Below are 60,897 nucleotides of genomic sequence, written 5' to 3'. Positions count from 1 at the left end.
AACATTGACCCTTACCACATTACTACCACGACCCATATAATATGACAACCACGATCCATATAACATGACAACCATGATCTCGATCCTTGCTACATTACAATCACAACCTTAATCTGTTACTTTTGATCATTTTTTGGTAGATTAGGCAATGAACAAGTAACAATCCGTCCATCGGATTTAGAATTTAATTTAACTTCGTGGGCCAAAAAAGAGTTATATCCAAAAAATTTATGGCTCCCAAAAGGTTTTCAATGGTAGGTTTTCAATTTATATGCGTTAGGGCTGTTGTGGTTGTCATGTGTTAATGGTAGGGGTTGTGATGTGTTAAGGGTCGGGGTTGTAATGTGTTAAGGTTCGAGATTGTTACTTGTTCACTGCTTACACTAACAAAAATGGATTAAAAGCTACAGATTAAGGTTGTAGTTATAATGTAGTAAGGGTCGAGGTCGTGGTTGTCATGTTATATGGGTCGTGGTTGTCATGGGTCGTAATTGTTATGTTATATGGGTCGTAGTTGTTATGTTATATGGGTCATGGTTGTCATGTTATATGGGTCGTAGTTGTCATGGGTCATGGTTGTCATAAGTCGTAGTTGTCATATTATATGGGTCGTGGTTGTCATGTTATATGGGTCGTGGTTATTACATGTTCACTTCCTTTGCTACCAAATAAAAAGATAGTCATTGGTACCATAACCTAAGGCCCATAATGGGGTGATCCGTTCCATCCACTTTGTCGGTCAGCTCGTTGTGGGCCTAAAAGGTCCTGACTTGGGCAGTGTCCACTTATAGCAAACATCACAGTGAGCCTGAAAAGTATCAACAGTGGGTGCCATCATCACCATTATTTTCTATTAGGTGGCCCACATGAGCTCTGGATCAGGCAGATATTTGGGCCCTAGCCCTAAAATGACAAGAGAAAAAGGATGGGCGACATGGATTACACACATACATCAATGTGGGCACCACGAGTTGGGCCTTACCCATGCTAAAAAAGGCTTTCGTCCACGACACTTTCTCGGGATTGAAATAACATGTAACTTCTTCCATACTCTAAACCGTACAACTACTGATCCAAAGACAAGAGCATTTTGGTCTAAAAAAATTCCAAAGCTTGTTAGAAGGCCACCCTCGGAATATTTGAAAGGTTAAATCCCTTTTTCGCGCTGTTCACATGGCATAGTTATCAGCAATCTAAATCATGCTTACACCCAAAGTGAATATCGTTACATGCGGTGGCTAGAAAGCCGACACACAACAACACCACCATATGAAAAATAAGTTAAGATCCTTGCGACCAACAAAATTAGCAGGAGTAAAAAATCATAGCCAAAGATTGTTAGAGTTGAAGTGGAAAGATAAAAAAGCTAATCACTTAAAGATAAGCTTAAGGCGCGTTACGATGTCACTATCTTTAAGGCGATATTCGCACTCTACTAGTGATTAAACCAATTTGCAAGATGGTTAAGCAAATCCGCCTCCAGGATACGATAAGCATCTTCTCCATGATCAGAGAAATATTGGCTTCATCTTGCAAAATTGAAAAACCTCACCCTGAACACACTTTTGCAGTGTACACCCTTGATTTATGTGTTGTCATAGTTTAACCCCTGAAAATCATTTGCAATTTACTTCCTGAAAAACTGTTTACAGTTTTAGCGCCTAAAAACTGCAACTTTTCAAATTTTAAAATAGAGAAGAAGAAGATGGAGAGGAGATTGTTGGAGTTGTTATATTCGGATTGACCTAAAGATGAGTTTATATTGAGTCATAAGAGATGCTTTAAGATCCTTTTTCATGACATCCCTCCATCATTAATGACATCTTTTCATCATCATTTCGAATTCAAATGATGCTCCATTTACTAAGAGGCACCACCATTCATAAATAAATAGTCACCAACAATCACCAAAAGCCATAACCATTTTTCTAAATTCTCTTTTATAAGTTTTTTTAATATATTTTGAAAAAACCTAACAATCTCCCAATATTTTTCAAAATAAAGAGGTTAGGGTATGCAAGGAAAATATATGCATAGGAGAATGTGTCTTATGAATTTGAACCTTCACTTAGCCTGAACAAATTAAAGTTGTATCAAAATCCTTAATGACTATGGTCTTGAACTAAGTATTCTATATGACGTAACCGGACATGTATTATACACACATATTTCGATTGCCATGTGTTCTAAAATTATAATATGTTAACAGCCTTATGCTCTATCATAAATTCATGAGTTCATGAGAGTAGCCAAAACTCTCAAACATTAGGAAACAGCCCCACTTGCAATACTCATTTGGGTGAGTACTTATGAATGCCCATGTAACAATAGTACCCTTGAAAGAACTCATTAAGAGGAGTGGCTCATCCTCTTTTTAATCGTTACAGGTACCCATCATTATACATATATCCAAGAATGAGATAGATAAAAAACGTACATTGCTGCTTCAGACACTCCCCGCGAGGTACTTTGCCCATTGAACCTATTAAATTAGGTTGGATTTTTCTCATCTAGTGTCTGTGAAATTAGCTTAAGTCTCATTCCACTTAATGTTCTACTGACAACATCCATTGCCAATCCCTTAGTGAACGGGTCTACTAGATTTTGGATAGATTGTATATATTGTATTGTTATAATACCGTCACCAAGTAATTACCACACAAAACTATGTCTTAAACTGATATGTTTGGATCTTCCATTATAAGTCTTGTTATATGTCTTTGACAGTGCCACTTTACTATCATAGTAGATAGAGACCGGTGGTAAAGGCCTTATCAATAATGGTATTTCTAATAACATGTTTTTTAGCCATTATGCCTCTTTACTATTAGCTGCCAAAGCTATAAATTCAGATTTCATGGTAGAGTGAGATATGTAAGTTTTTTTTTGGATTCCCAAGAAATGGCAGCTTATCCAAGTGTAAAAATCCATCCACTGGTAGACTTGTATTCATTAAAATCAATGACCCAACTTACATCACTATACCCTTCAAGCACACCAAGGTAACCAAAAAAATGTAGATTATAGTTAATTGTTTTCCTCAAATATCTAAGTGCTCTAGAAACAATATTTCAATTATTTAAACTTGTATTAGTTGTAAACCTATTCAATTTACCTACTGCAAAAGCAATATCAAGTCAAATAGAAATCATAGCATACATAAGACTGACAATCACCTTGGAACACTCTAACTGAGATACACTACGACCTTTATTTTTAATTAACTTGATATTATAATCAAAATGAGTAGAAACTAGATTCTTATCATAGGGATCAAATTTTTTAAATATTTTTTCAATATAATGTGATTAAGATAGAGTTATACTATCATTGTTTCTCAATAGCTTAATACCTAGAATCACATTAGCTTTGCCTATATCTTTCATGTCAAAACTAGATGATAAGAATTTTTTAATGTTATTTATAACTTCTAAACATGTACCAAAGATTAACATATCATCTACACACAGTATATAATTATTCTTTTATTATTAGAGAATTTCGAATATACATATTTATCAGATTCATTAATCTTAAATTCATATGAGGTGACTACTTAATTTATCAAACTTTTTATGCCATTATTTAGGTGTCTGTTTAAGTTCAATATTGACTTGATCAATTTACACAGTTTATTTTCCTATCCTAGAACTATAAAACCTTCTAGTTGCTCCATATAAACCTCTTCATGAAGGTCACCATTTAGAAAAGCTATATTTACATCTGTTTGATAAATTTCTAACTTATAGATGGATGCTAGAGCAACTGAAACTTGAATAGTTGATATCCTTGCTATTTGATCATATGTATCAAAAAAATTAATACGTTCTTTTTGTGTAAATCATCTAGCCACTAATATGGCCTTAAACCTTTCCGTGGTTTCGTTTGATCTTAGTTTTGTTTTGAAAATCAATTTATAGCTTATTGGTTTTGATCCTGGGGTAGATCCACAAGTTTTCATGTTCCATTTTGAAATATAAAATCCATCTCATCATTTATAGCTTCTTTTTAAAAAAAAGCATCCTGAGATCTAAGGGCATCATCTATTATTATTGGATCATTTTCTATATTACATACCGACATGGTTTCTTCTATTATATTTTCTTTATCTCCTTTTATTAGTAGAGGTAGAAATCGGGTATGAAAGATGTACCTATTCTAATCCTCTTGGTCTTTTTAGGTATATGTCCTCGTTATTGAGACTGTTGATATCTTGAGGTATTTGAGAACTGCTACTTGCACCGAGATCTTGAGATATTGTCTCTTTTTTAATTATTGAAGAGCACGAGTTTTCATAAAACTCAGCATCTCTAGTTCTATTGTGGTGTTTACCGGGATCGCATGATTAGATTCTACAACTAAAAATCTATAAGCCTTACTATTTTGTGCATATCTTATAAAAATACACTCAAGAGATCTCAACCATATCTTGAGTTTTTTAGGCTCGGTAAGCCTAACTAAGGCTTTTGAACCCCATACCTTGAAGTATGAGATGTTTGGAATTCTATTCTTCTATAGTTCATATGGAGTCTTACGAGTCTTAGAGTGAGGTATCCTATTAAAAATATGACAGGCAGTTAATAGGAATTCTCCCAAAAATCTTAAACTTAAACCTGCGTTATTGAACATAGAGTTTATAATGTCTATAAGAGACCTATTTTTCCATTTTTCTATCCCATTTTGTTGGGGTGAATAAGGAGCTGTAATTTGGTCAATTATAACACGAGTTTTGCAAAACTCTAAAAATTCTAAGGATAGATATTCTCCTCCCCTGTTTGACCTTAGAATTTTAATCTTTCGGTCTAAATAATTCTCTACCTCTGCCTTATATATCTTGAATTTTTGTAATGCCTCAGTGAGATCGGCAGCTTTGAAGCTAGCCGTTGCTTGCTCGCATGAGGCACTCATGTTTTTTCTTTTCCTTAGTTTTCATTATGATATATCTATTTTATCCATGTCGTCCATCCATCTTGCCAGCTTATGTTAGGGCATGAGCCCAAAAATGAAGCAGATCCAAATCTTAAGTGGACAAAACCATGGGAAATAGAGATGATTCAACGCTTGCCATTAAAAACTTCCTAGGGCCCACTGTAAAGTTACTCACCAATTATCTATATTTAAAGAGATAGTTTTACACTCTGAAGATGGCGAAGGAGTCAAATCTCTCTCAGCACATTAACGTCTTCAACAAGTTGGTTTGTGATCCCAAGGGTTGACAACCTCAAGTGCAGGGTTGTGATGTGGTAATAACTCGGTGAGACTGAGGTCGACTCCTCAGGGAATGGGGAACACAACTTATAACTAGTTTAAAGGCAATGGGTGTCTGGGTTTTTAATTCAGTGAAGTAGAAAAGGGTTGTAAAACAAAAAGGGAGAAAGATCAAGTCCCACCAAAATAATAAAATAATGAATTCTCTTTTACAAGGTTTGTTTGTTATTGCAGGAATTGATGGAATAGGGAAAGTAAATATAGGGGAGTATTGCAAGTGTTGCATGCCTTATTGTATTGAGTTGTAAATCATTTATACTTGATATGAAATATTTTTGAGTTGTTTTGGTATGTCATTGGTATGGACCATGACATGGTTTATGTTATATATATATATATATATATATATATATATATATATTTTATTATGTAATTGACAAAGGGGGTGATTGTTAGTGCACTGATTTGTGCATCTTATTTGTCAATCACATGAGTCGTTGTGTCATGTAGTCGATTGAGCCTCTGAAAGATAAAGACCAAAGATATAAGAAGACGAGAGAATTAAGGAGTAAAAAACATGTAAATGAGGTACTTTGATGACCCTAACCCTTGACCCAAAACAACCCTTGAACCTGTAGATGATATTGGCTTAATAGGTAAACATTGTTGATCATGGCTTACCTTTAGAAACTTAATTAGAACATAATAAGTAAAGCTAGAAGAGGTGCGAAGCTGCTGTAAAATCATACACCCGAGATAGTAGATTTCAAGTGTTGCTCGATCCCATCAAGTAGACCTCGAGGGATCTTTGATAGAATCGAACATCGAAGGCCACTTGATGGAATCGAGTAGGTAACTCATATATGTCTAGTAAGTTATCTGAGTTTCTCGATGGAATTGAGAAGCCTTCGATGACATCGAATGATATCCTCGATGGCATTGGATAACAGTACTTGATGTCATCGAAACTCTGCTTGATGAAACTATTCAGCGATAATTAAGTTGGAAATCTGATGTCTTCGATGCCATCAAAGCACTACTCGATGTCCGCGAAACTCTGCTCGATGTCATCGAAGCCCTACTCGAGGCGTTCTGAACCGGGAAAGAATGTGTTCTTTGAGAAACGTAATGATTATGCAATGGTCATTATTTCAGCACGGGATCACTTTGACCCATTTGGTAACATAATCAACTGCTAGCAAAATATATGTATTATCAAAAGATTAGGAGAATGGTCCCATGAAATTGATGCCCCAGCAATCAAATGCCTCGAAGGTCAGAATGGGGTTCAATGGCATCATGTTTCGATGGGACAATCCTCCTAATTTTTGTCACCACTCACATGCTTTACAAAATTCATTGGTGTCCTTGAATAAAGTGGGCCAGTAGAAGCCACATTGAAGAATTTTCGTTATGGTTTTCTTGGCCGAAAAGTGGCTACCACAGGCATGAGAGTGACAGAAGGAGATGATATTTTGATGTTCTTTGTCAGGAACACATCTCCTTATAATCTAATATAGGAAATACTTGAATAAGTACGGATCGTCCCAAATATACTTGCATACCTCGGTGTCAAAATTTTTCTTATCTTACTTGGTCCAATATGTCGGTGTGATACCTATAGCAAGATAGTTTGCAATATCAACAAACTAAGGTAAATGGGAGACAATGAAAAGTTGTTTGTCAAGGAACATGTTATTAATATGCGCCGTCTCAATGGAATCTGAGATCACAAGGCTGGAAATGTGATCAACTACTACATTCTCTACTCCTTATCTCGAATCTTTACATTAAATTCTTGGAGCAGGAGGATCTATCTCAACAATTAGGACTCAACATCCTTCTTAGAAAGGTGCTTCAGCGCGCCGAGTGGTCCGGGAATACTATGATCTTGGATCCGATCAAGTAGGACCTAAACTTGTCCAGTGCAAAGACTACGGCTAAGAGTTCCTTTCCACAGTAGAATAATTCACATGGTTGGAATTTAGAGTTCTACTTGCGTAATAGATGACACATGATTTTTTTAATATTTTCTTTGGCCTAATACCGCCCCAATAGTATAGTCGCTCGCGTCACACATGATCTCAGAAGGAAAGTTCTAGTCGGGCAGCTTCATGATTGGAATGCTAATCAACATACCTTTAAGGAATGCTAATCAACATACCTTTAAGCTTGGAAAAAGCTTTGTGACATTCTTCAAACCGCTCGAACGGGATATCTTTTTGAAGAAGATTGTACAAAGGACGATATATATGGTTAAAGTCCTTTATGGATCTCCTATAAAAGCCGTTGTGTCTCATAAAGGAACGCACATCGTGTATGCTTCGGACGGAGGTAGGTTAGAGATAAGGTTAATTTTGGCTTTATCAACCTAGATTCCATTGGATGATGTGATATGTCAAGTACAATTCCCTTGTGAAACATGAAATGACATTTCTCCCAGTTAAGCATAAGGTCATTTTCCTTGCGTAATTTCAACACTGGTTTTTTATTTTCAATGCAATTGCTGAAAGACGAACCAAATGTAGAGAAGTCATCCATGAAGACCTCTATAAATTGCCCCATTATGTCTGAGAAGATACTTAACATGCATCATTGGAATGTGGCGGTGGCGTTACCTCTATAAAGCCTAGAACCGTGGAACCAATCCGAATCCAAACTGGTTTTAACGGTTCGGTTCCGGTTCGGTTCTAGGGTGCCAATGGTCCGGTTTCGGTTCCAAATATCCTAGAACCGTTAGGAACGGTTCGGTTGTGGTTTTACCTCAGAACCGGACCAAACCGACCCATGTGTACCCCATCATTATTCTTTTTTATGCTGCGCAACCAAAGTATATTGGTCCTAAATCTTTTACTTTAATTTATGCTCCAATACTTTCCAAATAACGCATGCAATGCAAATAATTTAGTTCAAATCATGTGTCCTAGTTTAGATGTACGGTGACCCAGGGATTAATATCAATTGATTATCTGACTATTGATTGGTGGGCATTGAATAAACGGTTAATTTTTTATTATCGAATGCTATTATCTCAACAAACAAGTGTCCACGAATCAAAGGTTACGATTGTTCGAATTTATTCAGTTTAAACTGAGTGGGTGTATGCCACGGCTACAATTTCCGAGTGACTGCGTATCGAGTGTCATACGCTACCAGAGCATCAAATAAATCGTCCGAAAAATATAAAATCCCTTCAAAATCCAAAAATCCCTCCGCCATTTGAAAAAGATCAGCCCCAAAATGCTCTCTCTCCTCGCCCATCCCCGCCCTTTTTTCCATCAAACCCATCACAAGCCCATAACCGTCCGTTCCTCATCGAGCTTGCATCAGGCCGAGAAGAAATCTCCACCGTCGATAGACACGCTCGGCGATGTCGATCCTCAACTCTACGTTTCCGTTTCGTTCCCTCCCATCGCAGCATCGAAGCGGGTGGTCTTGGTGAGGCACGGGCAGAGCACGTGGAACGAGGAGGGTCGGATCCAGGGGAGCTCCGATTATTCGGTGCTCACGCAGAAAGGAGAAGCTCAGGCCGAGACGTCTCGGCAGATGCTCCTGAGCGATACCTTCCACGTCTGCTTCCACAGGTAGTAGTAGTCCGCATTACCACGACAATCGGTGGTCCCGGACCCAGCGGTTCCAACTTCAGCAATTATACAATGCTCGGTCCGAATGTCTGTACACGTGGGGCTGATAGGTTGACGATCTAAACTCTGGTTGATCCCCGAACTGATAATATATCGGATGGAAACGGTGGGGATTGACCGACCACCATTGAAACATTCGTGTGGCCACTGAAGTTTGCGAATTTACTTGGTGCCCGCTGTGATGTTTGTGAGAAATCCACTCCATGAATCCATTTTGCCAACTCAAATAAAGCGCATCCAAAACTCAAGTGTGCCACACAAGAGGAAACAGTGGGGATTTAATGACCACGGTTGAAACATTCGTATGGTTACAAAAGTTTTATATCAGGCTAATTTTGTGTTTCAATTCATCCCAGTGGGAATGACCTTATAAGCAGTTTGGATAGCATATAAAGATGAAGGTGGACCAGAAAGGTTTCAGCGGTAGACCTTTCTTTCCCCACTTTTCCCTTTGCGCGAGGCTTTCTTTTGGGTCCGTTTCATTTTGATCTCATGTATTAAAATGAGCTGGCAAAACGGATAGACAGGGTGGATTTACCACAAACATCACAGTGGGCCACGTAGCTTCCCAGCGAATGGGTCACCTTGCCATCGAGCACACTTGTACAGACTCTCTGTCCAAGCATTGCACGTCGTGGATTGCCTGCGATGCCGTTCTCGCGGTTGGAAGATAGGTAGGGTTTATCGTGATGTTTTTGAGAAATCCACCCCGTACATCCATTTTGTCAGCTCATATTAAGACATAAGCCAAAAAACGAGGTAGATGCAAAACTCAAGTGAGTCACACAACAGGAAAAAGTGGGGAGGGAAATGCTTACTCTTGAAACCTTCCCATGGTCTACTTAGTGTTCATATGCCATATTAATGGTTCGTAAAGTCATTGCAAGGTCGTTCCCATTAGGATGAACTGAAAATAAATAAATGTTAGCCTGATCCAAAACTTCCGTGGCCCCACAGATGTTAAAAAAAAAAAAAAAACTGTGGGCATTCAATCATCACTGTTTGTTGTCATGTGGCCCACTTGAGTTTTGAATCTGCCTCGTTTTTTTAGCTCGTGCCCTAATAGGAGCTGGCAAAAGTATGGACGGGGTGGATTTCCCATAAACATCACAATGGCCCCACCAAGCTTCTAACCGCTGGAACTTCCTGCCGTTGGGGTCGCAGGCAATCCACGTCTAATAGCTCTGGGAAGTTTGTAACTGTTGATCTGGTGGATGTGGAAATGGGCCGGGCTAACTTGTCGGACCATCAGTTTTGGGCTGCAAAATGCTGGCCTTGGATCTCAATTTTAGACTCATGGCCCGAAATTCTGGGCCGACCATGTAAATGGCTTAGTTGGTGCCTGGGATGGAAAGCTTTTGTTTTTTTTTTTGTTTGGGTCGCCCTATGTCTTTTGCATTCGTAATCTGGGCTTAGTCCTGGGCTTGGGCCTTATGTCAGGCCCATGGTCTGGCCCGGACCTGGCACCCACAGGATGCCTGATTTTAATTAGGAGAAAAACACTGAGACTCTGGCAGAGTGTGATGGATGATACGCAGGCACTCAGAAGTTATTTAGAAATTGCACAAGTGGCCGTACTATTGAAACTAAATTGTTAATATTATGGATCCCAGTTTAGTTGTATCATGAATGAAAAATTATACTTGAATACCCTTTTTTTTTTTTTGGGTTAGCTTGTTAGTACACCCCACTGTCAGTTCATACATGACCGTTAGCCACCCCCACTAGGGATTGGTACCAAGACCTCAATGTTGAAACGAGGTATCAACAGTATCTGGAGATGTGGAAAGTCATTGGCACATATCTGCCATAATGAGTCTTTAGGAGAGTTTCCCATTCATGGAGAGGGCGGAACCACTGCAACCATTTTGAAGTGTTCAGTTGGTCTCTATGAAGGGGGCGACCCGGTTGGACGGACCTGAAGAAGATAAACAGATAGTTGGGGGCGTCAAAGATGATAGTCATAGGATGGGCCTAAAAAAGGTAGTAAGGGAACAGAGAACTTCACTGGGGAGATGGTAGAGATTTCTGAAGGATATGGGTGTGAGGAAAGGATAGTCGGGGTGAGGAATCCTGTCAAAAACAGGATTATTTCTGCAGAGATGAATTTATAAAAACCAATGGAAGTTATGGGGTACTCCTGCGAGCAAAGAGGAGATGAGCAATGGAGTCATCAACTTCAGCTGGAAGGCCTGGAATACGATCAATGGGATAGACGCAGAGTGGGATGGGTATATGAACAAGGCTCTGGTTAGGAAGTGGATGGCAGGATAGGAAGTCTGCCAAAGTGTTCGACTTTCCTTTGATATGTTTGACTGTGAACGTCCACTGAGAAAACTATTCTGCCCATTGAAGTAATTGGCTTGGAGGAATCTGCTTGTGCTTAAATTGGAACATTTACGGAAAGGATAACATGCCAATCTCTATCTGGAACTGATGCCCGATGAGGTGATATTGAAATTTGCTAATCCCCCTTTTCACTACCAGGATTTCTTTGAAGGTAGAGTGATAATACTTCTCACTTTGGGAAAAAGTACCACTCTTGTAACTGCGTATCTTATGCTACCCGTGGAGTTCTATGAAAAGAACAACTCCCCAATGAAGATCACTGGCATCGGTTTGGAGAATACCTGAATACGTGTGCCATGAGCATTGGGAATCTAGAGGGGAGATATTGCAACAGGCAGTTCTTTAGGGTTTGCACAGCGCGGGTGCACTTGTCTGACCAAGGCGGAGGGTTTTTTCGAAGCTGCTAAGAGAGGAATTCTCATAGTTGAGCAATGTGAGGAATGAACTCAGAGATATAGTTTACAATGCCAAGGAACTGCTCAATCTGCTTTCTGTTGACCAGCTTGTTAGGGAAAATTGTCAGCCGATTAGCAATGTGCGGTTGCGGCTTGTATTTTCCATCGACTATGTGCATCACAAGGAAATAAATTGTAGTCTGGGCAAGGACCATCTTCTTTTATAAGAGCATGATGCCATGTCTGGAAACTATCTCATAAAACTGCCAGAGGAGTTGGAGATGTTCATCCATGGAGGCTGAGAACAACATAATATCATCTATGTAGACTAATGCACACTGAAGGATTGGCCAGAAGATGGCGATCATTACTTTCTGGAAGATGAAGGAGCTGTCTTCAATCCAAAAGGGAGAACTTTCCATTGATAATGGGCATTTGGGATGGTAAATGCCGCCTTATGTTGATCTTCCAGATGAATGTCCAATTGCCAAAATCCTGCCTTAAGATCAAATTTAGAGAAAACACACATCAGTCAACTGTTGAAATAGTGATGTGTGGTTTGGCAGGGGGAATTTGTGTTATCAATGGTAAACAAATGTTATTTTGTCAATTGTTTTAGCATAATTGACTCTGGTTGGTATTCTTCTGCCATGTGGCGGTAGTGGGTTGTTTGCTTCAGATTCATCATCAGACAGGTCTTGCATAGTTACACGTTGCATGAGCAACTCCTGGTGTTCTTCAATGGAATCAGAAGAAGAGTTTGGATCTCGAATTTGAGCGTTGATAGTCATAGCAGGGGATAAAGGTGATTGGATGGATGTAGCATGAAGGAAAGAGGTGATTGGGTTGAGATCGGAAGGGTGGTCAGGTCTGGGACAGAAGAAGCTGTAATGTTTTCAGCCAGATAGGAATAAGGGGGCGTGTATGGTGTGGACTTATTAGGTTTGGGATGGGAGGAACGGGGAGGCCATTCTCGAAATGTGGGTGGAGTTTGAGAAGAAGATGCTATAATAGGGGTTTGGCTTTGTAGATATTTTTGGAGAGATGGAGGAAAAGTGTCTTTAAATGGGTTTGCAGACTCTGGTAATGGAGTTAAGAGGTTGGTGCTTGATGTTCGGGACATAAGGTAAAGAAGTGGGTGTAAAGGGGGGATGGGCTTGAAGGAATGATGGTTGAGGAGATGGTGAGGCCAAAATGGAGTATAACTGATTCTCCATAAACTTCTTTTCTGTTTCCTTTTGTGTAAGAAATGGGCTCGTAATGGTCCAATTGGTGACTGTCGTGCCAATTTAGTGTAATTCTTGTCCAAGAACAGAAATTTTTGTTTGCACCATTTGTAGGACAAGTTGGAGTTATTCTGAGAGAGCATTTGCTGCTGATTTGCCAAGATCTGTTCTAGAGCCTGATTTTGACGGAGTGCATTTTCTGCCTGCCAGTTTAAGGATTCTTCAGGGGCAAAAATCCGCTTCGTAGTTCCTTCCGAGTTTGCTCCAGCATGACTCTTAATTTTCCAGACATGTTTTACTAGTAGGTGAGGGAACTCAAAATCCTGAGGAGGAGGAAAAGATGGACGAGAGGTTTGTTGCTGTTACTAACTCACAACCAGTTGTACGTACGACTAGTTAACCTGGTTTAAAAGAATAATTAATGCTGATCATGGTGTGCCGTAAAGGTTGTTATGGGGTCATAAAGGCTGTTATGTAAAAGTAATGGTAGCAACCGTTACGCGTTTTGTGGTCGTAAAGGCTGTAATAGCTGTTACAAAAAAAATGACTTGTAAAGGTTGTTACAACCCTCGCATTGGCCTGTTATGCCCCCGTAAAAAGCCATAATGGAACCATAATGGTCCATTATGGGGTCGATACATGTTTTTCAGATTTTCTTCAATAAAAAAAAGAGAGAGACGTAATGGCGGTTACATCCTGTATTGTAAAGGTAAAGGTGGTGGCTGTTACGGCCACCGTTACTGTTATAAAATACCTTGATGTTGATAAATGCGTGGGGAATTAATGATTCAAATGTGGTATATTTGAGCTTTGAATTTGCCTCATTTTTAGGCTCATGCACTAAAATATTCTAGGAAAATGGATGGACGGCGTGGGTAAAACAACTATTATTGTGAGGCCCAAAGACTTTGCCATGCATACACGGTGCCCAAGTTGGTCTTGTGTAATATGGTGGCAATCAAGTGCTTTTTGAATACATCACTCTTATCTTGGAAACTGGTACGAGACGGATGCGGACCCTGATTTTTTCAGAGGCCCACCGTGATGTGTATGCGAGATCCACTCCGACCATTAGAGGTGTAATCTCATGCTGGGCCCAGAGCTAGAAAATTAGGATGATTCGCGATTTAGGTGGGGCCTACCAAGAGAAACAGATGGGAGAGAGATGTCCAACTTTGATATTTATAGGACTTGCTGTAATAAGTATCAAGGTATTCAAAATCAGTTACATAACGGCCGTTTCGTAACGGTAACTGTTACGCGTTATGGGGTTGAAACGTCCATGGTCGTTATAGAAAAGTAGGTCGTAAAGGCCTTGTAACGGTCTTGTAATGGCCCTGTAACGGTTTTTTCTAAAAATAAAAAGGGTCGTAATGGCCGATACGAGGGTCGTAATGGTCATTACGGCCTGTATAATAACAATAATGGTAGTGGCCGTTACAGCCACCGTTACGGTTTTAGAACACCTTGAGAAGTATGTAAAATCCACTACAACCATTAGATACCACACCAAAAAATAGTTATGAGGCCCAAAAAACCGGTTCATACATGATTCAAGTGGGCCACAAAAGGGAAGAGTTTGGAGAGTGAGCTTTTCCCAATCGTGTGGTCCACCCGAACCAAGGATGGTGCTAGGTGACACACCTGATGGTTGGGGTGGATTTTATATTAAGACCATGGTGGGACCCACTAATGATACCTACCCCTTTAGCATCTTTAGCATTAATAACTCTCTTCTAAAATTTATTAGCATTAATTAGTCCTAAAATTAGGTAGCTAGTTGGACGTTCAACTAGTTGTGTTGGAGCATTACTCTCTCTCTCTCTCTATCTCTCCATATATATATATATATATATATAGAGTCATGCTCCTCTGCGCACCTACGCACGTGCGCACCTTTGCACACGTGTCATGGGTGTCTAATCTGAATGGTCCATGTGATGCGAAATCCCATGAAAACCCCTGTGAAAAATTTTCACCCTGATCTAAAATTCTGGTGGGCTATAGCAAAGAGAAATGCAAATCAAGGGAGGAAACTGTTTTCATTTTTCATGGCCCATCAAAGTTTTAGATCAAAGTAAAACTTGGTCCCAGGGGGTTTCATGAGGTGCTGCTTCACATGAATGGTTCAGATTTTGGATCCACGAGCGTTTTCATGTACGAGCGTTTTCATGTGTGTGTGTGTGTGTGTGTGTGTGTCCCCATTGGGTCAGGTCAGTTCAGGTCATTTGAACCAAAACATTAATAGGTCAGGTCAGTTCAGGTCATCTGAACCAAGACATTGATAACCTATATGGGCAGGTCGGGTTGGGTTCCACCCAAGCTCACCCATTTACTTAAACGAGTCATATTGCTAACCCAAGCCCAACCCATCCATGATCAAAGGCAGGCTCTGTAGAGGAATTTGCACTATTGCCAAGCGATCCAACCCAAGCCCAACCTAAGATATTAAATACTCAGCCCTATCCCAGACCAGCCTGAGTCTCGACTCAACCTGAGTTCCGTTAGGGCATTATTAGTGTTTTGTGGGTTTTATATTCATGTGGGGTCAGGTATGGGTTGGGTTGAGTTGCTGGTGGATTCAATCCATCCCCAACTGATCCAGACCAGTTTAAGGATTCTAGCTCGAGCCCAACCTAACCTCAACTCGACCAACCTGACCTGACCTAAAGTTTGGGTTGAGCCCGACCCAATTTGTAGTCTTACAGGCATCCAAACAACCCAATTTGTGGCCCGACCCATTTATAGGCATCCAAATTTGGATGCCTGTAAATGGTTCAAGTCGTAAATGATTTACAGGTGTAAACCATTTACAGCCTGTCCTGTTTGACTGTAAGCTGTAAATGATTTTCTGTGTTTGGATAGCCTCTAAATTATTTATGTCCTGTAAAGGGAGAGTCAATATTTGAAAATATAGCCATTAGGCTGTAAATGGAGAGCCTGTAAATGAAATCCCACCTTTTTGCCTGTAAATGACATAGGTGTAAATTTCGTAAATCATTTACAGCCTATAAATGATTTACAGGCAAAAAAGGTCATCCAAACTCGAGTGTAAATGATTTCTCTCTGTAAATCATTTACATCTTTCCCCATTTACAGGCATCCAAACGACCCCTTAGTGGGGCCTGGCTGATGAATAGTTCCTATCATATGGTACACGAAGTGATTTCTTCTTCTTGAATGACGTTATCTTTTGAGTTGTGGGCCTTCAAAATAAGGCCCACCTGACAAACAGTTTGGATCACAATAAGCATAGCAGGGATAGTACATATAAATGAAAAATTTTCTTCAGGGAATTGGATTTAAAAATGACGTCCCAGTGATAAGGAATCTGATGTTTTCTTCATTCGAGTTGGAAATTTTACTTTGAGAATTGAACTTCTAATCAGGGTTTGTGGGTGGGAGGGGTTGTGATCAGTGGGCGGGGATGCAATTCAGCTATGTCATCATAACAAGCGAAGAAACATATGCAATGGCAAGACATCAGTAACTGCAAATCTTCAAATATCTGATTGAATCTTGGTTTTGAATAATACAGAAGGTGTGTTTGGATGCACCATTGAGCTGAATTGCGATGTTAGTCCAGTAATGTGGAAGTAACCAAATTGTAGTTGAGTCCTTTGTCATTCGTTATGCATTATGAAGATGATCATGAATGTTTGTTGCTTTCTTTCCATTGGACTGAATGTTTGCAATTCATTTCCATTCCGAATTGATCTGCATTCTTTTAATTTGAAAGATATTGAAATCTGTTTCAATTAGTTTCATGATGCATGGCATCTGAATTTGCACCATGTAATTTATCTGGGTACCTGGTGAGTTTTCTTCCTCCTCAATTGGCTTTCTTCTGTTACTTTTTTTTTTCTTTTCTTTCTTTGTTTATTTGCTTATGTATTTATTTTTTGTAGAGTTAGGAACTGTTCTATCCACTTTCATGTTGTCTAAAAAGATGATGAAATGGAATTTGGGGCTTTCTTCAATCATCCTCTACACATTTTGTTTTTCCTGTTTGAACTCGCCTCTTTTTTCTTAGAAATTTGCAGTTTCTTTCATAGTTCTACTTGGTAATTCAACTAAAAACTCGGCTGAGTCAACTCAACTTTGTTAGAAATTGAGCTGAGTCACTATGAAACTCGTTAGTGAGCTCCACTCGGTTCAGACTCAAGATGACTCATCGAGTCGGCTCCAACTACTTAGTCAACTTGACCCAACGCGGCATGACTCAAACCGAGTCACCTGCCGAGTACGTCAGTTTTTCCTGTTTGAACTTGCCTCTTTTTTCTTAGAAATTTGCATTTTCTCATGGTTCAAAAACCCGAAAACTTGATTTGATTTGATATTCAGGCAAGTCGGGTTGATTCAAAGACTTGACCCGAATTGAGTTGATATTTAATTATTATAAATTAAAAATATTATGAATATTTATAGACATTTAAAATTTTTAAACCTGTTTAACTCAAAAACTGAAAACATTACCCGTTCTTCACTGGTTAAGGTCTCTGCTTGTGCTTCTGTTAGATGAGGTTGGGGCTTTGAATCATGCTGAGTCATGTTGAGTTGACTGAGCTATTCAGTTGACTCAATGAGTCTCTTTGAGTCCAGGCCCAATTCCGAGTTTCACATAGGCTCGGCTCAAAATCTCAGTGAGTCAACTTGATTTGTCAAGATTGATCAACTCAACTCGGTGAGATTTTGAGTGACTCAGCTCGATTCACGTGGACTCAACTCGGTTTGTGTTTGTGATTCTCTGTGTGATCAATCTTCATTCTTAAGTTCTGAACCAATCACACTTTGATTCAGTTGGATTCGAAAGTATCATCATTTTAGTGTCGTTGTAGATTTTCATTTTTTACCCGATAGAGAGGTTTGGTTCTTCTCGTAATAAAAGGAACTTTGGGTTGTTATCTGTTTCAGTCCCCTTATTCGATCTAAGAGAACGGCTGAGATTATATGGGCCGATCGTGATGAGGAGATGATTCCAGAGTTCGACCTCAGGGAAATCGACCTTTACTCGTTTCAAGTTAGTTTGCATTCTGATCCTTCCTTGGAACAAACAGAGTTTGTCTGATAAACTTTAATGACAATCAGAACCTCATGTTTTTGAAATTCTGAAAGATTGTGTTTTGAGCTGCAGCTTCTGCATGTACATTCTATAGTTACTGGCTCTATTGATGGATTTCAGGGTCTATTGAAGCACGAGGGGAAGGAGAAATTTGGTGAGGCCTACCGCCAGTGGCAGAAAGACGCTGCAAATTTCAACATCGACGGCCATTATCCGGTGAGAGAGTTGTGGGCCCGTGCCAAGAACTGCTGGAATAAAATCCTAAAACATGAAGGGAAGTGTGTGCTTGTAGTTGCTCATAATGCGGTGAATCAAGCTCTTGTAGCTACTGCAATTGGTATTGTTCCCCACCCTTTATAATTCTCTGCTTGCGATATGTGGATTGGGAGCAATGAAAGTTTCATTTTGGAAACGTTATGTTATATTTCAATCAGGATTGGGAACCAAGTATTTCAGGATTTTACTTCAGAGCAATTGCGGTGTGAGCGTGCTGGATTTTACCCCACGGCCTGAAGGTGGCTCTCCTTACATCTGTCTTAACCGGTTAAATCAGGTGAATCCACAATGTCCTGATGGATACTTTTTCTTTTTTGGGAAGGTGGACGGTACCAGCTTGAGCTTCACACACACACACACACAATTGGGCCCATTCTGTCATGCCTATCAAAAAATTTGATTTGCCCAGCTCGTGCATGGCCCATTGACAGTCCGGATTGGGCTGTTTGGAACATGGGTTCCAAATCTCCTAATAGAAAAAAACCTGTTTTTCAGCTCCATGTTCATGGAATATTTCGTGTGTTCACTAAAAAGAGTATATCTTTCCTTGATAGGTCCCTTCAGCTTAGATATATGTCATGACTAGCTTCTAGTCTATCTAAAAATTTGTAGTGCCTTCCCATTTCATGTAATGCAGGGGCATTTTCACACTGGGCTCAAGTAGGGTCGCCTGTGGGATGCAGGGGCACACTCGGGGTGGGTGACCCATGTGATTTGGGACCCACGGGGGAGGTCTCGTGTTCGAGACTCCTCACCGGGGGTGATTAATGCGCATTTCACACCAGGCTCGAGTGGGGTAGCCTGTGGGATGAGGGGGCATACTCGGGGTGGGCGGCCCGTGTGAGGTAGGGTGGCTCGTGTGAGGCGATACCCATGTGATTTGGGTTCCACGAGGTGGTTTCGGCTGAGGTCCTAAGTCCTAACCCATGCGATGTGGGCCTTGGGCTATGAGATAAAAGGATTAATTCGCCATGCTCTAACGGTTCGAGCTTTTAGAGCCAGTGGTTAATTGTCCTGCATCAAATTGGTATCAGAGTAGGAGGTCTCGTGTTCGAGACTCCTCGCCGGGGGTGATTAATGTAGGGGCACACTCGGGGTGGGTGACCTATGTGATTTGGGGCCCACGGGGGAGGTCTCGTGTTTGAGACTCCTCACCGGGAATGATTAATGCGCATTTCACACCGGGCTTGAGTGGGATAGCTTGTGGGATGTGGGGACACTCGGGGTGGGCAGCCCGTGTGAGGTAGGGTGGGTCATGTGAGGCGATACCCATGTGATTTGGGGCCCACGAGGGGGGTTCGGCCGAGGTCCCTAACCCATGTGATGTGGGGCCTGGGCTAGATAAAATGATTAATTCGCCATGCTCTAATGGTTCGAGCTTTTAGAGTAAGTGGTTAATTGTCCTGCATCATCATGAAAGCATTGTTCCCCGATTGTTGAAATTTAGATGGGAATTTGTTCCTTGAACCATGTCCCAGCTGCCATTCCTTTGCTTATACTTGCTGAGATGTTATGCCCACCCCTAAAACTGACATTTCCATTCCTCTAGGGGTAATTTAGTCATATTAAGGTTTTTTTGGAGTGCTTTTTACCATCAATGTAATGATGAAGTTACTGTTGTAGGGATGGAACTTTCAGTTCTTGGGATTGGGGATATTAATTCCCTCTACTTTTAAATAAATTCATCAGATATGTCTAACTAGTGTAGGAACTTGCTACTTGTCCTAATGGAATGAATTCATGCATGCTGTACAAGGCAAGACTTCTATGATGATTCACCATTTTGTAAATGGTGGTGACTTGTCCTCGGCACTCAATTACAGCCATCCGGACCATTCAAATTGTAGGTCATATTGTGGATGGAGCGTATCTCTAAAATCACACTGATCTAGTATCCTAACCATCCAACTGATGGTTGCCAAATGGTTGATTAAAACTTAAAATAGAGTGAGTGGTTCAAATTTGAAGGGAAAAATCAGAGGGTTACTATTATCTTTTCAGTGTAATTTTTGGGTTATGCTCCATCTGCAGCTGGTTTAGTGATTTGAATTCTCTGGATTGCCATACATCTATGCTATGTTTATGGATGGAGTCAACACCACTTTTTAGATGGTACTAAGCTAACCTAGGGGTCTATCCTGCTTTCAAAATCTCTTGCGCAGTCCGGTGGTGCAAAGATGCTTGGGGAGGTGCATCAATAAGCATGAGATTTTTTTTGAAAGGTGAAAACACACTCTTAGACCCGCACAGACGCCACATGGGTTCTCGAACCTTTGACCTTAGAATTGAAACACACTATGTCTACCATGGAGCCATGAGTAGAGAGCCCTCAATAAGCATGAGATTATGTCTATCAATAGTCAAATGACTCAAAATCTTTCATTAAGAACATCAAAGAAATTCAATGTATTCGTAAACTGGAAATTCGATCAAATCATCTTCAGCATGAATATATTTGGCAGATATGGCTGTCGACATTGATCATAAATTGTTCACTTGAACATTAGTCATCTGAAATCCAAAAATGTCCCATGGGTTGCATTACCATGAGTCTTTTTTTTTTGGGTTGTGTGTGGAACTGCATAAGTGGTATTTTTCATATTTGATTAATCGAAGAATTTTCTTCCAGTGGAGTTTTATTTACCTTTGAAAAAAATTTAAATGAAGAGTTTGGCTAATTCAACGTGGGTGTTAACACAAACTCCTCTACAGGCTGAGACATATATAACTTTGACTCACTCATGTAAGATCCAATCTGTCCCTCAGGTGGCCTTACCATTTAGATGCCCTGGTAAAAAACTCAGGTTGGTTCACTCATCAGTTGGGCCTTGGTGTACAAAAGAATTGGGTGGCCGTCAAGGTTTTTATTGTTATTATTATTTGTTCCATACATTATGGTCCAGCTGATGGGTACTGCCTGATTCTCAGGCCAGGGTATGTATAGGCAACGTTTTAAATATTGTTATCGCGTAATGTATCACACCCTTGGGATACGGATAAATATCAGCTATCGCATGGGATATATCGGTTGTATCGCATAATGTATCGCTGTTGTTGGAAACATAGGAACATTGAGAAAATGGTCGAATTTTTCAATGAAACTTCAGGGATTGTTGAAAAAGACATCAATACACACTTAGAAATCAAAACATTATAAAAAAAGTGCACATAATAGGGGTTTCCTTTGTATGGGGTCCTAATATATGTGCTTTCCAATTGAACTGATGCAAGTATATTCAAAGTCTATTCATATAATTTATACACGTAAGAAGACATGTATGGAAACACAAGCAATACATTCGAAAGTAAAAGAAGAATAACTAGATCAGGTTACATACATGTTTAATTTTATGTTTAGATACAAAGATTGCAACTGATTTGTGAGAAATTGAGAAATTTTGATTTTTCTCAATTTTCGCAACTTGATCCATCTCCCCAAAATCTCGAAATTGAAGTTCCAAATCCATAAATTTTCATGGAAAACATGAAGAATCATAGATTTATAACCATTTGACTCGGGTTTAACGTGATTTACAACAAAAACATTGATCGAAAATTGAAAATGCTCACTAGATCGAATAGGTGGGATATATCGGCACTACCTGTGCGTTTCGTATCGCATAGGTGGGATATAATATATATCGTGGGATATATCGGCTGATATCGTCGATATTTAAAACACTTTGTAAAGGGTGTGATCGACTTGATGGCAGCTTGGATGTTCAACACAAGTTCCAGTTTGGTAATTGTGGTTGCCTGTGGATGGGCTAGGATCTCAACACATTGAATTAGCAAACCTCTGCATTGAATAGATTTGAGCAACTAGTGTATTTCGTAGCTTAATCAATTAACTCACATTTGAACATGTAATTTCATTGAATTTTCGGTCAAATGTATGTATGTACACACGCACAATCTTTTTTCTTTGAAGTTCCTCTATTGTTATCTAGGCCTTTTGGAATGAGTTTTGTGTGGGTTTTTGCAACTTCTCTTCAGTGCTGTGAAGCTTGTTGTGAAGGTAATTATACAGCTTAAATGATGCTGTTGCAGACCCCAAATTCTCCTATTGCTGCAGGGAGTTCTGGGGGTAGAAAAACCAGCAAGCGAATCGTATTGGCCTGTTATGGAGTCACACAAAGCAATTCTGAGGTATGGAAAAGGCATTCATCATGCACCTGCTTTATATTTCTGAAATTGACTCAAAGTGCTCTCCTTAAATCCCATCTATTCTTTTCTTCTTTCTTGGCTCGTTACAAATAATTACCTTAAATATGGGCTTTGGCATTTTGTAGATAAATATTGATAGATGGAGGGCTTTTCAATCCAACATGCATGTTTACAGCAGTCCATGTACATGCTGACACACGTGTCACTGTGGCACATGGGTGCAAGATCCAAGCTGTCCATACGTAGTTACAGGATCCTTCTAACTAGGTGCAGCTCCTGCTTTAAATTGCACTTTGGACTTTTACACCCATTCCAGCTTCCTACCTGTTTCTACTTGTTTTCAAAATCCCTGCTCCCGCATGCGAATCTTTGCCGCTTCGCTTCACACTTCGTGCAACTATACATCAGGTAAGTCCCACTATGCAGCTGCCATGGCCCAAGAAATGGCTGGTTGACTCACCATCTGCCAAAATACTCGGAACAGATGGATAGAGTGGAAAACTTGGCCAAGTATTTTTCAATGTCCATCGTTTCATAAATTGTGCCTAACATGATTAGTGCACCGTCCTGAATGGACCATCGTATCTATATGGTGGTACTCACCTGATGGATATGCCATGATGGTACCTGTGGTAGCATGTTACTAGGCTTCCTCACGCATGTGGGATTTGAAAGCCTCTCGATAGATATATTGTGAGAATAAGGATCTAAATTCTTTGGATTTTTAAATATGACAACTACCTGTAGAATGTATTTTTCTTTTTAAAATCAAACTTCTTGAAAGAGTTAACAATCAAAAGAAAGATCTTGGGAAGTGTTATATTTGAATTTCTGTGCCTGGGTATGGATTTATTTTACACCCAACTACTTGGGGTACATACCTTTTGTTTTATTATTGCTAGGGGATTCTTGTAATCTTTCTTTCTTTTGGTTTTAGCTTAATAATGAAAAGTAGGTCTAGTTAATCATGAAGAAAAGAGAAGAAGAGAAGAAGAAAGATGAAGTGAAAGAAGAAAAGAAGGAGAGAGGGCTTCAATCCTTCACACACCCCCACCTCTCTTTATTATTATTAGGGCAATTATTAATCATATGAAAATTACAATTATACTTCCCTTAGAAATAATATAAAACAATGCCATATGAGCCTAAAGACTCTAACCCAAACATATGATCAAGCTCAACATAAATCCAAAACTATATGTGGACCACATGAGTGACCTATGGACCACACATTTGGCTCGTACATGTGGTCATAATGCATCAACACTCCCCCTCAAGTTGGAGCATATATATCATAAATGCCTAGCTTGACCAAGAATCTATCCAGATGAGCCCAACTTAAAGCCTTTTAAACATGTCTACCACTTGATCTTGGAACTTGACAAATGGTATACATATTTCCTTGTTAGCCACCTTTTCCCTAATCAAGTGACAATAAACTTCAGTTTGCTTTGCTCTTTCGTGATAAACTGGATGGTTGGCGATATGCGATGTTACTTGATTGTCAAAATACAATCTAATAAGAACATCACCGTGAATCCAAGATCGCACTTTTATGATGCAGGACATGAAATTTAAATATGATGTGCAAGAATTCAGGCTTAAGATCATATTAGTTCAGAAACAACTACATAAATTCCATATCCCACATGAAAGTCCAAACATTCAATTAAGGGGAATCTATGCGGGTCTAGGCCTACACAGCTAGGACTAGATCACTAAAGAATTATGAACCAAACGATACTCAAAGGTCAATAAAAATCATCCACACATGCATAGTAATCAGTTCCTAAATCAAGGGATACACCAATTTCAATTCAAGGAACCCTAGGATGGGAGAAGGGGCAAATCAACTAGGGATAATATAATCTAGGGTTAGGATTTATGAAATTAGGTATAAAAAGAGGAAAATAGGAAGAAACCCTGAACCTGAGGCAGCTCCTGCATATGGACAGCGGGCCAGGTGCGTCTGCACGTACGCTCGGGGCTGGCCGCACTTGTGGTGGGGGACTGAATCCAAAAAAGGACTCCTTGGCTTTGGTCGGCCAGACTTGGGCTACAAAACCTCCAAATCTCACGTCGATCCGAGCTATGGTCTGGGCATGGTGCTTCGTCAAAGTTTCAGCCCTCCTGCAGGGCCAGATTTTAAAAACTGGTTGTAGAGGGATGAACAGCTGCAAAACAAACGGATTTGATGCGAAGATGGTTATGGGATGTATGAAATAAGATGGAGGGGTGGATTGGGATAAACGTGGCTTCGTACCACGGTAGTTAGCCCTTTGAAAAGGGAGGGCTTCGCACCCACTTTAATCTCAGCCCTTCGAAAAGAGAGGGCTTCTCACCCACTTAATTTTTCTACAACTCAGAAACTCAGAGAGCAGAAAAACCACGCATGAATTTTTATTCAACTTCAATGAATTAAAAGAACTACAAGGGGTGCCTATTTATAGGGGAAACCCTATACTATACCTCTAAACTCGTGCCATGTGCGCAACCTATTACTTGGCGATGAAGTAAACTAAAATAAAAACCAAACAAAGAAATCTAAAGCATTCATTATGTTCTAACTAATAACAATAAACAAAACCTAAAATATGAAATTAATCCGACTAGTGGGCCACGATCATGAGATTTCATGATGGGCTTTTCTAGATTATCGGGCCCACTCCTTTGAACAAAACTCCGTCTTCTAACTAGGAGGCCCTCCCTGGATGTCGTCATCGATCCAGATCAACGGTGGGGCCCTCATTCTTCTGGCGTACGTGCGTAGGGGAGAAGGGGGCGTGCATGTGCGTGAGATGTCCCCATCATTTTATTTCTTCGACCAAATAAGTTCGTATGTTGCATGGGCCATTGCCCTGTACTTTGATTCCACGCTTGACCGAGCGACAATACTTTGCTTCTTGCTTTTCCATGTAGATAGATTCCCCCTTACAAAAGTATAATAAGCTATGGTAGACTATCTATTAGAAGGAGAGCTAGTGATGCAGGACGGTTTAAACTAGAATGCATGTGTAAGCACAAAAATAATCCTGTGAAATAAACTAAGCAAATCAATTGAAATATTCACATTTCACATCATAGTAAAGATAATAATAAAGGGAACATGCAACAGTTGCAGACCATCATCACAATCCTGCAGTACCGTATTCAAATTACGCGTGGATTGGATCCGACGAGGGACGGGACCTCCTGATCTTGCATGGTTTCAATCCAACAATCAATGCAACTTCTCTGGTCCAAGAAATCAAAGGATTTCTGGAATAAGAACGGCTGAAAAATCTGAGAGAGGGTTGGGATTAATTCTCAGATTTTCAGGGTCAATAGTAAAAAAAAAAAAAGAAAAAAAAGAAAAAAAAAGAAAAGAAAAAGAAAAAAGACTAGGCATTGAAAGAGAAGAAGGTTGGAGGGTTAAAAAAAGAATTTAGAAGAAGAGAAGAGATTAGGGGAAGAGAAGAACTTACTACAGAGAGAAAGGGGAAGGAGGCACCAAACTTTCATTAAAAAAACATAATTTAGTTGTGTAATTAACCATATCTTCAAAATCATCCTCGATTGTGCCATGAACCATCATCAAGCCATAAAGATGTATTCGGGTCTGATGTTCGCACCAACTCCCCTCGGGTGAAAAGAACTTGGCTCCGACAAGTTAAAACTTTTGCGCGTCTCAAGAAGGTCCGGATCAATCCATTGCAGTTACACTTCTGTAAGCCACGTGGAATCGAATGGTGGCTTGTTCTTCCATTTGACAAGGTACCTTGGGAAGCCCCCATCTCGTGTGGAAACAATCTCTTCATCCACTATCCATTCAATCTCTTCCTTACGGTCAATTGATGGAGGAAGGGGTGGAGTAGGTTGAGAAGTAAAGTTGGAAAGTGGCTAAGGGTAGGAAGAAGAAACAATGGAAGGGTTAGGACATAGGACTAGATCTTTCACATCAATTGTCGGATTTATTCCTATTTCAAGTGGAAGTAGAGCTGGACATAATCTAATCGATCCGACAGATCCGACCCTATCCGACCCGATCCGATCCGAACCAAAGGCCAGGATCGGGTCGGATCGAGTAGGCCCACTCAGATCCGACCGTACATCGGATTGAGTTAGGATCAGTGGCCAAACCGGACCGATCCGATCCGGGATCCGATTCGAGTGGATCTGATCAGATCCGTCCATGTCTTTTAACAGATAATTTTAGGGCTTTATCCCAAAAATAGAGTGTATCCAATCCTATAGTGGAGCACACCACCGAAACGGTGTGAATTGAACATCAACTGTTGAAAATTTATTGGGGCCAAAGAAGTTTTAGATCAAGCTGATATTTGTTTTTTCCCTTCATTCATGTCTTTAACACGTTGGATGACAAATAAACATCATTGAGGCCTTACAAAGTTTTTAACGGTGGAAATCAATACTTTTACTTTTTCCTATGGTATGGTCCACTTGAGCTTCGGATATGCATCAATTTTGAGTTTAACCCCTAAATTGATATGAAAAAACGAATGGATGGTGTGGATGAACCACTTGCATTCACGATGGGCCCAAACAGAGTTAGACCATACGATACAAAGCTCATTAAGGCAATCTGATTCCGTGTGCTACAAGCCTACACACCAGGCGCCAGCTATATACAGCTGGTGTAGTTACGTGTCGTGCGCAGACGCGCCTCAAGCTGCGAGTTGTACTAACGGCTCAAATGAGATCAAAGTTACATGGCCCCGCCATAACGTTTATTTTCCATCTCAACCGTTAATAAGGTTAAAAATACACGGATGAATAGGAAAAACAAATTTTTTATTGATCTGAAACTTCTATAATCTCCAAAATGGTTTCAATGGTAAATGTTCAATCCCCTACTGTTTTTTTGCAGTGTGGTCCAACTGATCTTTATATCTGTCTTAGTTTTTGGCTCAAGCCTTAATACGAGCTCTCCAAATGGATGGACGGTTTGGATATAACACAGATCCCATAGTTTGACCCCTAGAGCTTGCTGACGCCAATACATCACATTCCAATCCACTTCACAACCATGACTTGTACTTACATCTCCACCCATTTGTGCGATAATCTCACCCTTCCCTAAGAAGGAGGTCCCAATCCGAACCATACCCAACCCGATTCGACTTGGTTTTCTTGACCGAGTCGGACTCGGTTCGGGCCAGGCAAGCGATTTATAGGGTCGGATCGAGTTAGGTGACCCAGACTCGGTCCCGGATTGGGTCGAGTTCGGATCAATTGCTTGAAAATACGGATCGAGTCGAGTTGGACTTAATCCGGTTCGACTCGACTCAATGCCCACCTCTAGGTGGAAGGTCTACCCTATACGCATTAGACCCAATTTTACACAATCCTTTGAATGGTCCAGTATTGCGAGCTTGTAATTTCTTAGCAGAAACCAAAAGAAACTGCTCTAGTCTAATCCTAACCATTACATAATCCCCTTCATTAAATCATGTCCACCTACTGATGTAGGACATGAAATTCAAATATGATGTGTAAGATTTTCAGGCTTTAGATCACGTTAGTTCAGAAACAATTACACAAAATTCCATATCCCACATAAAGTTAAGCATTTAATCAAGGGGAATCTATGCAGGCCCAAGCCTACACAAGCTAGGGTTGGATCAATCAAAATTATAGACCAAACAATAATCAAAGGAGGGTAAAGTCATCCACACATGCACATAAATAATTCCCCAATCCAAGGGGTTCACATATTTCAATTCGGGGAACCCTAAGGTTGAAGAAAAGGCATAAAATTGGGGATTTGAGTAATTTAAGATTTGGGTTAGGGATTTGGGATGAAAGAGGGGTGAAAGAGAGGAGAGAGACGAACCAGAAAAGTACTGCACGTGTGGACAACAGCAAGACACACGTGCGTGTGATCCCAGCCACACGTGTGTGGGGTCCACTATTAAGAAAAAGGACACCTTGGCCCTGGTTGGCCAGGGATAGACTCCAAACCCCCAAATCTCAGCTCGATCCGATGCACGGTTTGTGCGTGGTGCTCCGCCGAAGTTTTAGCCCTCTTGTAGGCCCAGATTCTGAAAATCTGCTGTAGAGAGAAAAGCGGCTGCAATAGAGTATGGATTGAAGTGTAGATGATTGTAGGAGGAGAAATATGGATAGAAGAAGGTGGGGGCAAATTGGGATAGGTGTGGGTACACATCACGGTAGTCAGCCCTTCGAGGGAGGGAGGGAGGTTTTCGCACTCAATTGAATCTCCACAACTCAGAAATTTAATAGGAGCAGAAAAACACAACAATTTTATTAATCTTCATTGAATGAAAAAGACTACAAGGGTGTCTATTTATAATAAAACCCTATACCCCAAAACTTACGCCATGTGCCCAACTTATTACTTGGCGACAAAGTAATAAAAAAATAACAACTAATCAAAGCAATCTAAACCGTCCATGATACTCCTAATAACAATAATAAACAAAACCCAAAGTTCTAGATTAATTAGAGTAGTGGGCTATGATCATGAGAACCCATGGTGGGATTCACATGACTATCGGGTCCACTCCAACGAACCAAAACGCAGTCCTCTAACTAGGAGGCCCTCCCTGTACGTCATCATCGATCTAGATCGATGGTGGGGCCCTCATCCTCCTTGCGTATGTGTGTAGGGGGGCGTGCGTGTGCACGTGGTGTCCCCATCACCTACGATGTTGGTCAGCTGAACATTTATAATTACCATTACTCACATTTATTCGCTGTTTAACATGTGCACGCAAATCATGAATGTGTCATGCAAATGCATTGGCCGACTCAGAAGATCTTTGGGTAACTGACATGGATAACAAGTCTATGGCCATCCGAGGTTTGTACCCATTAACAATTTCCAATGGACTCAACACTGTAGATCTATTGACTAAATTGTTGTAGGTGAACTTGGCTATAGGTAGAATCAAATCTCAAGTTTTCACATGTTCACCCACAAAGCATCGTAAGAGGTTTCCAAGGCTGCGATTAACCACCTCAGTTTGGCCATCAGTTTGGGGGTGGTATGCAGTAGAAAATTGCAAACGTGTTCCCATCATGTGCCATAGTGTCTTCCAAAAATAGTTGGTAAATCTGACATCACGATCAGACACTATGGTCTTAGGTAAACCGTGGAGACAGACCACACCATCGAAAAAGACCTTAGCAATATTAGATGCATTTGAAGTTTTAAAACATGGGATGAAATGCGCCATCTTAGAGAAGCGGTCTACAACAACAAAAATGGAATCGTGCTTTTTAATCGTCTTGGGAAGCCCAAACACGAAATCCAAGCTAATATCTTGCTACGGAGCATGCGACACAAGTAATGGCGTATATAATCCAGAATTTTTCTTTTGCTGTTTCGCCATCTGACACGTTCTACATTATCCTAAAATTTTGGCGACATCTCGTTTGAGACTTGGCCAGTAGAAATAATCCTCTACGAGGGCAATAGTCTTATCATGACCAAAGCTATCCCTCTCGAATGAAGCTCCCAGATGAGGAATTCACAGAGGGACGTATGGGGAATAGATAAACGATTTCCTTTAAAAAGGAATCTATCTCTCAACACGAAATCCCCCGTTTGATGCGGACATCATCTAGCCTATTAGAAGGAGAGATAGCCTAGTATGCATTGGAAAACCCTTCTACTCTAAGATGCCCATTTCACTTGTAAAGAATTCTACAGCCAGGAGCTTCTTTTAAATATCTAAATGTGTAAAGCATGGCCTCTATATGAGATATGTGGGGAGCCTGCATAAACTAAGTGATGCAGGACAATTAACCAATTGCTCTAAAAGCTCAAACTGATAGAGCATGGTGAATCAATTCCTTTATCTCATAGCCCAAGCCCACATCCCATGAATTAGGACCGAACCCCCCACGCTGGCCCCACTTCACATGGGTTCTGCTTCACATGAGCCACCCACTTCGCACGGGTGGGGCTCGCCTCACACAGGCTGCCCACCCCGAGTGTGCCCCTGCATCCCACAGGCCACCCCACTCGAGCCCAGTGTGAAAATGGCACTGCATTAATCACCCTTTGGTGAGGAGTCTCGAATGTGAGACCTGCTCTGATACCACTTTGGTGTAGTGCAGGACAATTAATCACTTACTCTAAGCTTGAACTGATAGAGTATGTCGAATCAATCCCTTTATCTCATAGCCTAGGCCTCACATCCCACGGGTTAAGACTTCGGCCGAACCCCCCTCGTGGGCCTCACTTCACATGGGTTCTACTTCACACAAGCCACCTGCTTCACACGAATGGGGCCCGCCTCACACGAGCCAACCCCCTTAGACAAGCCGCCCACCCCGAGTGTGCCCCTGCATCCCACAGGCTACCCTACTCGTGCCCAATGTGAAAATGCCCTTGCATTACTAACTAACTACACTGATTAGATAAGTGATCTTCAGTCATGTAATCTTTAAACAAATCAATTTACCAACTAGCTGGCGGTATCTCCCTGCATCATTAAATAGTTCCCCTTCATCTATACTCATTATTGAACTAGTATTGATGGGAGTTTCAACTAGCTTAGCCCCAATATACCTATATCTTCTATTAAATCCATTAGATACTTCAACTACAACAAGTTAATTCTCACCTTCAACCTTGCTACCACAATACCCGGAAAGTATCCAAGGCAATCTAAATCCTTTATGTAAATTTTTTTTATTTTTTTTTGAAGATTGAGAATTATCTGTTAAAAAGGCCAAAAGGCCTAAAGAAAACAAAAGGCAGAAGAGAGAACTAAAAACAAAAGAAACCAAAAGAAACCGGAAAAGCTATACAACTCTAAACCTCCCGAACACCAAAACTGGGGAGCAGCGAAATAGCGATCCAAAAGAAAGAAATACAAAAAAGAACATAATGCCCAAAGCACTACTATAGTTGATGAGGTATCAATGACCAATCTTTAGGAGAGACTGAGCTGATCTAGTCTTTGACATTACGGAGAATCCAGCTTGAAATCGCAATTGAAGAGGAAGATATGTTGTAGAAAGTTCTGCTATTTTTTCCTTCCATATCTCCCAAAGAGAGGCTAGCAGGGCAAGCCTCCATGCCTTCACAAGACTTCTGTCTGGAGAGGAGAAGTGCCAAGCAGAAAGCAAGGAGGTGATGGAATTTGGCATAACCCAGGGAACGCTGTATAATGAGAGAACTATAGCCCATACCTTATGCACAAAGGGACAATGAATGAAGAGATGTGAGATGTTTTCCTTAGCCTTCAAGCAGAGGCTGCAAATATTTAGGAGAATCATGGCCCTTCGTTGGAGATTGTCGATGGTCAGAGATCTCCCTCTAGCCAAGAGCCAATAGAAAGTAGCCACCTTTGGGGGGCTATCATAGGACCAGAAGAAAAAGCCAGAAAGGAATTTGTCAAAGGAGAAGTTCCTATAATGATAGGGAGGAACGATTTGCAGGTGAACTCACCAGGGTAGGTGAGGGACCAAGTAAGAGAGTCAAGGACCTCTGGATTAGGATGAATTCCTTGGAGAAGGTTGAGGAGATCTAAAAGCTCTTCCATCTTAGATTCCGAAAGGGGCCTTCTGCAGGGGGGGACAGTGAGCTCTTAATCCTTAGAAAAAGAATCAACCATTGTACAATCTATATTGGAGCTCTCTCTCGCAGGATATGGGTAAATTTGAAGGAGGGGCCTGTCCTGAATTCATCTGTCTAACCAGAAACGAATATTGGAACCATTCCCTAAGCTAAAAGAGACTCCCTGCATAAAAGTGTTGCTGCAAGATCTTCTTTAACTCAGAAATACATGTACTATCATTGTTAGTAACAATGATATTATTCACATAAACAACTGACACAATAGTACTAGTCTTGCTTTATTGAACAAAAACTGAATTTAATCCCAAATTGAAGCACCACCTTACTAAATTTGTCGAAACAAGCGTAGGGAGATTGTTTTAATCCATAAATTGATCTTTTAGATGGCATATTTTATCTGACTCCTGAGTAAGAAAGCTCGGTGGTTGCTCCATATTTACCTCTTCAAGCAAATCCCCATGAAGAAAAGCCCTTTTCCATTCTCACCCTACTTTTACTCTCCTAAATAAGGACTCTGCAAGTATGGGCGCACGTGGGTGTTGGTGGACATAGAATTTGATGCAGGACAATTAACCACTTGCTCTAAAAGCTCAAACTGTTAGAGCATGATGAATTAATTCCTTTATCTCATAGCCTAGGCCCCAAATCTATGGGTTAGGTCCTCGGCCGAACCCTCCTCGTGGGCCCAAATCCATGGGTTCTGCCTCACACGAGCCACCCGCCTTACACGGGCCCCAAATACATGGTTTCAGCGGGCCATCCACCTTAAGTGTGCCCCTGCATCCCATTAGCCACCCCACTCGAACCCGGTGTGAAAATGCCCCCGCATTAGAATTCTTCGTCTAAACTATGGTATTTCGTAACAGTAATGGGGGCTGTAAGGAATGTTGTCAAATCGCATATGCGATCGCACACGATCGCATATGCTCATGCGCATATGCGACCGCATAATTTTTTTTGAAAAATTTATAAAAAAATTTGAAAAATTAGGGAAAAATAAGAAAAAAATGTAAAAAGGGATAAGAAATTAGGGAAACTTTCCTAAGTCAATAAATAACTAATTTTACATATTTAAATACATTTAAGTGAAATAAAATCAATTAAACATCATGTCATTAATATTCAACAATATACGTAACAAATAACACTCGACAAGTAAGAAGTAAAGTAACAAGTAATAACAAACTGAAGATGCTATTTATTTATTATTAATTGTAGAAAATGGAAAAATAATTTACAAATTACAAGTTATACACACTAATAAAATAATATTAAATGCTATATACATTTATTTATTTGCCATTGTGGTATTCAATCACCACAATCATCATCGTTGCTGTCAACAGAGTAATCTCCTTCCATATATACTTCTTCTTCTTCTGTTTCTTCATTATCTATATGTACTAATACCTCATCAACATCCAATGGTGGTTGTGGATTTTCAGCTTGATCATCATATCCTCCTTCTATCTCCTCAATATCTTCCATGCGTTGACTGCTATTACTCGTCCCCCTCCTTCGCCTTTGAGCGGAATTAGAAGCACCTTCTCTAGGTGTCGATTCATATGTGACATCTTCAACTTGGGCCCATGTTAGCTCCTCGCCTGCAAAGACTGTGTCCTTCGTCTTTACGAGCCACTCTTTATCTGCATCCAACTCATTTAAACAAATATGGTCATAGAAACCAGGCTTCACTTTTCTAGCCTGGAATCGTTCTCACAATTTCAAATTGTATTTGATAAAGTGAAGACCAAGTCGTTAAGCTTCTTTTGTTCTATGCGATTTCTTTTCTTGGTGTGAATCTTCATGAAAGAAAGTGCATTGAGGAATAACTTAGCTTAATCTAACAATTATCCCAAACTATAACATTTTAACATTTTCATTTTTTCCAAACTTATCGCCTCAAACGTGCTCCAGTTGCGCTCACAACTGTTAGCAGAACACGTAAGTCCAAGAATCCTCATGACCAACTTCTTTAGAGCTAGATCCTTCCTATTCGGATCCACTTCATAGGCAGCCCACAAGTCAGTTGAGATTTCATTTAAGAAAAACAGTTTAAGTATAGTAGGTTAGATGCTTAGACTTTGTAGATTAGATCGTAAAAATTATTTGTAAGAGATTTGAAACATTCATACTATTTACTAGGCAATTTCATTGTCCAATGTCTGATGACGATATCCCTTGAAAATATGCCCTCACTATTTGTATAGAAGTTCAGTAAAGTTGAGATCACGTCCTATTCTTCTCTATCTAGAACCATTTTTTTCAATATGTTAATAAATCTAATCATATTTATAGTCAGTGCTTCTGTCGGATCAGTTGAAGTGAATAGATAGGCAGGGTTAAGAATGTGGGCAATCGAATACAATGGAGATGACATTCGACTACTCCATCTTTTATTTATAATATCTATAATGGGCTTGTAATCATGCTATCTATATTTAAAATGGTCAATGATCGTATTTTTCACCATCTCCATCGCATCATATATTTAACACATTGCTGACTTCTTATCCTCGTCCACCAAATGTAACACAATGACTAAGGGTTCAGATGTTTTTAGTGCCTTTACCACTTCTATCAAATTTTTTTACGAAATGATTTTTTGTTGAATCTGTTTTCTCTTTAGCCTTCTTTGACCAAGTCCCATTTGTAAAATCGACTGACACTACAAAGTTTCTATGTTTCAATATATATATATATTGGCATTAGTGTTAAGAAGACTGTAGTGAAACGGGTGGCTATTAGACAGAGCAAGTTGCCCCTAATTTATTTTCTCATTCGATTCAGAAGAAGGGTGTGTTTGTACATAAAGACTGTGATTCTTCTTGCCCTTGCAATTACTTTTAAAAATAACCTACCTATAGCTTCTGACATAAAATAAACATAATGGGCCACACAAGGGTCTAAAACGAACAACGTCTCTTCTTCATAAGGCGACATTCAGCAGCAAGGTACGAGGCTACTCTGTTTGTAATTACCTGGACAACATAGTTCTCCCCTATTTCCTTAACTACACCATCCAGTAAATGAAATAAGTAATCTACAGTAGGTGAATGGGTTGATACATCTACGAACTTCAAGAATATTGTCCCAGCTGAACAATTCATAAGAAAGTTTATGAGAGACTGACCGGATTTATTGGTCCATCCGCCAGCCATTAGTGAACAATCATATATTTTTCAGAATTCCTTATATTCGACTATGAAGGATTGTGTATAATCAACAACGACTTTAAAACAATCTCCTTCATTTCGTGATGTGAAGGAGGTTTGAGCCCAGGTTCAAGTTAACCTATTGCTTCAACTATAACTTTGATTTCTTGTTTTAACTGTGTTGAAAGCAATGCTGGTTTAGTAAAACCACTTAATACTATATTAAATAGTGGCTTTCCTATTTTTTTGTTTATACCAGTTTTATAATGTTTTTTGAGCTGGCCCTTTGCCTGGACCCCTTTGTTCGACCACATACTTGGGGTGTGGTATACATCATTTATCCATGGGCATTTATATTCTTGTAAGCATCTTGTTCCATAAATTCCTCTTAACGTAGGGTATTATCGCATCTTTTTCTCGATTGTTTATCTATATATTCCATGATCTCCCTTTGGATTTTTGGAGTAATGTTGTTGCATGCTTTTGCATTTTTCCCTGGTAAATGTGCAAAATGTTGCTTGTGCTGTGCAATGCCAACGGAACCTACATACCCATAGAACTCACATATTATGTGAATCTTGTTCGTAACACTACGAGAGTGCCCATACTCCCAACCCTAGTCATTTAACTTGGGTTTCAACGAGGAAGATTGGGAAGAAGACGTTGTATTATCTCTTCTAGTTATAACTTTTAAGTTGTAAAAACTAAAGACTAAAGACAAAAGTAAAGAGTAAAGACTAAAGAGATAGGAGAGGGAGAGGGACAGAATAGAGAATAGAGAACACAGAGAGAGAGAGAGAGTTACATAATTACACAAAAAAAGTTTGAATCTAAAATTCTTTAATCTTGTCTTGAATTTTGTAGTTGACTAGTTGTAGACTTGTTGTCTTGTAGAATGTAGATTCTTGCGTTCTTTGAACTCTTGCTTGATCCATGAAAGTTGAATATTTTTTTATATATTCTTGACTCTTTTAACTTGTAAACTTGTAAAAGAAATGTCTTGACTCTTGGGTTTTGAATGTAGATAGAGATATAGAAATGTAGAATGAGAATGAGAATGAATGAATGTAGATTGTAGAGAATGAGAATGAATGAATGTATAGATTGGAGAGAATGAGAATTTCAATAGAAATGAATGTATAGATTGTAGAGAATGAGAATGAATGAATGTAGATTGTAGAAATGAGAAGAATGAATGAATGTAGTAGTCTAGTAGATTATAGAAATGAGAAGAATGAATGAATGTAGTAGTCTAGTAGATTGTAGAAATGAGAATCTAGAGATTAAGGAGATATAGAAATGAGAAGGATTGAATGAATGAATGTAGATTGTAGAAATGAGAAGAATGAATGAATGTAGTAGTCTAGTAGATTATAGAAATGAGAAGAATGAATGAATGTAGTAGTCTAGTAGATTGTAGAAATGAGAATCTAGAGATTAAGGAGATATAGAAATGAGAAGGATTGAATGAATGAATGTAGATTGTAGAAATGAGAATCTAGAGATATAGAAGAATAGAAATGAGAATGAAAGAATGTAGATTGTAGAGAATCTAGAGATTAAAAAATGTACGTAGAGAAAGAGAGGATGTATGAAATATGAATGAATGAGATAGATGTAGAGAATGAATGTAATAATTTAATAAGAGAATGTAGAAAATGAAATGAATGAGATTATGAGAATGAGATAAATGTAGAAAATGAAATTAGAAAACATAGATGTTGAAACTTGAAAACAAAATAAGAGACTTGGAATTCGATGTATTCTTGCTTATTCTATCTTGATTCTTGATTGGTACTTGAAAGAAGTTGAAGCTTGGGCCTTAGAGACTTGGAACTTGAGAGTTGAAAGATGGAGAATGTAAGAGAGTGAGAGATTTGAAAGTATGAGAGTAGACAGGAGTTTGAGTGAGTGTCACTTGCAAATAAAGGGGACTCGAATGCCATTTTATAGGCAAAAAGTTCAGATTTTGCAAAATAAAAAAATAAATCCATTGGTAAAAAAATGGTCAGAATTTTGACCGTTGGGAGAATATGTGATCGCATATGCCGTATGTGATTGCATACATCGCATATGCAATCGCATATGATCACATATACAATGTATGCGATTGCATATGCCATCATTGCATATGCAATCAGTGCCTAAATATGTGCATATGCGATTGCATATTCACATATGCGACCGCACATGACAACACTGCACATATATAATGAAGGTTGGCTATAGTGGAGAAGGTTTTGGAGTGGTTGACCTTTAGAGTCCTGAGTGTATCTCTTTTCAACCAGTCGAGCTTTTAAATGATCCCTGGATTGTACTTGACGTTATACACCCATTTGCACCCTACTACATGTTTCCTGCAGGCAGCTAAACTCAAAGTTTAATTTTGATTAAGTGCAGTTATCTCTTTTTCCATAGCTCACTTCCACCTATCATTGTTAAGAGCCTTTTGAAAAGAGCAAGAAATGGACACAGAGGACAGACAAATCAAATTGCTGAAAAGAATAAGGCATTAAAGGAAACAAAATTAGAGATAGGATGTTGGGTACAAGAGCGTATACCCTTATGGAGAGTAATGAGTAGATCATCTTTATTAGACGGTACTGATGAAGACTCAAGACAATGATCTTCAGATGGGGTGGGAGGATTGATAGAGGACATGTTGGTATGCACTCCATCACCTCTCTTGGAACATCTGGTGTAGACTTGCAGCAGTGGCGGATTTGAACGTTGCACAGGAACTCGCTCTATGGTTGCAGTTGTCTGGAACCATAGGAAGAGTGATGGAACCTTCTTCAAGTTGCAATGATCTTCATTCCTCAGAAAAATACGGAGTACTTTAAAAACAAGGTGACGTTGGCTGAGGCTGACCAAGGTGTTCTATAATGGTAAAGGTGGCTGTAATGGCCACCACTGTTACTGTTATGATATGGCCTTTTTTTTTTCGTTGTTTTTTTTTTTAAATTTAAATTTTATTTTACGACCGTTATGGGTTATTTTTTTCTAACGGCCGTTTTGGCTCCATAGCGCATAAACAGTTACCACCGTTATTGTTACGTGATGGCCGTTAAAAAGAAAAAACCTTAACAGCTATGACGGTCTCAGATGTGGAAGATGCAACCATTGTGAATCTCAAATAAATAGGAGAATAATAACTATTAAGTCCTTACACCAACCAATACCAAGTCTGTTATAATCAGCTATTATAGCTAGAAGTATGATGACCAAAGCTCAAAAAAAATAAAATAAAATCCAAAAGTGCTCCAAGCCAGCCCACAAAAAGAAGAGAAAGGGATCTTACAACTAACGAAGCTTGACAGTCTTTACAATATCTTGACAATCTTCAAGTACAAAACAAAACTTACTTACCTGATTGTTGCCCTCAAATAGATTGCTCAAAGATTAGGGCGAAAAGAAACCAAAAACTCTACCATAACAGGAAATTCCAGCAAACTTTAGCTGATGCAAACTAGTTTTTGAGAAAATCTGGAAGAAACTTTTGAAGAAAATTTGTTCAAACCTGTATAGCTAGCAAACCCTATCTGCTGCAACCAGCTTTTTGAGAAAACTGGCAGAAAAACACTAAAAATTTGATTAAAAAACCTAAAAAGCAGCAACTAAACAATCAACAACCCGTCACAAAATTTGAAGTAGCCACAAGATCTCTCCTCAAATAATCAGATCACATTGCCAAATAGGCAGCAGAGACTCTCAAACCAAATTCCACGGAGGGAGGGAGGGAGGAAGGGAGAGAGAGGAAAAAGCTTTCCTTGCTTTTATACCGTGTTAGAGAAAAGAATTTGAGAAAGAAGAAAAAGCCATGTAGGGCTGGACATCCAACCCATGTTTATAATATGTGGAGATGTAAAATTACAAATATGCCCTAACACTTAAAGGAAGAAAAGAGGGATATGAAAAACATAAATTACTTAAAGAGAAATAACCCAAGGACCAAAGGCCCACAACACAAAGGTCCAATATGCTCACATGCAGATGTTAATAAGTTAGAATCGAGCTATGATAAATTTGATCCTAGAGCCATTAAATGTCTTTTTCTTGGGTACTCACGGATACAAAGAGGATATCATTGTTACAATCCTCTTCAAAGACTGTATGTGCAGATGTTTCATTTTTGGAGTCCACTATGTTCTTCTCAAAACACAGTAAATCTCTTGATATGCAATTTGTGCTTGTTCCTGTTACAATTGAAGAAGATATAATCCAATCTCCTCCCTTCGTTGATTCTGCCATTCTCACTATGCCTATGTTGCAAGTCTACTCACGATGCAAATGTATAGATAATATGGCCAACCATGGTTAATCATCCACCATATCTTCTTTTGAGCGTAATGAGCTAGATACGTTTGCGTTCATATGTCCTTGAGAAAAGGTAAGTGTGCTTATATTGTTCATCCTATTGACAAATATGTTTCCTTTCAATGCTTCTCTCCAACTTTCCATAGCTTTGCTCATTTCTCGTCCTCTCATTCTATTCCCAAGTCATATTAGGAAGCATTGTTACGTAAGGGACGGAAGAAACCAATGAAAGAGAAAATGACTTCTCTTTATCAAAATAACACTTGGGAGCTCACCAATCTACCTTTCAAAAAACTTGTTGTTGGTTATCGATGGGTGTACACCATTAAGTTTCATCCTAGTGGAGCCATTGAACATTTGAAGGCTCGCTTAGTTGCTAATGGGTATACTCAGATACTTGGTATCGATTATACTAAAACCTTCTCTCCTATTACCAAGATGAATTTCATTCGTGTTAATTTTTTCATGGCAGTCCATGGCTAACTCCTCTTCCAATTGGATGCTAAAGATGTTTTTCTTCCTGATGATTTCACAGAGGTCTATATGGAGCAATTGCATGGATTTGTTGCTTAGAGGGAGTAAGACAAAGTGTGTAAATGGAAGAAGATGATCTATGACATGAAGAAATCACTGTGTACATGGTTTGACAAATTTTGTGAAGTTGGGTCAAACTATGTCTTTGTTTGAAGCCATGCTGATTATTCCGTCTTTATACAGAAATGCAATTCAAGTCTTATTGTGTTAATAGAATATGATGATGATATTGTCGCAAGAAGTGACAGTAAGGGGAATTGAGGAGCTTAAGAAATATTTTCAAAGGCATTTTTTTTTTTCACAAAAGACTTAGGTTTGTCTTTGATATTTTCCTGGTATAAAAGTGGCCAGATCAAAGGAATGAATTAATCTGTCTCAATGTAAATACATTATGGATTTTCTTATGGAGACATGCTTCTCAGTATTAAACTAGGTGATACACCAACGAATTTGAATCATAAATTTGTTGGTGATCAAGGAGATGTACTAGTAGGTAAACTCATCTATTTAACCATTACTCAGTTAGACATATCTTATGCTGTGAGTGTGGTGAGCCAGTTTATGAGCTCTTCGAGTGTATCTCATATGGATGCAATTATTCGAATTTTGCGAAATCTTAAAAAAGTACTATTAGGGAATTTTATAAGAGTTTTCTGATGTAGATTGGGTATGTTCTTTAGCAGATAGGTTGTCTACTATTGGGTACTGCATGTCTGTGGGGGGAAATCTGATGGGGACATCTCATACCCCCCCCCCCCCCCCCATGCACGTACGTAAGGAGGAGGAGGGCTCCACCATCGATCTGGATCGATGACAACGTCCAGGGAAGGCCTCCTAGTTAAAGGACCGTGTTTTGGTTCCTTGGAGTGGACTTGATCGTCATGTGGATTCCACCATTGGAACTAATGATCGTGGCCCACTATGCTAGATGAGCTAGTACTTTAAGTTTTGCTTATTATTATTATTAGGAATATCATGGACGATTTAGATTGCTTTAGTTAGTTGTTATTTTTGTTACTTTGACTCTAAGTAATAGGGTACGCACATGATGCGGCTTTTGGGGTATAAGGTTTTCTTATAAATAGGCAACCCCTTGTAGGTTTTTTCTCATTGAAGATAATGAATAAAATTCTGCGTTTTCCTGCTTCTCTAATTCTATGAGTTGTGGAAATCCAATTGGTTGCGAAACCCTCCTTTCTTCGAAGGGCTAACTATCGTGGTGTGAAGTCACACCCATCCTAAATCGCCCCATCTCTTACCATCAATATTCATCATCTCCCACAACCATCCACGCTTCAAATCTACCCCCCTTTTGCAGCCAATCCTTCATCTACAACAAATTTGCAGAATCAGGCCCTGTAGGAGGGCTGAAACTTCGGTGGAGCACCGTGCATAGACCGGATGTCCGATCATCTTGAGATTTGGTGCGTGTGTGGCCCACCCCTGGCTGACTAGACCCAAGCTGCCCTTTTTTGGGTTTGTGGGCCCCACACACGTGCGGGCAAGATCCCACGCACGTGCGTCTGGACCTAGCCGCTGTCCACACATGTGGTACATCTCGAGTTCGTCTCTCTCCTCTATTTCACTCATCTCTCGCCTTATTTCCCTAACCCTAAATTTAGATAATCTTAAATCCCAAGTTTTATTCCACTTTTGCAACCCTAAGTTTTCCTAAATTGAAGCATGTGAATCCCTTGGATTGGGGAATAATCCTTTGCATGTGTGGATGAATCTACTCTCCTTTGAGCATTGTTTGGTATATAATTTTAATTGATTCAGCCCTAACATGTATAGGCTTGGACCCTTGTAGATTCCCCTTGTTGAATGCTTGATCTTATGTGGGATGTGGAATTTCCGTGATTGTTTCTAAATTAGTATGATCTTAAGCCTGAAATTTTGCATATCATATTTAAATTTCATGTCTTGCATCAAAATCTAGTTACGTAGAAGAGTGAAAGGTAAAGTGTTGTGGCCCAACAAGTGCGAAACCAAAATATAGAGCAATGACTCATACTATATGTGAGTTAATATGGATTGAGAAATTGTTATAGGAAATGGGGTTTGTAATGAATCTACCATGCAGTTGTTTTGTGATAATCAATTAGTATCCTATATTGCAAACATTCTAATTTATCATGAGAGAACTAAATATATTGAAGTTGACTGTCACTTCATATGATCTTCAGTGAGAAAATCTCTCCGCCGCATATCCGATCTCAAGATCAATTTGTTGATGTATTCAACAAGGCTCTTAGTCATACTCGGTCAACACGCATATTCTCTAAGCTTGACATCGACAACATTTATGCTCCAGCTTGAGGGGGAGTGTTAATGGAAGTGGATACGGCCCACCTAGCTCTTATTCTCTTTTATTTATGTTAATTAGGATATGTTGGATATTTTTTCTTTTGTTACTTAAAGGGTATGATTGTTATATTGGATTTGTTTAGTTATAAAAAAGGGAGAGAGGGGGAGGTCTAACTTTATAAGGGCTTTCCTCTTCTCCTCTTTTCTTTTTATTCTCTTCTTGCATGTGCTGCAGTGTTTACTATTTTACTGTACCTCATAACTGTTCTATGGTAACAAGCAAACTGTTCTACGCCTGCTTCCTATTGATCTTGTCCGTTGATCAAACCATTCTCCATCTGATTACCATTTATGTTGTTGGATGTGAGTGGTGGAGATTGCCTTTCCTTCCTGTGGTAGTTGAATTCCGATCATCAGATCACTATTTTGGGTTCTCTTCATGGTTTGATTCTCAAATTGTTGTAGCTGCACTCAAATCAAGACACTTTTGCTTGCCGTACTGTGGTTTGAAAACTTGGTGCTTGGAATAGATAATTGATGGAGTTACTTGGTTTTAATGAAGAGGAATTATATGGCCTATGAGCCATGAGTTTTTAAAAGTGGGTCCCATGGTTTGGTAATCCTACTATTGATATAATTGGGCCCATTGTGGCAGGGAATTCCCAACAAAAAATCCTGGAATGGGACTGTCCTAACCGTTCAATTGGTGTCCGTAAATAGATGATCAAGATTTCCATTTTTTTCTTTGTAAAACTCAATTTTAAATAAATTCGATTGATTTGCCTTTTCTTATAAACGTTATCTTATATGTTAACACAATGACTATTTGCTCAGCCAAGTTGCCATTTATTTCAGAAACTTGGGCGAGTCGTACTTTAGAAGGGACTAACTACAGCTCGGTTGAGTCTTTGAAATCATACTCCATGCTTTTGCTCTTCTTCTAATTCCACCAAGCAATTCAAAATCGTACAGGTTAACTTTCTTGATTCAGGGGATGGACCCATGAACATGCTTGGTGTTATACAGGTATTGGGTCTTTATTGATCGAATTTGAGCCATTCAAAGCCAGATGAGTTTCCTAATATCACTTCTGTTTCTTGATTACAAACATTACAGTCCCAAAGGACTGCGGAGCTGCTCTTAGACATAAAGGTGAGCTCTATAGTTTGCAGCCCTCGAATTGCCTCGCTTGATACAGCCACAGCCATCTCCAAGGTAACATACCTGTTGAAATTCCACAAAACAATTCATGAGGGGTTGAAATCTAGACCATGCATCCTTCCATGGGGCCCACATGTAAGGATGGTCAGATGATTAGAAACTTCCACTGCTTGGTTGTATTTCAGGTGGGACGCACACAGTACACACCAAGCAGATGGATGGTTATATTCAGGTAACCCCATGGGGCGGTCAAAACTAAAGAACCATAAGTAGGGCTGTCAAATGGCCGGGTTGGGGCCAGGACAAGTTCTGTCCAAGCCTGACCCGTAAAATAAAACCCAGCCCAAGTCCGGCGTGGGCCTGTGACAGGCCAAAACAACAGGACTGAGCCCAGCCCATGATGATTATGCAAGGCTGGGCCTGAGTCTGGCTTGAGCTTGAGCCTGAGCCCAGCTGCCCTATTTTGTGCAAGATCTAGGCTGTTCATTAGGGTGTAGTGTGTGCCGAATCATGCATGATATTGACAAAAAATGTCGTTGAAACCTTAAACGGGTTGGGCCAGGCTGATTGGTTCTCAATCACAGCCCGAGCCTGGCCTGATTAATAAACAGACTTAAATTTTAAGCCTGGGTCCAGCCCTTCAGTCTAGTGTTTCAGCCCAAGCCTGTCCCAAATCTGGCCGAGCCAGAAACTCCAATGGGCCAGCCCAACCATAAGCCATGCGCTAATGCAAAGTGAATGCTTTAATGTGTTATATTACTCTTAAATTACATTGCTAAATTAGTTAACTTTATGCCAAAATTCTTTATTTATTCAAATGAGGCAGTTCCAATTGTAGGTGCAAGAAGCCGCAGATTGCTTGGGAGCAGATTGTGTACCTCGCTATGTGGAGATAAAGCAAATACAAGATCTGGAAATTGAAAACATCCTTCTCGAATCGAGGAAGGTAATGCACTTAAAATTCAGCCTTCCGATGCTTTCTGAACGAAATGAATTGAAATTTCCATTTTCTCCTAGAGTCTGTTTGGTTAATATGTTCTGATTTTTGTCTGCATGGCGGACATTGTCTGGGAAAATAGTTCTCAGCTCTTTTGCATGATTTGGGTAGTAAGGGTTTTTCTGCTAGTGTGCACGTGTACTAATGTGTTGCATGTGGACAGTCTGAAACCATCAATTAGGTGTGCTGTCACATGATCACACTGACTAGAAAAATCAGGCCCACCAATTCATTAGGTGGTGTAAATCTGAACTTTCGGTTGACTTTCCTAGCAGGTGCTGACACAGCCTTCACCACCCTCATTGGTTACAACTTACAAATGAGTTGAATGATTTAGGGGTCTCTTCCAAACAGGCAGTATCACTTTAAAAGCCCTAAGAGTTGAGCTTGGGCACAAAGCTTGAGGGCCTTGGTGCTTTTGCATCATTCATCAGCAAGCAAGAAACATGAGCCCTGCACATGCCAAAGTCCACACTTTTGAGAGATTTGAACTCTTCATGAGGTGCTCCCCATGGTGAAATGTGCCTTGTCCATCATTTTTAGACTCAGATTGACTAGACTCGCCTGAGCTGGGATGGTTGATCTGAGCTGCACCTGACTCTGACAAGTCTTAAAATCATGGCCTTGTACCAAAAATAGGCTGGTCCACTCATCAGTTCGGCTACTTTAAAAAACAAAATAGATTGAAAAAGATAACCAGCAGTCCACACTCAACATACATGTACTGAAAAGCAGATAAGAGCACTCTTCCTTATTTTAGGCCTTGTGGCACATTCATTTTGGGGCCATGCCTGATGAGTGGCCCGGATCTCACACAATGCCACTTTGTCACATGCTGGCGGTTCGTGTTTCACTGCTTGCATATGCACTTCTGCAAGTAGTCTATCAGTAGGTCTTTGAGGTATCCAATCTGAGTGTTTTTTTTTTTTTTTCCCCTTGAGGTTTTGTAATGTCCAAGTTATCGATCTTCTATGTATTCAATCGAGTTTTTTTAAACCTTGTTTCTTTGTGTGACAGGATCCGACGGAAATATCATATGCTCCAATGGGCTGGTTAAATGGATATGAAGATGGGGTGATAAAAGGAGTATGGGATCATGCAGCAAAAGCTTGGAACTCATTGTTAGATGAACTGTCTGAAAAATCCGGGACGGAAACAAATGTTGTAGTGGTTGCACATCCTCTGGTTCATATTGCACTGATTGGGCACTGTCTGAATCTGACAAAAGAATGGATGGATACTTTTCACCTTGATTCTGGGAGCATTACGGTCATCGACTTCCCTGATGACACTGGAAGAGGCATCGTCCGATGTGTGAATTACACTGCCCATTTGGGGAGGTGGTCTATACCTGTTACAAGGTCAATATTGGAGGATGAAGAGTTTTAGCTGTTCGAACCAGCACCGGATAAAGTGAGTTTCTTTCCTTTGAGTTGGGATATACACGAGTAAATGGAAAACTTGCTGGTTTATGTAAAATGTAGGCTCTGATTCAGAACTCAGAAGTCTGAACTGAGTTGACTTGGCCGATTTGGAAATACAGGATGTGAATATGCTGCCATGTATAATTGCTACAAGTTCATCGGTGTATCTAAAATCTGCAGGACATTCAGTTAACCAATATGGTAGATTTAGCAATTTATGATGCTCTAAATATTATAATAAGAGAGCTTGTTTATCAGTCTGTGGGTCTCCACTGTGTGGGGTCCACCTTCAAATATGGATGGCCCAAATGTCAGTATGGTCGCCCCAAGATGGGAAATCAGTGGCCCACAAAATGTTTATTCATTGACAAACTTGGTAAACCACATTGCAGCCTGGAACATTGATTTATGGGGACACTGAGGTGGCCAGATGCAGACCATTGATGTTACCAGCATTTACTACAGTAATTTATATCTGAAATTTGCCATTGACCAAGAATGGTGGTGATCAAACTATCCTAACCGTCTGATCAATGAAAGATTTGATAGTCAAATGCAGACTGTTGCTCATTTGTCGCTTGATTTATGCAGGACATCCTATAGTTTTAAAAGTTGAACTGGAATCCCACTTGATTCACTGAGTGCAGTAACTCTAATTTTTTTGTTTCCGGGTCTACTTAAAATTCAATTAATGAAACAGTATTTGAGTGCCAGATACATGGTTAAGAGCAATGTTTTAAATATCAACGTTATCAGCCGATATATCATGTATCCTACCTATGTATCCTACCTATGTGATACGAAACGCACAGGTAGTGCCGATATGTCCCACCTAATCGATCCAATGAGCATTTTGGATTTTCGATCCATGGTTTTGTTGTAAATCATATTAAACTAGTGTCAAATAGTTACAAATATATGATTCATCATGTTTTTTTATGAAAAATCATGGATTTGGAACTTCAATTTCGAGATTTTGGGGAGATTGGTTAAGTTGCGAAAAATTGAAAAAAATCGAAATTTCTCAATTTCTCACAAATCAGTTACAATTTTTATATCTGAATACAAAATCAAACATGTATGTAACTAATCTAGTAATTTTTCTTTACTTTTAAATGTATTGCATGTGTTTTCATGTATGTCTTCTTATGTTTATAAATTATTTAAATAGATTTTAAATATACCTGCATTGGTTAGTTGGAAAGTGCATATGTTAAGACCCCATACAAAGGAAACCCCTATTATGTTTTTTTTTTGCTTTTCTTTTTGCAATGTTTTTATTCATGTGTATCGATGTCTTTTTAAATCATCCCTGAGTTTCATTGAAAAGATCAACCAAATTTTCCATGTTCCCATGCTTCCCAGAACAATATTTAAAACATTGGTTAGAAGACATGGCGACTCGGACTGACTGGTTCAATCCTCATTCGGGTCAGGACTCACCCGAGTAGGGGAAAATCAGCCTGGCTCGTCTGATTCAAGGTGACTTGTGGTAATAAATGATCAGGTCCAACGGAGACTGAGTCACATAAAGACTCGTCGAATATTAAAACAACGGCCAGGAACTTTCAAATCTCGAGGGTTTTTTGTGCACATGGCCATCGGCCATTGACGGTGAGGCCCATCACATGAGCCGCTTAGATCAGGTAGCCGTATGCTCCACTTGGGCAGAATCTCTCAGCCGGACCGTTGTATGATACCTCTAATTCCTCCAAGATTCAGGTTCACGGCTGCAGCGTAACCATTGTTTTGAGGTCAGTACATCACGACCGTCCATCTGGCGCATCTCACATTGGATGATCTGCAGTATAAAAATTCTAGCTGATTGGAGAATCGTAGCCGTCTAGAATATGGACCAAAGACGTTTTTCTATATTCATTCCGTTTGAATGCCACAAGTCAGGCTGCTAACATCGAATATGCCGTGTTCATTTCATACCGTGAACCATCCATACTCGTAACCAACAGACGGACGGCCCTGATCCACCAACCGTATCAATATTCGCAGCGGTAATGAATCGAGACCGATTTGTCGGGCCACGAGGGCGCGGATTAGATACTGACAAATCAGTATCCAAGTCGCCACTGAAGTGACGTCACCAAGCTCTGTGAGCCCACCATGATGCATGTGTTATATCCACACCGTCCATCCATTTGGAGACGTCGTTTTATGGCATGATAAAAATAATGAGATAGATCTAAAATTCAAGTGGACCCCACCATAGAAAACAGTGGGACAGTGACATCCACCGTTCAAAACTTCTTAGGGCCACAGAAGTTTCCGATCAAGCTTATATTTTTGTTTTCATTTCATCTTTCTTTATGTTAATTTATGAATAGGTTGGATCTAAAAAATACATCATGGTGGGCCCTATAAATGTTTCAATGGTGGGTGTGACTGATCCCACGGTTTTTTGTGGTGGGTCCACTTGAACTTTAGATCTATATCATTCTTTTTCTAATACCATAAAACGATATCTCCAAATGGATGGACGGTATGGATATAACACATGCATTATGGTGGGGCTCACAGAGCTTAGTGACGTCACTTTAGTAGCAATTTGGATACTGACCTTGTCAGTATCTAATCCGCACCCGGGCCAGAGCCTCATTTGCTCAATCCCATCAATCAAACAGTTGTACCATTGCTTATTCTCATGTTAACTATTTATTTTCACGCCACTGGTTAAAAGATTAGGAATTCATAATCTAAATAATTTTTCATGAGCCCACCATCCACAAGCGGTCCAATAAAATTCAAATTCGGTCAGGTGGTAATTTGTGCTGGTATGCTAGAATTGAATGTGCGGCTTAATTCAAATTAAACAACTAATACCCCAAGCGCCAAGGTAAGTAGATAGGTCGGAATCGGCTGTATACGACTGAAATTGAATGAGATTAGTCATCTATTTAGCCATTTACACAACATTGTTTAAGATGATTAGTTGATTATCAGAGGGTGGGGTTCGTCCTCTTAAGATGTGTTGCACTTTTTCCTTTTGTATGAAGGGACTTTTCAATTCAGATAAAACAAAAAGAAAATTCTTACAGTCGGCTATGAAGAGTAATTGCAGAGCGCCTTTCTGAATGGAGAATTTGCTTGATATTCAAAGTGAGTCGAATATATGAACATAGACTTGAATTAAAACTAAAGTTGACGGCTACTTGAATACTACTCTCGATTACACTAAGGAATGTAAGCTACTGATAATGTTAAGAAGCACAAAGTAATTAAAAGATGTATTTGATTTGATTTGGTTGGTATGAGACGTATCGTCTACTAAATTCCCTTGCTATTTATAACCTTAAATCAACCATCTGGATGCTTTCCATGTTTTGACGGTTACTATAACTGTTTCAATACTATTGACCTTCTTAAGACTTCCTTCTAAGCTTATCACCTGTCTTGGTAACTGCGTTAGGCTTTCTTATCGACTCAACCACTCTTGCTTTGTGGATGGCATGACAATGCTTGATAGACACCAATTGTATTACCGCAAAATCTTCTTCGGGGATTTTCGCAGATGTCGAATACACCACCCAACTCTCATAAAATTACATGTTGCTTTTTGATTGGCTCTGGTAGGAACGGATAGAAATATAATAGAACATTGCCCCCTATGCCACTTCACCTTTGGGTAAAAGGTGAAAGCGACATGTGACCCCTCATAAATGCGGTCGTCCTTTAGGCCACATGGCGATGCTTCATTTACCATACTTGACCGAGGCAATTCTGAATGATGGTTGTGTTTTCCTTTTTTTGAACAAGGAGTTACTCCCATGGTGACGCGTGTGTAAGCGTCGTACCATACGAGAACATGATTACACCCTATTTAATGCACTTGATTCTGGCCGGTATAAACCCTATTTCAATACGTTTCTCAATTTCTCATGCTCTCTTCCTTATTTCTTTGTCTTTGAAACCCTAACTTTCTCATTCTTGTGATGACTACTTCCTCATCTTGTCTCCTCAACTTTCTACTAAGATGATCTAATATATACATTAGATGGCCTTTTCAAAAAGTTCATCAATGAGATCATCTTTAAATCATCAATCGAAGCCTCAAACCATCTTTCTTTGCCGAAATCGACATTGATGAGATTCGTCCATTGGATTATTTCTTTCCAAATTGTCCTGATGAGAACATGTTATTTTAATCCCTTCCAATGCTCTAAAAAGCTCGCGATCCTAGTCGAAACGCTTACTAGGATGGCACAATTGGTTTGATTGCATTGCTGCACAATATGAAGCTTCTTGAAGAGAGATTGACATTTACGAATGCATTAAACTATCACTGTTTGATTACACACAAGATCCCCCTCTTCTTATTGTAGCATCAACATTTTAGAATTTGTCAACCAATACTTTCTTCTTTAGACGTAGTCCCATAAGTCTAAAAAATTTGGTTATTTGTGCTTTTACCAAACTTTTACCTTTTAGCGAGGTAGTTTTTCCAAGTTTCGCTCACAATGGAGAAAGACATTTCAGTAACAAGATTGGTACACACAACATTCCCATTTCCATGAATCTATCGTTACTTGCTCTATGTAAATGCTCTCCAAATTACCGATGAGTACATACAACTGGCCGAGACACTCGCGCAAGGTAAAAAATTAGCCCTTACACCCTTTGTACTCAGTCACCTGTACAGAGGCATGTATGAGCTAACCACCAAAGGTTTATTTTTCAGCGGAGGACCGTTATGGTTGTTCCAAATGTGGCTATATGAGTACTTCCATTATTTTATTGTACATTTTTCTCCTCCCTCTGATATCGTTTATGCTTCTTATGGTCATCGCAATATCCACTTTCTTCAAGACGTTCATACCTTTTCTACATATATGGACTCCATTTTCTTTCCTCTCAACTCTATTAAGTATTATTGCACTTTTACTCCTTTCTACTTAAAAAGTGGTTCATAGGTGATTTTGAAGAAAACGATCAACAAACAATCTCACTACTACTTAATGCTTGAGAAAGTGGCCTCATCTATAGGGATCTCCCTTATGGCGGCACGGTAGGGATTGACAAAAATGCCAAGGCTGGAATCAAGCAATACAGTCCAAATTTGCTTGCTCAACAATTTGACCTCGACCAATGCATCCCCTGTTCAGTTACCCAGAAAAATTGCAACTAACCCCCCTATTCCTGGCCGATTGTCAATCAGGTTGATCTCTACCATTCTCTCCATTCTACTTTCTAGTTGGCCAGTATGTCTTTTGAACTTCCTATATTTCCAAATCATCCCCAATTGATGGAAACATTTCTGAATGATGGAGGGACCACTACAAGTGATTAGTTGCCAAACCCGATAAGCTCATTATTGCTTAACTCTATTCCTTGTTGGATTTGCAAGAAAAGAAGAAAGCGGTGTCCTAATCAGTCACGACTTCCGGCCGAAGGACAACTAGGTAGAGAAAAATATCGACCGACACTACAATTGCACAACAACTGAAGCGCCAAGTGTTGAGGGTCAAATATTACATATCAGACCCCAGTTAGTGCCTGATTTTACGTACATGATAATGCTTAATGTCATATTTTAATTATGTTTTTATTGCAGGATGCAATCAGGAGCGTGGACTGAAAAATAGCACTAAAAGCGTGGATTTGACACTCCGAAGTTACCAGAGCAAGGGACGCACTCCAGAGAACCAAGACTGAAGAATTTACATGCCAGAGATCTGAGAAAATCAAGCCATTCACGTTAAAGAGGCCCGAAATTGGTGAAGAATGCAAGATCACATAGTTCCCGCTATTTGATTGGCTCAAGACTTCATAGATGGCCTGAGGGCCATAAATTAACCGTACATATCAAATTTCAGCCCTCGGATCACTATGGAAGTACCCCAACTGACAGATCAGCCCATAAACCGTTGATTGTGAGCCCGCCTGATATCTGGAACTGTCTCAACTTTGGTCTCGACGGTTTAAATAAGATGAGAAAATGAATGGATGGATCAAATTTTTGAAACACATCACAGTGGGGCTCGTATGTGAGGTGTGTACATTGCACGTGTACATGTATGCGAGCCGCACTGAACCGACTAAAGCGGGTCAGCAGGCGCTGACCCTTGTCTTCTTCCCAAAACGGCAATTGCCGTTTTGGCGCTGTGTAACGGACGGACGGCGTCTGTTTTGCGGACGCTAGTGGGCCCCACAGAGTGAGCATACGGATAATCTAAACCATCCATCGTGTAGAGGGCCATGAACACTTCAAACCTATGCTGAATTTTTGTACCCATGCAAGCATACGTGCGCGATACAGAGGCCATAAGTGGACTACCCTGCAACGTTCAAATTGATTGTTGAATGATTTCTTCTCTGATTCTGAGTCAATAGACATTAAAAACCATCCGTTTCTGACTAAAATTTCGAGGGCAATCAAATGGACGGGGTGGATTTCCTCGAAAACACCTCTGTGGGGCCCACCGATCATGACAGCGCCATTCGTGTGAAAGGCTACGCACGTCCGCGAAATCTGATTTTCCAGGCAGTTGTGGCCCACCATCTTTAATCATATGGCAGATCTGAACCGTCCATCATGTAGGCCAGCCAAAATACTTTCAAGAGATGTTGATTTTATAGAAATAATGCAAGGAATTCGAGAATTATGAAGTCCCGAACTTGGCTGCGAAAAGGCTTTCGCTGCGCGTACGATAGCTTCCCAAATCCGATTTCCACCACTCCAGCAGCTATAAAAAGAGTTCCAAAACGTGGAGAAGGGGTGTGCTTGAACAGGGGACCTCAGATAGAGAAAGAGAGGCGGAGAGAGAAGTGTTGGGAATTTATATATATATTTTCTTTATTTTTCTTCATTTTCCTATGAATTATGTTGAGATTTAGTCTGATTATGTTAGGCTAAACTTCTTAGTTAGGGCTAAGAGGTGAAGCTTGTGGCGTGATGAGACTGACTCTATGCCTTTGATTTATGCTAGACTGACTGATGTTGATTTTAGTTCAATTAAAAGGAATACTTTCAGTTTTATTTAATGGTTTGTTGTGACTGAAATTACAATAGATCTGCGATGGCTTTGAGTATTTCTTCCTCCTTTTGATGTTTATGATGTCAAGAAGCCTTGTTGTTCACCATTGTCTCATGGGCATGGTTGGATGACGGTATCCTTCCTAACTTTCATGCATTGTTGATTGGTTGGTAATTAGTTTAATTCTGTTGTTTGCTTTGTCTCCTGGGCATGGTTTGATGATGGAATCCATTCTAATTCATATATCTTTCATCTCGTGAAGACTAGATCAAGTAAGTTCAGTTTGATTTCCATGATTCTTGATGCAGGTATAAGATCTCCCTGATCTCTACAAGTGGATCCTCTGAATCCCTAGTTTCCTTCCTCTGAATTTCTTAAGTTTTAGATTAGTATTTCACCATTATTCATCAATTTATATTTGATTTCGATTTCATCTTAGGCTATTTCTATTTCTACCTAGTTTCAGATAACGTACAGGTTTCAGTCCCTTGGGATTTGACCTCGGTCTCACCGAGTTTATTACTACATCACAACCCTATACTTAGGGAGTGAACAAGTTTTTGGCGCCGTTGCTGGGGATTGATGGTTACGTTTTTTTTGAAATTAACTAGTTTTAGGATTAGTTTAAGATTAGGATTTTTTCTAACTTTAGGTTTAGATTTTTCTTTTTTAGAAACTAACCTGTTTTCCTGTTTTGTAGTATCCTGACACAAACTTCTAAATTGGTAATCCCTTTCTAATTCCTCTACTTTTTTTTTTTTAATTTTTAGAATTAGGGTTTGAATTTTAGAAATTTCAAATTCTAGTATTTTTCTATTTTTAGGAAATAGTTTATGTTTAGAAACTTTCATCTTTTATTTTTAGAAACTAGGTTAGTTATTTTCCTTTTTAGAAATTCTTTCTAATTTTATAAACTAACTCATCTTTCCTTTATTTTATTTTTAAAAACTTTCTAACTCTGGAACTTTCCTTTTTAGAAACTAATCTCTTTTATTTTCTTTTACAGGATCTTAACATAGGAACTTATCATTTGGTACCATCTTTCTAACTTCTCCTCTTACTTTCTGTACTTTTCTAATTTTAGATTTAGATTCTTCTTTTAAGTAACTTTCTATTTTCTAATTTTAGAAAATTTTCCTTTTTTTTAGAAACTAACTTTCTATTTTTACTTTTAGTAACTTCCTAATTCTAACTCTTTTAGAATCTAACTTTGTTTCCTAATTTATTTTTAGAAATTTTCTATTTGTAGAATTTTTGTTTAGAAACTAACTTTCCTATTTTGTAGGCTTTTAAGATAGAAATTTTTAATTCGGTAAGCTCTTTCTCTACTTTCTATTTTTCAAATCCCTTTTAGTAACTTACTTTGTAGTTTAGGACTTTCCTAGTTTATTTTAGAAATTTCCACTTTCTTTTAGGAACTTCTTCTTTTAGAAACTAGTTTACTTCTATCTTTCTTTTTAAAGGATTTTCTAATTCTAGACATTCTCTTTAGAAACTGACTTGTTTTATTTTCTTTTACAGGTTTTTAACTTAGGGCTTCCAATTGGGTAACTTCTTTCCAACCCTCTCTTTCTTTCTAGATTTTCTTTTCCTTTCTTAGGATTAGGTTTCAAATTTGATTGAGGGCTGCGAGTGTGTTATGCCCAAGTGGGCCCGTAACAACACTCGATGTCTCTTGATTGAAGGAGGATTGGTTGAGGGGTTGACTATCTATCGTAGGACTAGACACCACTCGAAATCCTATGAGTTAATTGAAGTGATGGCTGGAAACCAACCTCTTTTACCCCAACCTAGGGTGGAGTACATTCAGAATGAAAATGAGGTGTATCAAGTACCCCCGCCACGTACTTTACAAGATTATTTACAACCAGTGGGGGTGAGTACGCCCTCATGCATGATTTTTCCTGAAAATATAGGACATATGGACATCAAGCCAGGGGTTATCCAACTCCTTCCTAAGTTCTATGGGCTTGAATCTGAAGAACCATACCTACATTTGAAAGAGTTTGATGAGATCAAAGCCACTTTATATTTTCAAAATGTGTCTGAGGACACAGTCATGCTGAGACTCTTTCCTTTTTCCTTAAAAGAGAAGGCTAAGACGTGGTTACATTCACTGCGTCCTAGATCCATTGGCACATGGAATATATGCAAAGGGAATTTATAAAGAAATTCTTTCCACATCATAAAACGATTATCCTTAGAAAAGCAATCATGAACTTCACCCAAAAGGAGGATGAAACATTTTACCAATGTTGGGAAAGGTTCAAGGATTTGGTCAGTTCATGCCCACAACACGGCTTTGAAACGTGGCACATTACAAATTTTTTCTATGATGGACTGACATCTTCTATGCGCCAAATGGTCGAGATAATGTGTAATGGAGAATTCATTAATAAAAATATTGACGAGGTATGGGATTACCTCGATAGTCTTGCTGAAAAAACACAATCATGAGACTATTACCCAAGATCGAACACCACATCTAGGCCGACTCAATCTAAGGAGAAAGGTGGATTGTATCTCTTGAAAGAAGAGGATGATCTCAAGTATAAAGTGACTACGCTCATAAGAAAAGTTGAGGCCATGGAAGGAAAGAAGGATAAGATTACTGAAAGTGTTTGCGACATATGTGATTGCAACATTCATACAACTGAAAATTGTCCTACGATACCCGCCTTTCGAGAAGTGTTGAATGAACAATCCAATGCCGTAAATAATTATTAAAGACCTTTCAATGGACCAATCTCTAATACGTACAATCCTGGTTGGAAAAATCATCCAAACTTTAGTTGGAGAAATGAACAAACTGCTACCCCTCAAGGTTTCTTCAATCAAAATCCAAATTAGGGAAAACCTCAAGAAGAACCGGTTCAAAATTCCATGCAAGAGCTGACCCATGCAATACGAGACTTTATGCAAGAGATGGATTCACGTATGATGGTTATAGAAAAGGGGATGCTTCCTGCACAATCGCTCCCCAATCCTAAACCACAGTACAAGATAAGTAATCCTAGCTCTTCAAATCAAATGGAGCACGTTAAATCCATCACCACTCTTAGGAGTGGGAAGATCATTGACAAAACCCTTCCGGTTAGGCCTGAAAAGCCTCAAGAACTGGAAGAGGACAACAATGATGGATCTAGTGATGCCCCATAAAAATTAGAATAAGAACTTATAGAAAAGCCAATTGCTCCATTTCCCCAATGGTTGGTCGCTCCAAAACCTCTCTCTAACTCTCAGGATATCCTAGAGGTGTTGAAACAAGTGAAAGTCAACATTCCTCTACTTGATGTCGTAAAACAGATACCTTTATATGCCAAATTTCTGAAAGATTTATGCACGACCAAACGACGACAGAGTATTCAAAAGAAGATCTTCTTGACCGAGAAAGTGAGTGCCATCCTAAAGTAAGACGTACCACAGAAATTCAAAGATCCCGATAGCCCAACTATATCATGTGTAATCGGGGACCATCGAATTGATCATGCACTTCTTGACTTAGGAGCGAGCGTCAATCTGATTCCCTACTCGGTATACAAACAGTTAGGTTTGAGTGAATTAAAACCCACTCTAACCACACTACAACTTGCTGATCGCTCTGTTCGTGTACCAAGAGGGATAATTGAGGATGTGTTGGTCTAAGTTGATAGATTTTACTACCCTGTAGATTTTATCATCCTGGACACCGAACCCATCAATAACATGAGCACTCGGATTACCATCATTCTTGGTCACCCATTCCTTGCCACTTCAAATGCAATTATCAATTGCAGAAATGGTGTCATGACTATGTCCTTCGGGAATATGACATTGGAGTCAAACATCTTTTTCAATAACGACAGAAACTTAGAGGATGATGACGATTTTCATGACATTAACATGATTGACTCTTTAGTGGAAGATACGACACCTCTGACCTTATCCTCTGACCCTCTAGAGATTGCCTGGCCCACTTCCATGATTTTGATGATGACATGATTAGGGAGACGTGTGCCTTGCTTTATACTGCACTGGTACTTGAAGTTAACCGGTGGAGGCCATAATTTGAAGAGTTACCTCAAACTGATGTAGTGCCTCTACCGTCTAACCTCAAGCCGCCGAAGCTTGACATAAAACCTTTGATCTCTGATTTAAAATATGTCTATTTAGGTTAAGATGAGACATACCCGGTGGTGATCTCTGCCCACCTGGAGAAAGAACAGGAGAGCATGCTCATATCTACTCTCATTGAGCATAAGGGAGACCTTGGATGGACGATAGCGGATCTCAAGGGAATCGACTCCTTGATTTGTACTCACCGCATTTATCTTGAGGATAATGCTAAGACCGCTCGACAATCACAACGTAGACTAATTCCAAACATGAGGGAAGTGGTTAAGGCCGAGGTTCTTAAACTATTAGATGTGGGTATCATATACCCCATATCCGATAGTCAATGGGTGAGTCCAACTCAGGTGGTTCCTAAGAAGTCCGGGATCACCATCGTAGTCAATGCTAATAATGAACTCGTACCAACTAGAGTTACTACTGGTTGGAGAATGTGCATTGACTACAAGAAGCTGAACACCGTCACGAGGAAGGACCACTTTCCTTTACCCTTCATTGATCAAATCTTGGAAAGGCTAGTTGGTCATTCCTATTACTGTTTTCTTGACGGGTATTCGGGCTACAATCAGATTGAAATTGCCCCTGAGGACCAGGAAAAGACTACATTTACATATCCCTACGGTACCTTTGCCTACAGAAGGATGCCATTCCGATTATGTAATGCCCCTGCCACCTTTCAGCGATGTATGATGAGTATCTTTTCTGACATGGGCGGAAAATATCTAGAGGTCTTCATGGACGATTTCTCTGTTTTCGGTTCATCTTTCAGCGAGTGCTTAGAGAGTCTTAAATGTGTGTTGAAAAGATGTGAAGAAAAAAACTTAGTACTTAATTGGGAGAAGTGCCATTTCATGTCTCATAAGGGAATTGTCCTTGGATATATTATCTCGTCCAAAGGAATCGAGGTGGATGAGGCAAAAATCGATCTTATCTCTAACCTACCTCCACCCAAGAACATTAGAGACATGCGATCCTTCTTAGGACACGCAGGATTTTACAGGCGATTCATAAAGGACTTTAGTCTCATCTCTCGTCCTTTATGTAATCTACTTCAAAAGGATGCACCATACGAGTGGACTGAGCCATGTCAGGAAGCTTTTACTAAGCTTAAGGGCATGTTGACTAGTGCACCCATCATACAACCACCCGACTGGGGCATTCCTTTTGAACTTATGTGCGACGCGTCTGATTATGCTCTTGGGGCAGTTCTAGGCCAGAGAAGAGATAAGAAACCCTACGTTATTCATTATGCGAGTAAGACTCTAAATCCTGCCCAAGTGAACTACTCGACTACGGAAAAGGAACTCTTGGCCGTAGTGTTCGCTTTGGACAAATTTTGATCCTACTTGATTGGATCCAAGATCATTATTTACACTGATCAAGCGGCGCTCAAGTATCTTCTGTCTAAGAATGATGCTAAGCCCCGCCTGATACGATGGATCCTTCTACTCTAGAAATTTGACCTAGAGATAAAAGATAAAAAGGGAGTAGAGAACGTGGTGGCTGACCATCTTTCTCGCCTTAATCCCTCTGATTCCCTTGAAACGACACATATTAATGACATGTTCCCTGATGAACAATTGTTCAGAGTTTCTCATTCACCTTGGTTCGTTGATATTGCTAATTATCTTGCCACAGGTTCCATACCGACACATTGGACTGCGCAAGATAAGAAGAAAATTTTCACCAAGGTATGCAACTTTTTCTAGGATGATCTATATTTGTTTAAATATTACCCAGACCAAATCCTGAGTAGATGTGTGCTAGACGATGAGCATCAGAGTGTCATCTCTTTTTGTCACTTACAGGCCTATGGTGGTCACTTTTCTGCTAAAAAGACCACGACTAAGATTTTACAGTGTGGCTTTTACTAACCCACTATGTTCAGGGACACTCATGAGTTTTGCAAAGCTTGTGAGCATTGTCAAAAACTTGGGGGTGTTGTCCCATCGAAATATGATGCCCTTGAATCCCATTCTTATCATCGAGGCATTTAATTGCTGGGGCATCGATTTCATGGGACCATTTCCCCAATCTTTTGGAAATCTATATATTTTGCTCGCTGTAGACTATGTCACTAAGTGGGTTGAAGCGGTTCCGTGTTGGAATAATGACCATCGCATGGTCATTAAATTCCTAAAAGAGAACATCCTTTCCCGATTCGGAACGCCTCGAGCTATCATTAGTGATGGGGGCTCACACCTTTGTAATAGGCCATTCGAGAGTTTAATGAAGAAATATGATATCTCTCATATGGTGAGCACCCCATATCACCCACAGACAAGTGGGCAAGTTGAGATTTCTAATAGGGAGATCAAACACATTTTGGAGAAAACAGTTAACCCTGACCGTAAGGATTGGGCAATCCGATTGACTAATGCCTTATGGGCTTACCGTACTGCGTTTAAAACCCCTATTGGAATGTCTCCCTTTAGACTTGTCTATGGGAAGGCTTGCCACTTACCTGTGGAGTTGGAACATAGAGCCTACTGGGCAATTAAAAAATTGAATTTCAATCTAGATAACGCTGGCTCGCTACGCAAACTTCAATTGAATGAACTCGAAGAAATCCGGAACGATGCATACGAGAACTCGAGAATTTATAAGGACAGAATGAAGGAGTTTCATGACCAACGTATTTTACGAAAATTATTCACACCTGGTCAGAAAGTCCTTTTATATAATTCTCGGTTACATCTCTTTTTAGGTAAGCTTCGATCTCGTTGGACTGGCCCTTACATTGTGGTCACTGCGTATCCTTATGGGGCCGTTGAAATAAGAGATCCGGACAATGGCAAGGAGTTTAAAGTAAATGGACATCGCGTAAAGCCATTTGTCGAGAAATTTGATTCAGAGGACATGTCCATACCTCTGACTGATCCTGTTTACCAGGATTGACCTCCTAGTCTGATAGAGGTATAGGTAGGTTTCCTGTTATCATAAGACTAGGGTAGTTTACTTTATGCTGTTCTAGGTTTATTCGTTTTATACATTGTTTTAGGATAGTTTTCTTTTATTGGTTTATCTCTTGTGCTGACTTGCTTTCATGCTGAGATCCTTGTGTAAAAACTTCTTGAATTCTTCGTCCAGGTACAATTTTTCCATCACTTTTCATTTACTTTCATTGTCCCATGTGCATTGCATGCTTATTTCTTTTATATTGAGGATAATGTAGATTTTAGGTTGGGGGTGGGAGATTAGGTCTCCTAATCAGTGTTTTCTTAGTCTTGAGCAGAAATTGTGAAAATTTTTAAATTTTTCTAGAACTTCGTATGAATTCGAAGCGATTTTGACGGCCATCTTGAATTTAGAATTACAAGATAAGTGATATTGGAATTTATGACTTTTGGATTTAACTATTTGTTAGATTTCACAGTTAAGTTAGAACTATTAATCCATGATTAGAAGTTTTAAACATTGATTGAAACATAATTTTACATGTCACATCTCGCTTACACATTAAGGTTCCATTTGATATTGAAGGATTAATTTGGCGATCACTAAGCTTAAAAGGAACCAACCTGAGAAATTGAAAGGATTGGGCGAATGGTCTACACCATAGGTTTGCTCCCTATAGGTGTAGATTTAATTCCCTATGAATGATATGTGTAAAATATTTGGGTGTACAGTCTTCATCATGAGTTTACTCCCTGTAGGTGAGGATTTGATTCCCCTTCTTGGCGTTACTTTTAATGGAAAAATCAAAAGCTGGAGGAATGAAAAGATGATCTGTGAGGCAAGTTTTGGTTATCATGAATCTTCTTATTGGTTACCAATGATATCCTGAAATAGAGAAGTGAATTTTAATGATGATAAGCTGAGATTACACTATACACCCATGAAACTCAATGTTTAGAATTTTTCTAATTGATGGATTAATACTTTCATCTTAACTATGAAATTTACCGTGCGCGTGAAGCCAGGAGAGAGTAATGCCCAGCATTCATGAATCTTAAAATTCTAGTATTTGATTTGTTTTTTTTCAAAAATCACTCGAGTTCATATAAATTGTCCTGTAATTCTCAA

The 60,897-nt window shown here is 39.5% G+C and overlaps 1 protein-coding gene, 1 long non-coding RNA gene and 1 other non-coding gene across 3 annotated transcripts; 2 read left to right on the top strand and 1 right to left on the bottom strand.

The window, feature by feature from the left end:
- Positions 1 to 8,373: 8,373 nt before the first annotated feature.
- On the top strand, positions 8,374 to 46,032 carry LOC131234470 (probable 2-carboxy-D-arabinitol-1-phosphatase). Its single transcript, XM_058231377.1, has 9 exons — positions 8,374 to 8,792; positions 17,737 to 17,842; positions 18,005 to 18,221; positions 18,319 to 18,437; positions 22,211 to 22,309; positions 43,166 to 43,219; positions 43,310 to 43,408; positions 44,193 to 44,300; positions 45,369 to 46,032. The coding sequence occupies exons 1-9, from the start codon at positions 8,449 to 8,451 to the stop codon at positions 45,738 to 45,740; spliced, it is 1,518 nt and encodes a 505-aa protein (XP_058087360.1). The 5' UTR covers positions 8,374 to 8,448; the 3' UTR covers positions 45,741 to 46,032.
- Positions 35,838 to 37,025, top strand: LOC131234471 (uncharacterized). The gene is made up of 2 exons (XR_009165720.1): positions 35,838 to 36,236; positions 36,284 to 37,025. It is a non-coding gene; the product is annotated as an uncharacterized LOC131234471 (long non-coding RNA).
- An 8,925-nt stretch (positions 46,033 to 54,957) lies between the features above and the next one.
- LOC131235783 (small nucleolar RNA R71) lies at positions 54,958 to 55,064 on the bottom strand. The gene has a single exon (XR_009166304.1). It is a non-coding gene; the product is annotated as a small nucleolar RNA R71 (small nucleolar RNA).
- Between the last annotated feature and the right edge of the window lie 5,833 nt (positions 55,065 to 60,897).

This window comes from Magnolia sinica, chromosome 19 (genome assembly GCF_029962835.1).
Source record: "Magnolia sinica isolate HGM2019 chromosome 19, MsV1, whole genome shotgun sequence".
NCBI classification, from domain to species: Eukaryota; Viridiplantae; Streptophyta; class Magnoliopsida; order Magnoliales; family Magnoliaceae; genus Magnolia; species Magnolia sinica.
The sequence above is the reverse complement of the archived record's forward strand: the minus strand, read 5'-3'. Positions and strand labels throughout refer to the sequence as shown.

Coding starts and splice junctions, on each gene's coding strand:
- LOC131234470 (XM_058231377.1), top strand. CDS start 8,449: ATGCTCTCTCTCCTCGCCCATCCCCGCCCTTTTTTCCATCAAACCCAT. Junction 43,220..43,309: donor ACATGCTTGGTGTTATACAG/GTATTGGGTCTT, acceptor CAAACATTACAG/TCCCAAAGGACTGCGGAGCT. Junction 44,301..45,368: donor TCCTTCTCGAATCGAGGAAG/GTAATGCACTTA, acceptor TTTGTGTGACAG/GATCCGACGGAAATATCATA.